Source organism: Abramis brama (assembly GCF_963993115.1).
Source record: "Abramis brama genome assembly, chromosome: 11".
Taxonomy (NCBI): Eukaryota; Metazoa; Chordata; class Actinopteri; order Cypriniformes; family Leuciscidae; genus Abramis; species Abramis brama.
Window position 1 is genome coordinate 26,663,352 of NC_139973.1, and position 72,089 is coordinate 26,735,440.

A 72,089-nucleotide genomic window follows, 5' to 3' on the forward strand; every position below is an offset into this window, starting at 1 on the left:
TTGTATGTGTCATTGTAACTTCACTCTGACCACATCACATCAGTTTTGTAACTGCGCCACCTATTGGTCGAAAGTGATAATCCATCAAATCATATTTTTAATTATTGTTTCTATGATTTTTCAGGCATTTTGCCTAAAATCCTCTTTAAATGTCTTTAATTGCTCATTGTTGCAGTTGGTCTGACACTTTCAGACATTTTGGCATGTCTTGTCGTCTTATTCTGCTTGGCCCCGGTAATGGCTGCTTGCAGCTATATTTATTATTATTATTAGGGGCCAAGCACCGAAGGTGCGGAGGCACCTATTGTATCTGTTCCGTTTCTTATTATTATTATTATTATTATTATTCTTCCGCCATGGGAGTCTATGGCAGCCCATAGAACCGATTGCGGGAAAGTTGTTTTGGTTTGACATTCTGATAGAGGACCGTCTCAACATTAAATACACCAATTTTGGTGTTTCTAAGTCATTCCCTCTAGCGCCACCACCTGTCCAAAGTTTCACTTTTATTTTGCTAATAACTTTTGAACCGTAAGGCCAATCAGCGAAATTCTTTTTTCCTCTGATTCCTGAGCTCATGGCGATTCGATTGCACCCTATGACGTCATTTGCCGTCATAAAAATATGGCCGCCATCTTGAATTTTCAAAAAAAGCTACTTTTTCGAACTCGTCCTAGACGGTTTGTCCGATTTGCACGAAAATTGAACCAGATCATCTTCAGGTAGTGCTGACAAAAAGTTATGGAATTCAAATGGATTCGTCAAACCGTTTTCAATAAACGCACAAATACATTTTACGTAGCGCTAGCAAAAACAGTCGTAAGGCCGTATCTCCGCAACGGTTTATCGTATTCAGACCAAACTTGGTACTTGTACTCACAAGCATGACCTGAGGCTACATGCTGTGTTTCGGCGCAGCGCCACCTACTGGTCCGGAGATATGAAAAATGGCTATTTTTGCTTATAACTTCTGAACAGTTTGTCCAAAAATCATACAATTGGTCTCGTTAGATTCAGGGCAACATGCCGAGTCGACTGATATCCAATTTGACCATATCGGTCATTTTGGCTGTCGGCCATTTTGAATTTTGTGCTAAAATTCTGTATTTTATGAACGCATGAACGGATTGTTACGAAACGTGGTATGGGTCATCAGCACAATGCCCTGAATGAGCCTGAGAAGTTTCGAAACAGCGCCACCTAGTGGTGAATTTTTTTTTCCAAATGCTTATAACTTTGGGTGTGGTTGACTTATTTTCACGAAACTCATCTTTTTAGACTCCTGAATCGTTGCTGAGTCCTACGATACCAAACATGCTAGGTTTTGCCTTACGGTTTGTGTAGCGTTGTGATTTAGCGCTTAAAAAACATTTGGCTATATCTTTGAAACCGCTAGTCCGATCGAGACGAAACCACCGTCAGAAGTTTGGAAACATAGGTCGATAGCTATATGCCAATGCCCAAATGCGAAAATATTGATGTTTAGGGGTACTAATTTCCAATCAAAGTCATGTGTCAGTCATTTTTTTCGTGTTTTTTCATATAAATGTCTATAACTCCGAAGCGAATTGAGATATTTTCACCAAAATTGACACACATATGTATGGGCTCACTCTGAGGACACGTAAAAAAAATTGTGGGACTGAGCCTCTTGGTGGCGATATAATTGAACAAAATATGAAATTCCCATTGACTTCAATACAGTTTTGTGAAATAAAATGCTATACTAAACAAATGCATTGGTGTAATATTACGAAACTCAGATTGTGTCATCAGCACCATCCCCTGAAGGCAACCAAAATATTTCAAGACAGCGCCACCTAGTGGTCAAAAGTTATAACAAAATTTCCAAAAAGGCTAATAACTTTTGAATACATCTGGCTATTGAAATGCCACTGGTCTTAATAGATTCCTTGGGTCAAGCCGAGAACATAGATACCAAGTTTTCCTTATTTGGCCAAACTTCCTGTCCGCCATCTTGATTTTCATTCAAAACCTACTTTTTCGAACTCCTCCTAGACCGTTTGTCCGATTTTCACCAAAATCGAATCGTATCATCTCCAGACTGTGCCGACAAAAAGTTATGGATTTCGTGTCGATTGATGAAACCGTTTTCGTATAGCACAGCAGCAAAGTTGAGGCATGATGCCAAAATGACTATTCAGGCTTTATATCTGCAATGCCTCGACATATTGACACAAAACTTTGTATGTGTCACTGTCTCCTTACTCTGACCACACCACATCAATTTCGTAACAGCGCCACCTTTTGGTCAAAAGTGACAATCCATTAAATCATATTTTGAATCACTTTTTACATGATTTTTCAGCCATTTCGCCTAAAATCCTCTTTAAATGTCTTTAATTGCTCATTGTTTCAGACATGTTGGCATGTCTTGTCGTCTTATTCTGCTTGGCCCCGGTAATTGCTGCTTGCAGCTATATTTATTATTAGGGGCCAAGCACCGAAGGTGCGGAGGCACCTATTGTATCTGTTCCCGTTCTTATTATTATTCTTCTTCTTCTTCTTCTTCTTCTTCTTCTTCCGCCATGGGAGTCTATGGCAGCCCATAGAACCGATTGCGGGAAAGTTGTTTTGGTTTGACATTCTGATAGAGGACCGTCTCAACATTAAATACACCAATTTTGGTGTTTCTAAGTCATTCCCTCTAGCGCCACCACCTGTCCAAAGTTTCACTTTTATTTTGCTACTAACTTTTGAACCGTAAGGCCAATCAGCGAAATTCTTTTTTCCTCTGATTCCTGAGCTCATGGCGATTCGATTGCACCCTATGACGTCATTTGCCGTCATAAAAATATGGCCGCCATCTTGAATTTTCAAAAAAAGCTACTTTTTCGAACTCGTCCTAGACGGTTTGTCCGATTTGCACGAAAATTGAACCAGATCATCTTCAGGTAGTGCTGACAAAAAGTTATGGAATTCAAATGGATTCGTCAAACCGTTTTCGATAAACGCACGAATACATTTTACGTAGCGCTAGCAAAAACAGTCGTAAGGCCGTATCTCCGCAACGGTTTATCGTATTCAGACCAAACTTGGTACTTGTACTCACAAGCATGACCTGAGGCTACATGCTGTGTTTCGGCGCAGCGCCACCTACTGGTCCGGAGATATGAAAAATGGCTATTTTTGCTTATAACTTCTGAACAGTTTGTCCAAAAATCATACAATTGGTCTCGTTAGATTCAGGGCAACATGCCGAGTCGACTGATATCCAATTTTGCCATATCGGTCATTTTGGCTGTCGGCCATTTTGAATTTTGTGCTAAAATTCTGTATTTTATGAACGCATGAACGGATTGTTACGAAACGTGGTATGGGTCATCAGCACGATGCCCTGAATGAGCCTGAGAAGTTTCGAAACAGCGCCACCTAGTGGTGAATTTTTTTTTTCAAATGCTTATAACTTTGGGTGTGGTCGACTTATTTTCACGAAACTCATCTTTTTAGACTCCTGAATCGTTGCCGAGTCCTACGATACCAAACATGCTAGGTTTCGCCTTACGGTTTGTGTAGCGTTGTGATTTAGCGCTTAAAAAACATTTGGCTATATCTTTGAAACCGCTAGTCCGATCGAGACGAAACCACCGTCAGAAGTTTGGAAACATAGGTCGATAGCTATACGCCAATGCCCAAATGCGAAAATATTGATGTTTAGGGGTACTAATTTCCAATCAAAGTCATGTGTCAGTCATTTTTTTCGTGTTTTTTCATATAAATGTCTATAACTCCGAAGCGAATTGAGATATTTTCACCAAAATTGACACACATATGTATGGGCTCACTCTGAGGACACGTAAAAAAAATTGTGGGACTGAGCCTCTTGGTGGCGCTATAATTGAACAAAATATGAAATTCCCATTGACTTCAATACAGTTTTGTGAAATAAAATGCTATACTAAACAAATGCATTGGTGTAATATTACGAAACTCAGATTGTGTCATCAGCACCATCCCCTGAAGGCAACCAAAATATTTCAAGACAGCGCCACCTAGTGGTCAAAAGTTATAACAAAATTTCCAAAAAGGCTAATAACTTTTGAATACATCTGGCTATTGAAATGCCACTGGTCTTAATAGATTCCTTGGGTCAAGCCGAGAACATAGATACCAAGTTTTCCTTATTTGGCCAAACTTCCTGTCCGCCATCTTGATTTTCATTCAAAACCTACTTTTTCGAACTCCTCCTAGACCGTTTGTCCGATTTTCACCAAAATCGAATCGTATCATCTCCAGACTGTGCCGACAAAAAGTTATGGATTTCGTGTCGATTGATGAAACCGTTTTCGTATAGCACAGCAGCAAAGTTGAGGCATGATGCCAAAATGACTATTCAGGCTTTATATCTGCAATGCCTTGACATATTGACACAAAACTTTGTATGTGTCACTGTCTCCTTACTCTGACCACACCACATCAATTTCGTAACAGCGCCACCTTTTGGTCAAAAGTGACAATCCATTAAATCATATTTTGAATCACTTTTTACATGATTTTTCAGCCATTTCGCCTAAAATCCTCTTTAAATGTCTTTAATTGCTCATTGTTGCAGTTGGTCTGACACTTTCAGACATGTTGGCATGTCTTGTCGTCTTATTCTGCTTGGCCCCGGTAATTGCTGCTTGCAGCTATATTTATTCTTCTTCTTCTTCTTCTTCCGCCATGGGAGTCTATGGCAGCCCATAGAACCGATTGCGGGAAAGTTGTTTTGGTTTGACATTCTGATAGAGGACCGTCTCAACATTAAATACACCAATTTTGGTGTTTCTAAGTCATTCCCTCTAGCGCCACCACCTGTCCAAAATTTCACTTTTATTTTGCTAATAACTTTTGAAACGTAAGGTCAATCAGCGAAATTCTTTTTTCCTCTGATTCCTGAGCTCATGGCGATTCGATTGCACCCTATGACGTCATTTGTCGTCATAAAAATATGGCCGCCATCTTGAATTTTCAAAAAAAGCTACTTTTTCGAACTCGTCCTAGACGGTTTGTCCGATTTGCACGAAAATTGAACCAGATCATCTTCAGGTAGTGCTGACAAAAAGTTATGGAATTCAAATGGATTCGTCAAACCGTTTTCGATAAACGCACGAATACATTTTACGTAGCGCTAGCAAAAACAGTCGTAAGGCCGTATCTCCGCAACGGTTTATCGTATTCAGACCAAACTTGGTACTTGTACTCACAAGCATGACCTGAGGCTACATGCTGTGTTTCGGCGCAGCGCCACCTACTGGTCCGGAGATATGAAAAATGGCTATTTTTGCTTATAACTTCTGAACAGTTTGTCCAAAAATCATACAATTGGTCTCGTTAGATTCAGGGCAACATGCCGAGTCGACTGATATCCAATTTTGCCATATCGGTCATTTTGGCTGTCGGCCATTTTGAATTTTGTGCTAAAATTCTGTATTTTATGAACGCACGAACGGATTGTTACGAAACGTGGTATGGGTCATCAGCACGATGCCCTGAATGAGCCTGAGAAGTTTCGAAACAGCGCCACCTAGTGGTGAATTTTTTTTTTCAAATGCTTATAACTTTGGGTGTGGTCGACTTATTTTCACGAAACTCATCTTTTTAGACTCCTGAATCGTTGCCGAGTCCTACGATACCAAACATGCTAGGTTTCGCCTTACGGTTTGTGTAGCGTTGTGATTTAGCGCTTAAAAAACATTTGGCTATATCTTTGAAACCGCTAGTCCGATCGAGACGAAACCACCGTCAGAAGTTTGGAAACATAGGTCGATAGCTATACGCCAATGCCCAAATGCGAAAATATTGATGTTTAGGGGTACTAATTTCCAATCAAAGTCATGTGTCAGTCATTTTTTTCGTGTTTTTTCATATAAATGTCTATAACTCCGAAGCGAATTGAGATATTTTCACCAAAATTGACACACATATGTATGGGCTCACTCTGAGGACACGTAAAAAAAATTGTGGGACTGAGCCTCTTGGTGGCGCTATAATTGAACAAAATATGAAATTCCCATTGACTTCAATACAGTTTTGTGAAATAAAATGCTATACTAAACAAATGCATTGGTGTAATATTACGAAACTCAGATTGTGTCATCAGCACCATCCCCTGAAGGCAACCAAAATATTTCAAGACAGCGCCACCTAGTGGTCAAAAGTTATAACAAAATTTCCAAAAAGGCTAATAACTTTTGAATAAATCTGGCTATTGAAATGCCACGGGTCTTAATAGATTCCTTGGGTCAAGCCGAGAACATAGATACCAAGTTTTCCTTATTTGGCCAAACTTCCTGTCCGCCATCTTGATTTTCATTCAAAACCTACTTTTTCGAACTCCTCCTAGACCGTTTGTCCGATTTTCACCAAAATCGAATCGTATCATCTCCAGACTGTGCCGACAAAAAGTTATGGATTTCGTGTCGATTGATGAAACCGTTTTCGTATAGCACAGCAGCAAAGTTGAGGCATGATGCCAAAATGACTATTCAGGCTTTATATCTGCAATGCCTCGACATATTGACACAAAACTTTGTATGTGTCACTGTCTCCTTACTCTGACCACACCACATCAATTTCGTAACAGCGCCACCTTTTGGTCAAAAGTGACAATCCATTAAATCATATTTTGAATCACTTTTTACATGATTTTTCAGCCATTTCGCCTAAAATCCTCTTTAAATGTCTTTAATTGCTCATTGTTGCAGTTGGTCTGACACTTTCAGACATGTTGGCATGTCTTGTCGTCTTATTCTGCTTGGCCCCGGTAATTGCTGCTTGCAGCTATATTTATTATTATTATTATTATTATTATTATTATTATTATTCTTCCGCCATGGGAGTCTATGGCAGCCCATAGAACCGATTGCGGGAAAGTTGTTTTGGTTTGACATTCTGATAGAGGACCGTCTCAACATTAAATACACCAATTTTGGTGTTTCTAAGTCATTCCCTCTAGCGCCACCACCTGTCCAAAGTTTCACTTTTATTTTGCTAATAACTTTTGAACCGTAAGGCCAATCAGCGAAATTCTTTTTTCCTCTGATTCCTGAGCTCATGGCGATTCGATTGCACCCTATGACGTCATTTGCCGTCATAAAAATATGGCCGCCATCTTGAATTTTCAAAAAAAGCTACTTTTTCGAACTCGTCCTAGACGGTTTGTCCGATTTGCACGAAAATTGAACCAGATCATCTTCAGGTAGTGCTGACAAAAAGTTATGGAATTCAAATGGATTCGTCAAACCGTTTTCAATAAACGCACAAATACATTTTACGTAGCGCTAGCAAAAACAGTCGTAAGGCCGTATCTCCGCAACGGTTTATCGTATTCAGACCAAACTTGGTACTTGTACTCACAAGCATGACCTGAGGCTACATGCTGTGTTTCGGCGCAGCGCCACCTACTGGTCCGGAGATATGAAAAATGGCTATTTTTGCTTATAACTTCTGAACAGTTTGTCCAAAAATCATACAATTGGTCTCGTTAGATTCAGGGCAACATGCCGAGTCGACTGATATCCAATTTGACCATATCGGTCATTTTGGCTGTCGGCCATTTTGAATTTTGTGCTAAAATTCTGTATTTTATGAACGCATGAACGGATTGTTACGAAACGTGGTATGGGTCATCAGCACAATGCCCTGAATGAGCCTGAGAAGTTTCGAAACAGCGCCACCTAGTGGTGAATTTTTTTTTTCAAATGCTTATAACTTTGGGTGTGGTCGACTTATTTTCACGAAACTCATCTTTTTAGACTCCTGAATCGTTGCCGAGTCCTACGATACCAAACATGCTAGGTTTCGCCTTACGGTTTGTGTAGCGTTGTGATTTAGCGCTTAAAAAACATTTGGCTATATCTTTGAAACCGCTAGTCCGATCGAGACGAAACCACCGTCAGAAGTTTGGAAACATAGGTCGATAGCTGTACACCAATGCCCAAATGCGAAAATATTGATGTTTAGGGGTACTAATTTCCAATCAAAGTCATGTGTCAGTCATTTTTTTCGTGTTTTTTCATATAAATGTCTATAACTCCGAAGCGAATTGAGATATTTTCACCAAAATTGACACACATATGTATGGGCTCACTCTGAGGACACGTAAAAAAAATTGTGGGACTGAGCCTCTTGGTGGCGCTATAATTGAACAAAATATGAAATTCCCATTGACTTCAATACAGTTTTGTGAAATAAAATGCTATACTAAACAAATGCATTGGTGTAATATTACGAAACTCAGATTGTGTCATCAGCACCATCCCCTGAAGGCAACCAAAATATTTCAAGACAGCGCCACCTAGTGGTCAAAAGTTATAACAAAATTTCCAAAAAGGCTAATAACTTTTGAATAAATCTGGCTATTGAAATGCCACGGGTCTTAATAGATTCCTTGGGTCAAGCCGAGAACATAGATACCAAGTTTTCCTTATTTGGCCAAACTTCCTGTCCGCCATCTTGATTTTCATTCAAAACCTACTTTTTCGAACTCCTCCTAGACCGTTTGTCCGATTTTCACCAAAATCGAATCGTATCATCTCCAGACTGTGCCGACAAAAAGTTATGGATTTCGTGTCGATTTATGAAACCGTTTTCGTATAGCACAGCAGAAAAGTTGAGGCATGATGCCAAAATGACTATTCAAGCTTTATATCTGCAATGCCTCGACATATTGACACAAAACTTTGTATGTGTCACTGTCTCCTTACTCTGACCACACCACATCAATTTCGTAACAGCGCCACCTTTTGGTCAAAAGTGACAATCCATTAAATCATATTTTGAATCACTTTTTACATGATTTTTCAGCCATTTCGCCTAAAATCCTCTTTAAATGTCTTTAATTGCTCATTGTTTCAGACATGTTGGCATGTCTTGTCGTCTTATTCTGCTTGGCCCCGGTAATTGCTGCTTGCAGCTATATTTAGGGGCCAAGCACCGAAGGTGCGGAGGCACCTATTGTATCTGTTCCGTTTCTTATTATTAGGGGCCAAGCACCGAAGGTGCGGAGGCACCTATTGTATCTGTTCCGTTTCTTATTATTATTATTATTAGGGGCCAAGCACCGAAGGTGCGGAGGCACCTATTGTATCCGTTCGGTTTCTTATTATTATTATTATTATTATTATTATTATTATTATTATTATTCTTCCGCTCTGGGAGTCTATGGCAGCCCATAGAACCGATTGCGGGAAAGTTGTTTTGGTTTGACATTCTGATAGAGGACAGTCCCAACATTAAATTCACCAATTTTGGTGTGTCTAAGTCATTCCCTCTAGCGCCACCAACTGTCCAAAGTTTCACTTTTATTTTGCTAATAACTTTTGAACCGTAAGGCCAATCAACAAAATTCTTTTTTCTTCTGATTCCTGAGCTCATGGCGATTCGATTGCACCCTATGACGTCATTTTGCGTCATAAAAATATGTCCGCCATTTTGAATTTTTTGTAAAACCTACTTTTTCGAACTCGTCCTAGACGGTTTGTCCGATTTGCATGAAAATTGAACCAGATCATCTTCAGGTAGTGTTGACCAAAAGTTATGGAATTCAAATTGATTCGTCAAACCGTTTTCGATAAACGCTCAAACTAATTTTACGTAGCGCCTGCAAAAACAGTCGTAAGGCTGTATCTCCGCAACGGTTTCTCGCATTCAGACCAAACTTGGTACATATACTCACAAGCATGACCTGAGGCTACATGCTGCGTTTCGGCGCAGCGCCACCTACTGGTCCGGAGATATGAAAAATGGCTATTTTTGCTTATAACTTCTGAACAGTTTGTCCAAAAATCATAAAATTGGTCTTGATAGATTCAGGACGACATGCCGAGTCGACAGATATCCAATTTTGCCATATCGGCCATTTTGACTGTCGGCCATTTTGAATTTTGTGCTAAAATGCTGTATTTTAACAACGCATGAACGGATTGTTACGAAACTTGGTATGGGTCATCAACACGATGTCCTGAAGGAGTGTGAGAAGTTTCGTAACAGCGCCACCTAGTGGTGAATTTTTTTTTTCAAAAGCTTATAACTTTGGGTGTGATCGACTTATTTTCACGAAACTCATCTCATTGGACTCCTGAATCGTTGCCGAGTCCAACGATACCAAACATGTTAGGTTTCGCCTAACGGTTTGTGTAGCGTTGTGATTTAGCGCTTAAAAAACATTTGGCTATATCTTCGAAACCGCTTGTCCGATCGAGACGAAACCACCGTCAGAAGTTTGAAAACATAGGTCGATAGCTATACGCCAATGCCCAAATGCGAAAATATTGATGTTTAGGGGTAGTAATATTCAATCAAAGTCATGTGTCAGTCATTTTTTTCGTGTTTTTTCATATAAATGTCTATAACTCCGAAGCAAATTGAGATTTTTGCACCAAAATCGACACATATATGTATGGGCTCACTCTGAGGACACATAAAAAAAATGGTGGGACTGAGCCTCTTGGTGGCGCTATAATAGAACAAAACATGAAATTCCCATTGACTTCAATGCAGTTTTGTGAAATAAAATGCTATACTAAACAAATGCATTGGTGTAATATTACGAAACTCAGAATGTGCCATCAGCACCATCCCCTGAAGGTACCCAAAATATTTAGAGACAGCGCCACCTAGTGGTCAAAAGTTATAACAACATTTCCAAAACTGCTAATAACTTTTGAATACATCGGCCTATGTAAATGCCACTGGTCTTAATAGATTCCTTGGGTCAAGCCGAGAACATAGATACCAAATTTTCCTTATTTGGTCAAACTTCTTGTCCGCCATCTTGATTTTCATTCAAAACCTACTTTTTCGAACTCCTCCTAGACCGTTTGTCCGATTTTCACCAAAATCGAATCGTATCATCTCCAGACCGTGCCGACTAAAAGTTATGGATTTCGTGTCGATAGACGAAACCGTTTTCGTATAGCACAGCAGCAAAGTTGAGGCATGATGCCAAAATGACTATTCAGGCTTTATATCTGCAATGCCTCGACATATTGACACAAAACTTTGTATGTGTCACTGTCTCCTTACTCTGACCACACCACATCAATTTCGTAACAGCGCCACCTTTTGGTCAAAAGTGACAATCCATTAAATCATATTTTGAATCACTTTTTACATGATTTTTCAGCCATTTCGCCTAAAATCCTCTTTAAATGTCTTTAATTGCTCATTGTTGCAGTTGGTCTGACACTTTCAGACATGTTGGCATGTCTTGTCGTCTTATTCTGCTTGGCCCCGGTAATTGCTGCTTGCAGCTATATTTAGGGGCCAAGCACCGAAGGTGCGGAGGCACCTATTGTATCTGTTCCGTTTCTTATTATTATTATTAGGGGCCAAGCACCGAAGGTGCGGAGGCACCTATTGTATCTGTTCCGTTTCTTATTATTATTATTATTAGGGGCCAAGCACCGAAGGTGCGGAGGCACCTATTGTATCTGTTCCGTTTCTTATTATTATTAGGGGCCAAGCACCGAAGGTGCGGAGGCACCTATTGTATCTGTTCCCGTTCTTATTATTCTTCTTCTTCTTCTTCTTCTTCTTCCGCTCTTGGAGTCTATGGCAGCCCATAGAACCGATTGCGGGAAAGTTGTTTTGGTTTGACATTCTGATAGAGGACAGTCCCAACATTAAATTCACCAATTTTGGTGTTTCTAAGTCATTCCCTGTAGCGCCACCACCTGTCCAAAGTTTCACTTTTACTTTGCTAATAACTTTTGAACCGTAAGGCCAATCAACAAAATTCTTTTCCCCTCTGATTCCTGAGCTCATGGCGATTCGATTGCACCCTATGACGTCATTTTCCGTCATAAAAATATGGCCGCCATCTTGAATGTTCAAAAAAAGCTACTTTTTCGAACTCGTCCTAGACGGTTTGTCCGATTTGCACGAAAATTGAACCAGATCATCTTCAGGTAGTGCTGACAAAAAGTTATGGAATTCAAATGGATTCGTCAAACCGTTTTCGATAAACGCACGAATACATTTTACATAGCGCTAGCAAAATCAGTCGTAAGGCCGTATCTCCGCAACGGTTTATCGTATTCAGACCAAACTTGGTACTTGTACTCACAAGCATGACCTGAGGCTACATGCTGTGTTTCGGCGCAGCGCCACCTACTGGTCCGGAGATATGAAAAATGGCTATTTTTGCTTATAACTTCTGAACAGTTTGTCCAAAAATCATAAAATTGGTCTCGTTAGATTCAGGGCAACATGCCGAGTTGACTGATATCCAATTTTACCATATCGGTCATTTTGGCTGTCGGCCATTTTGAATTTTGTGCTAAAATTCTGTATTTTATGAACGCATGAACGGATTGTTACGAAACGTGGTATGGGTCATCAGCACAATGCCCTGAATGAGCCTGAGAAGTTTCGAAACAGCGCCACCTAGTGGTGAATTTTTTTTTTCAAACGCTTATAACTTTGGGTGTGGTCGACTTATTTTCACGAGACTAGTCTAATTAGTCTCCTGAAACCTTGCCGAGTCCTACGATACCAAACATGCTAGGTTTCGCCTTACGGTTTGTGTAGCGTTGTGATTTAGCGCTTAAAAAACATTTGGCTATATCTTCGAAACCGATTGTCCGATCGAGACGAAACCTCCGTCAGAAGTTTGAAAACATAGGTCGATAGCTATACGCCAATGCCCAAATGTGAAAATATTGATGTTTAGGGGTAGTAAAATTCAAACAAAGTCATGTGTCAGTCATTTTTTACATGTTTTTTCATATAAATGTCTATAACTCTAAAGCGAATTGAGATATTTTCACCAAAACTGACACACATATGCATGGGCTCACTCTGAGGACACGTAAAAAAAATTGTGGGACTTAGCCTCTTGGTGGCGCTATAACAGAACAAAACATTAAATTCCCATTGACTTCAATACAGTTTTGTGAAATAAAATGCTATTTTCATTCACAATCTACTTTTTCGAACTCCTCCCACACCGTTTGTCCGATTTTCACCAAAATCGAATCATATCATCTCCAGACTGTGCCGACTAAAAGCTATGGATTTCGTGTCGATTGACGAAACCGTTTTCGTATAGCGCAGCAGCAAAGTTGAGGCATGATGCTAAAAGCATTATTCAGGCTTTATCTCTGCAATGCCTTGTCATATTGACACCAAACTTTGTATGTGTCATTGTCACTTCACTCTGACCACATCACATCAGTTTTGTAACTGCGCCACCTATTGGTCAAAAGTGATAATCCATTAAATCATATTTTTATTTACTGTTTCTATGATTTTTCAGGCATTTTGCCTAAAATCCTCTTTAATGTCTTTAATTGCTCATTGCCGCAGTTGGTCTGACACTTTCAGACATGTTGGCATGTCTTGTCGTCTTATTCTGCTTGGCCCCGGTAATTGCTGCTTGCAGCTATATTTATTATTATTATTATTATTCTTCCGCCATGGGAGTCTATGGCAGCCCATAGAACCGATTGCGGGAAAGTTGTTTTGGTTTGACATTCTGATAGAGGACCGTCTCAACATTAAATACACCAATTTTGGTGTTTCTAAGTCATTCCCTCTAGCGCCACCACCTGTCCAAAGTTTCACTTTTATTTTGCTACTAACTTTTGAACCGTAAGGCCAATCAGCGAAATTCTTTTTTCCTCTGATTCCTGAGCTCATGGCGATTCGATTGCACCCTATGACGTCATTTGCCGTCATAAAAATATGGCCGCCATCTTGAATTTTCAAAAAAAGCTACTTTTTCGAACTCGTCCTAGACGGTTTGTCCGATTTGCACGAAAATTGAACCAGATCATCTTCAGGTAGTGCTGACAAAAAGTTATGGAATTCAAATGGATTCGTCAAACCGTTTTCGATAAACGCACGAATACATTTTACGTAGCGCTAGCAAAAACAGTCGTAAGGCCGTATCTCCGCAACGGTTTATCGTATTCAGACCAAACTTGGTACTTGTACTCACAAGCATGACCTGAGGCTACATGCTGTGTTTCGGCGCAGCGCCACCTACTGGTCCGGAGATATGAAAAATGGCTATTTTTGCTTATAACTTCTGAACAGTTTGTCCAAAAATCATACAATTGGTCTCGTTAGATTCAGGGCAACATGCCGAGTCGACTGATATCCAATTTTGCCATATCGGTCATTTTGGCTGTCGGCCATTTTGAATTTTGTGCTAAAATTCTGTATTTTATGAACGCATGAACGGATTGTTACGAAACGTGGTATGGGTCATCAGCACGATGCCCTGAATGAGCCTGAGAAGTTTCGAAACAGCGCCACCTAGTGGTGAATTTTTTTTTTCAAATGCTTATAACTTTGGGTGTGGTCGACTTATTTTCACGAAACTCATCTTTTTAGACTCCTGAATCGTTGCCGAGTCCTACGATACCAAACATGCTAGGTTTCGCCTTACGGTTTGTGTAGCGTTGTGATTTAGCGCTTAAAAAACATTTGGCTATATCTTTGAAACCGCTAGTCCGATCGAGACGAAACCACCGTCAGAAGTTTGGAAACATAGGTCGATAGCTATACGCCAATGCCCAAATGCGAAAATATTGATGTTTAGGGGTACTAATTTCCAATCAAAGTCATGTGTCAGTCATTTTTTTCGTGTTTTTTCATATAAATGTCTATAACTCCGAAGCGAATTGAGATATTTTCACCAAAATTGACACACATATGTATGGGCTCACTCTGAGGACACGTAAAAAAAATTGTGGGACTGAGCCTCTTGGTGGCGCTATAATTGAACAAAATATGAAATTCCCATTGACTTCAATACAGTTTTGTGAAATAAAATGCTATACTAAACAAATGCATTGGTGTAATATTACGAAACTCAGATTGTGTCATCAGCACCATCCCCTGAAGGCAACCAAAATATTTCAAGACAGCGCCACCTAGTGGTCAAAAGTTATAACAAAATTTCCAAAAAGGCTAATAACTTTTGAATAAATCTGGCTATTGAAATGCCACGGGTCTTAATAGATTCCTTGGGTCAAGCCGAGAACATAGATACCAAGTTTTCCTTATTTGGCCAAACTTCCTGTCCGCCATCTTGATTTTCATTCAAAACCTACTTTTTCGAACTCCTCCTAGACCGTTTGTCCGATTTTCACCAAAATCGAATCGTATCATCTCCAGACTGTGCCGACAAAAAGTTATGGATTTCGTGTCGATTGATGAAACCGTTTTCGTATAGCACAGCAGCAAAGTTGAGGCATGATGCCAAAATGACTATTCAGGCTTTATATCTGCAATGCCTCGACATATTGACACAAAACTTTGTATGTGTCACTGTCTCCTTACTCTGACCACACCACATCAATTTCGTAACAGCGCCACCTTTTGGTCAAAAGTGACAATCCATTAAATCATATTTTGAATCACTTTTTACATGATTTTTCAGCCATTTCGCCTAAAATCCTCTTTAAATGTCTTTAATTGCTCATTGTTGCAGTTGGTCTGACACTTTCAGACATGTTGGCATGTCTTGTCGTCTTATTCTGCTTGGCCCCGGTAATTGCTGCTTGCAGCTATATTTATTATTATTATTATTATTCTTCCGCCATGGGAGTCTATGGCAGCCCATAGAACCGATTGCGGGAAAGTTGTTTTGGTTTGACATTCTGATAGAGGACCGTCTCAACATTAAATACACCAATTTTGGTGTTTCTAAGTCATTCCCTCTAGCGCCACCACCTGTCCAAAGTTTCACTTTTATTTTGCTAATAACTTTTGAACCGTAAGGCCAATCAGCGAAATTCTTTTTTCCTCTGATTCCTGAGCTCATGGCGATTCGATTGCACCCTATGACGTCATTTGCCGTCATAAAAATATGGCCGCCATCTTGAATTTTCAAAAAAAGCTACTTTTTCGAACTCGTCCTAGACGGTTTGTCCGATTTGCACGAAAATTGAACCAGATCATCTTCAGGTAGTGCTGACAAAAAGTTATGGAATTCAAATGGATTCGTCAAACCGTTTTCAATAAACGCACAAATACATTTTACGTAGCGCTAGCAAAAACAGTCGTAAGGCCGTATCTCCGCAACGGTTTATCGTATTCAGACCAAACTTGGTACTTGTACTCACAAGCATGACCTGAGGCTACATGCTGTGTTTCGGCGCAGCGCCACCTACTGGTCCGGAGATATGAAAAATGGCTATTTTTGCTTATAACTTCTGAACAGTTTGTCCAAAAATCATACAATTGGTCTCGTTAGATTCAGGGCAACATGCCGAGTCGACTGATATCCAATTTGACCATATCGGTCATTTTGGCTGTCGGCCATTTTGAATTTTGTGCTAAAATTCTGTATTTTATGAACGCATGAACGGATTGTTACGAAATGTGGTATGGGTCATCAGCACAATGCCCTGAATGAGCCTGAGAAGTTTCGAAACAGCGCCACCTAGTGGTGAATTTTTTTTTTCAAATGCTTATAACTTTGGGTGTGGTCGACTTATTTTCACGAAACTCATCTTTTTAGACTCCTGAATCGTTGCCGAGTCCTACGATACCAAACATGCTAGGTTTCGCCTTACGGTTTGTGTAGCGTTGTGATTTAGCGCTTAAAAAACATTTGGCTATATCTTTGAAACCGCTAGTCCGATCGAGACGAAACCACCGTCAGAAGTTTGGAAACATAGGTCGATAGCTATACGCCAATGCCCAAATGCGAAAATATTGATGTTTAGGGGTACTAATTTCCAATCAAAGTCATGTGTCAGTCATTTTTTTCGTGTTTTTTCATATAAATGTCTATAACTCCGAAGCGAATTGAGATATTTTCACCAAAATTGACACACATATGTATGGGCTCACTCTGAGGACACGTAAAAAAAATTGTGGGACTGAGCCTCTTGGTGGCGCTATAATTGAACAAAATATGAAATTCCCATTGACTTCAATACAGTTTTGTGAAATAAAATGCTATACTAAACAAATGCATTGGTGTAATATTACGAAACTCAGATTGTGTCATCAGCACCATCCCCTGAAGGCAACCAAAATATTTCAAGACAGCGCCACCTAGTGGTCAAAAGTTATAACAAAATTTCCAAAAAGGCTAATAACTTTTGAATAAATCTGGCTATTGAAATGCCACGGGTCTTAATAGATTCCTTGGGTCAAGCCGAGAACATAGATACCAAGTTTTCCTTATTTGGCCAAACTTCCTGTCCGCCATCTTGATTTTCATTCAAAACCTACTTTTTCTAACTCCTCCTAGACCGTTTGTCCGATTTTCACCAAAATCGAATCGTATCATCTCCAGACTGTGCCGACAAAAAGTTATGGATTTCGTGTCGATTGATGAAACCGTTTTTGTATAGCACAGCAGCAAAGTTGAGGCATGATGCCAAAATGACTATTCAGGCTTTATATCTGCAGTGCCTCGACATATTGACACAAAACTTTGTATGTGTCACTGTCTCCTTACTCTGACCACACCACATCAATTTCGTAACAGCGCCACCTTTTGGTCAAAAGTGACAATCCATTAAATCATATTTTGAATCACTTTTTACATGATTTTTCAGCCATTTCGCCTAAAATCCTCTTTAAATGTCTTTAATTGCTCATTGTTGCAGTTGGTCTGACACTTTCAGACATGTTGGCATGTCTTGTCGTCTTATTCTGCTTGGCCCCGGTAATTGCTGCTTGCAGCTATATTTATTATTATTATTATTATTATTATTCTTCCGCCATGGGAGTCTATGGCAGCCCATAGAACCGATTGCGGGAAAGTTGTTTTGGTTTGACATTCTGATAGAGGACCGTCTCAACATTAAATACACCAATTTTGGTGTTTCTAAGTCATTCCCTCTAGCGCCACCACCTGTCCAAAGTTTCACTTTTATTTTGCTAATAACTTTTGAACCGTAAGGCCAATCAGCGAAATTCTTTTTTCCTCTGATTCCTGAGCTCATGGCGATTCGATTGCACCCTATGACGTCATTTGCCGTCATAAAAATATGGCCGCCATCTTGAATTTTCAAAAAAAGCTACTTTTTCGAACTCGTCCTAGACGGTTTGTCCGATTTGCACGAAAATTGAACCAGATCATCTTCAGGTAGTGCTGACAAAAAGTTATGGAATTCAAATGGATTCGTCAAACCGTTTTCAATAAACGCACAAATACATTTTACGTAGCGCTAGCAAAAACAGTCGTAAGGCCGTATCTCCGCAACGGTTTATCGTATTCAGACCAAACTTGGTACTTGTACTCACAAGCATGACCTGAGGCTACATGCTGTGTTTCGGCGCAGCGCCACCTACTGGTCCGGAGATATGAAAAATGGCTATTTTTGCTTATAACTTCTGAACAGTTTGTCCAAAAATCATACAATTGGTCTCGTTAGATTCAGGGCAACATGCCGAGTCGACTGATATCCAATTTGACCATATCGGTCATTTTGGCTGTCGGCCATTTTGAATTTTGTGCTAAAATGCTGTATTTTATGAACGCATGAACGGATTGTTACGAAATGTGGTATGGGTCATCAGCACAATGCCCTGAATGAGCCTGAGAAGTTTCGAAACAGCGCCACCTAGTGGTGAATTTTTTTTTTCAAATGCTTATAACTTTGGGTGTGGTCGACTTATTTTCACGAAACTCATCTTTTTAGACTCCTGAATCATTGCCGAGTCCTACGATACCAAACATGCTAGGTTTCGCCTTACGGTTTGTGTAGCGTTGTGATTTAGCGCTTAAAAAACATTTGGCTATATCTTTGAAACCGCTAGTCCGATCGAGACGAAACCACCGTCAGAAGTTTGGAAACATAGGTCGATAGCTATACGCCAATGCCCAAATGCGAAAATATTGATGTTTAGGGGTACTAATTTCCAATCAAAGTCATGTGTCAGTCATTTTTTTCGTGTTTTTTCATATAAATGTCTATAACTCCGAAGCGAATTGAGATATTTTCACCAAAATTGACACACATATGTATGGGCTCACTCTGAGGACACGTAAAAAAAATTGTGTGACTGAGCCTCTTGGTGGCGCTATAATTGAACAAAATATGAAATTCCCATTGACTTCAATACAGTTTTGTGAAATAAAATGCTATACTAAACAAATGCATTGGTGTAATATTACGAAACTCAGATTGTGTCATCAGCACCATCCCCTGAAGGCAACCAAAATATTTCAAGACAGCGCCACCTAGTGGTCAAAAGTTATAACAAAATTTCCAAAAAGGCTAATAACTTTTGAATAAATCTGGCTATTGAAATGGCACGGGTCTTAATAGATTCCTTGGGTCAAGCCGAGAACATAGATACCAAGTTTTCCTTATTTGGCCAAACTTCCTGTCCGCCATCTTGATTTTCATTCAAAACCTACTTTTTCGAACTCCTCCTAGACCGTTTGTCCGATTTTCACCAAAATCGAATCGTATCATCTCCAGACTGTGCCGACAAAAAGTTATGGATTTCGTGTCGATTGATGAAACCGTTTTCGTATAGCACAGCAGCAAAGTTGAGGCATGATGCCAAAATGACTATTCAGGCTTTATATCTGCAATGCCTCGACATATTGACACAAAACTTTGTATGTGTCACTGTCTCCTTACTCTGACCACACCACATCAATTTCGTAACAGCGCCACCTTTTGGTCAAAAGTGACAATCCATTAAATCATGTTTTGAATCACTTTTTACATGATTTTTCAGCCATTTCGCCTAAAATCCTCTTTAAATGTCTTTAATTGCTCATTGTTGCAGTTGGTCTGACACTTTCAGACATGTTGGCATGTCTTGTCGTCTTATTCTGCTTGGCCCCGGTAATTGCTGCTTGCAGCTATATTTATTATTATTATTATTATTATTATTATTCTTCCGCCATGGGAGTCTATGGCAGCCCATAGAACCGATTGCGGGAAAGTTGTTTTGGTTTGACATTCTGATAGAGGACCGTCTCAACATTAAATACACCAATTTTGGTGTTTCTAAGTCATTCCCTCTAGCGCCACCACCTGTCCAAAGTTTCACTTTTATTTTGCTAATAACTTTTGAACCGTAAGGCCAATCAGCGAAATTCTTTTTTCCTCTGATTCCTGAGCTCATGGCGATTCGATTGCACCCTATGACGTCATTTGCCGTCATAAAAATATGGCCGCCATCTTGAATTTTCAAAAAAAGCTACTTTTTCGAACTCGTCCTAGACGGTTTGTCCGATTTGCACGAAAATTGAACCAGATCATCTTCAGGTAGTGCTGACAAAAAGTTATGGAATTCAAATGGATTCGTCAAACCGTTTTCAATAAACGCACAAATACATTTTACGTAGCGCTAGCAAAAACAGTCGTAAGGCCGTATCTCCGCAACGGTTTATCGTATTCAGACCAAACTTGGTACTTGTACTCACAAGCATGACCTGAGGCTACATGCTGTGTTTCGGCGCAGCGCCACCTACTGGTCCGGAGATATGAAAAATGGCTATTTTTGCTTATAACTTCTGAACAGTTTGTCCAAAAATCATACAATTGGTCTCGTTAGATTCAGGGCAACATGCCGAGTCGACTGATATCCAATTTGACCATATCGGTCATTTTGGCTGTCGGCCATTTTGAATTTTGTGCTAAAATTCTGTATTTTATGAACGCATGAACGGATTGTTACGAAACGTGGTATGGGTCATCAGCACAATGCCCTGAATGAGCCTGAGAAGTTTCGAAACAGCGCCACCTAGTGGTGAATTTTTTTTTCCAAATGCTTATAACTTTGGGTGTGGTTGACTTATTTTCACGAAACTCATCTTTTTAGACTCCTGAATCGTTGCTGAGTCCTACGATACCAAACATGCTAGGTTTTGCCTTACGGTTTGTGTAGCGTTGTGATTTAGCGCTTAAAAAACATTTGGCTATATCTTTGAAACCGCTAGTCCGATCGAGACGAAACCACCGTCAGAAGTTTGGAAACATAGGTCGATAGCTATATGCCAATGCCCAAATGCGAAAATATTGATGTTTAGGGGTACTAATTTCCAATCAAAGTCATGTGTCAGTCATTTTTTTCGTGTTTTTTCATATAAATGTCTATAACTCCGAAGCGAATTGAGATATTTTCACCAAAATTGACACACATATGTATGGGCTCACTCTGAGGACACGTAAAAAAAATTGTGGGACTGAGCCTCTTGGTGGCGATATAATTGAACAAAATATGAAATTCCCATTGACTTCAATACAGTTTTGTGAAATAAAATGCTATACTAAACAAATGCATTGGTGTAATATTACGAAACTCAGATTGTGTCATCAGCACCATCCCCTGAAGGCAACCAAAATATTTCAAGACAGCGCCACCTAGTGGTCAAAAGTTATAACAAAATTTCCAAAAAGGCTAATAACTTTTGAATACATCTGGCTATTGAAATGCCACTGGTCTTAATAGATTCCTTGGGTCAAGCCGAGAACATAGATACCAAGTTTTCCTTATTTGGCCAAACTTCCTGTCCGCCATCTTGATTTTCATTCAAAACCTACTTTTTCGAACTCCTCCTAGACCGTTTGTCCGATTTTCACCAAAATCGAATCGTATCATCTCCAGACTGTGCCGACAAAAAGTTATGGATTTCGTGTCGATTGATGAAACCGTTTTCGTATAGCACAGCAGCAAAGTTGAGGCATGATGCCAAAATGACTATTCAGGCTTTATATCTGCAATGCCTCGACATATTGACACAAAACTTTGTATGTGTCACTGTCTCCTTACTCTGACCACACCACATCAATTTCGTAACAGCGCCACCTTTTGGTCAAAAGTGACAATCCATTAAATCATATTTTGAATCACTTTTTACATGATTTTTCAGCCATTTCGCCTAAAATCCTCTTTAAATGTCTTTAATTGCTCATTGTTTCAGACATGTTGGCATGTCTTGTCGTCTTATTCTGCTTGGCCCCGGTAATTGCTGCTTGCAGCTATATTTATTATTAGGGGCCAAGCACCGAAGGTGCGGAGGCACCTATTGTATCTGTTCCCGTTCTTATTATTATTCTTCTTCTTCTTCTTCTTCTTCTTCTTCTTCCGCCATGGGAGTCTATGGCAGCCCATAGAACCGATTGCGGGAAAGTTGTTTTGGTTTGACATTCTGATAGAGGACCGTCTCAACATTAAATACACCAATTTTGGTGTTTCTAAGTCATTCCCTCTAGCGCCACCACCTGTCCAAAGTTTCACTTTTATTTTGCTACTAACTTTTGAACCGTAAGGCCAATCAGCGAAATTCTTTTTTCCTCTGATTCCTGAGCTCATGGCGATTCGATTGCACCCTATGACGTCATTTGCCGTCATAAAAATATGGCCGCCATCTTGAATTTTCAAAAAAAGCTACTTTTTCGAACTCGTCCTAGACGGTTTGTCCGATTTGCACGAAAATTGAACCAGATCATCTTCAGGTAGTGCTGACAAAAAGTTATGGAATTCAAATGGATTCGTCAAACCGTTTTCGATAAACGCACGAATACATTTTACGTAGCGCTAGCAAAAACAGTCGTAAGGCCGTATCTCCGCAACGGTTTATCGTATTCAGACCAAACTTGGTACTTGTACTCACAAGCATGACCTGAGGCTACATGCTGTGTTTCGGCGCAGCGCCACCTACTGGTCCGGAGATATGAAAAATGGCTATTTTTGCTTATAACTTCTGAACAGTTTGTCCAAAAATCATACAATTGGTCTCGTTAGATTCAGGGCAACATGCCGAGTCGACTGATATCCAATTTTGCCATATCGGTCATTTTGGCTGTCGGCCATTTTGAATTTTGTGCTAAAATTCTGTATTTTATGAACGCATGAACGGATTGTTACGAAACGTGGTATGGGTCATCAGCACGATGCCCTGAATGAGCCTGAGAAGTTTCGAAACAGCGCCACCTAGTGGTGAATTTTTTTTTTCAAATGCTTATAACTTTGGGTGTGGTCGACTTATTTTCACGAAACTCATCTTTTTAGACTCCTGAATCGTTGCCGAGTCCTACGATACCAAACATGCTAGGTTTCGCCTTACGGTTTGTGTAGCGTTGTGATTTAGCGCTTAAAAAACATTTGGCTATATCTTTGAAACCGCTAGTCCGATCGAGACGAAACCACCGTCAGAAGTTTGGAAACATAGGTCGATAGCTATACGCCAATGCCCAAATGCGAAAATATTGATGTTTAGGGGTACTAATTTCCAATCAAAGTCATGTGTCAGTCATTTTTTTCGTGTTTTTTCATATAAATGTCTATAACTCCGAAGCGAATTGAGATATTTTCACCAAAATTGACACACATATGTATGGGCTCACTCTGAGGACACGTAAAAAAAATTGTGGGACTGAGCCTCTTGGTGGCGCTATAATTGAACAAAATATGAAATTCCCATTGACTTCAATACAGTTTTGTGAAATAAAATGCTATACTAAACAAATGCATTGGTGTAATATTACGAAACTCAGATTGTGTCATCAGCACCATCCCCTGAAGGCAACCAAAATATTTCAAGACAGCGCCACCTAGTGGTCAAAAGTTATAACAAAATTTCCAAAAAGGCTAATAACTTTTGAATAAATCTGGCTATTGAAATGCCACGGGTCTTAATAGATTCCTTGGGTCAAGCCGAGAACATAGATACCAAGTTTTCCTTATTTGGCCAAACTTCCTGTCCGCCATCTTGATTTTCATTCAAAACCTACTTTTTCGAACTCCTCCTAGACCGTTTGTCCGATTTTCACCAAAATCGAATCGTATCATCTCCAGACTGTGCCGACAAAAAGTTATGGATTTCGTGTCGATTGATGAAACCGTTTTCGTATAGCACAGCAGCAAAGTTGAGGCATGATGCCAAAATGACTATTCAGGCTTTATATCTGCAATGCCTCGACATATTGACACAAAACTTTGTATGTGTCACTGTCTCCTTACTCTGACCACACCACATCAATTTCGTAACAGCGCCACCTTTTGGTCAAAAGTGACAATCCATTAAATCATATTTTGAATCACTTTTTACATGATTTTTCAGCCATTTCGCCTAAAATCCTCTTTAAATGTCTTTAATTGCTCATTGTTGCAGTTGGTCTGACACTTTCAGACATGTTGGCATGTCTTGTCGTCTTATTCTGCTTGGCCCCGGTAATTGCTGCTTGCAGCTATATTTATTATTATTATTATTATTCTTCCGCCATGGGAGTCTATGGCAGCCCATAGAACCGATTGCGGGAAAGTTGTTTTGGTTTGACATTCTGATAGAGGACCGTCTCAACATTAAATACACCAATTTTGGTGTTTCTAAGTCATTCCCTCTAGCGCCACCACCTGTCCAAAGTTTCACTTTTATTTTGCTAATAACTTTTGAACCGTAAGGCCAATCAGCGAAATTCTTTTTTCCTCTGATTCCTGAGCTCATGGCGATTCGATTGCACCCTATGACGTCATTTGCCGTCATAAAAATATGGCCGCCATCTTGAATTTTCAAAAAAAGCTACTTTTTCGAACTCGTCCTAGACGGTTTGTCCGATTTGCACGAAAATTGAACCAGATCATCTTCAGGTAGTGCTGACAAAAAGTTATGGAATTCAAATGGATTCGTCAAACCGTTTTCAATAAACGCACAAATACATTTTACGTAGCGCTAGCAAAAACAGTCGTAAGGCCGTATCTCCGCAACGGTTTATCGTATTCAGACCAAACTTGGTACTTGTACTCACAAGCATGACCTGAGGCTACATGCTGTGTTTCGGCGCAGCGCCACCTACTGGTCCGGAGATATGAAAAATGGCTATTTTTGCTTATAACTTCTGAACAGTTTGTCCAAAAATCATACAATTGGTCTCGTTAGATTCAGGGCAACATGCCGAGTCGACTGATATCCAATTTGACCATATCGGTCATTTTGGCTGTCGGCCATTTTGAATTTTGTGCTAAAATTCTGTATTTTATGAACGCATGAACGGATTGTTACGAAATGTGGTATGGGTCATCAGCACAATGCCCTGAATGAGCCTGAGAAGTTTCGAAACAGCGCCACCTAGTGGTGAATTTTTTTTTTCAAATGCTTATAACTTTGGGTGTGGTCGACTTATTTTCACGAAACTCATCTTTTTAGACTCCTGAATCGTTGCCGAGTCCTACGATACCAAACATGCTAGGTTTCGCCTTACGGTTTGTGTAGCGTTGTGATTTAGCGCTTAAAAAACATTTGGCTATATCTTTGAAACCGCTAGTCCGATCGAGACGAAACCACCGTCAGAAGTTTGGAAACATAGGTCGATAGCTATACGCCAATGCCCAAATGCGAAAATATTGATGTTTAGGGGTACTAATTTCCAATCAAAGTCATGTGTCAGTCATTTTTTTCGTGTTTTTTCATATAAATGTCTATAACTCCGAAGCGAATTGAGATATTTTCACCAAAATTGACACACATATGTATGGGCTCACTCTGAGGACACGTAAAAAAAATTGTGGGACTGAGCCTCTTGGTGGCGCTATAATTGAACAAAATATGAAATTCCCATTGACTTCAATACAGTTTTGTGAAATAAAATGCTATACTAAACAAATGCATTGGTGTAATATTACGAAACTCAGATTGTGTCATCAGCACCATCCCCTGAAGGCAACCAAAATATTTCAAGACAGCGCCACCTAGTGGTCAAAAGTTATAACAAAATTTCCAAAAAGGCTAATAACTTTTGAATAAATCTGGCTATTGAAATGCCACGGGTCTTAATAGATTCCTTGGGTCAAGCCGAGAACATAGATACCAAGTTTTCCTTATTTGGCCAAACTTCCTGTCCGCCATCTTGATTTTCATTCAAAACCTACTTTTTCTAACTCCTCCTAGACCGTTTGTCCGATTTTCACCAAAATCGAATCGTATCATCTCCAGACTGTGCCGACAAAAAGTTATGGATTTCGTGTCGATTGATGAAACCGTTTTTGTATAGCACAGCAGCAAAGTTGAGGCATGATGCCAAAATGACTATTCAGGCTTTATATCTGCAGTGCCTCGACATATTGACACAAAACTTTGTATGTGTCACTGTCTCCTTACTCTGACCACACCACATCAATTTCGTAACAGCGCCACCTTTTGGTCAAAAGTGACAATCCATTAAATCATATTTTGAATCACTTTTTACATGATTTTTCAGCCATTTCGCCTAAAATCCTCTTTAAATGTCTTTAATTGCTCATTGTTGCAGTTGGTCTGACACTTTCAGACATGTTGGCATGTCTTGTCGTCTTATTCTGCTTGGCCCCGGTAATTGCTGCTTGCAGCTATATTTATTATTATTATTATTATTATTATTCTTCCGCCATGGGAGTCTATGGCAGCCCATAGAACCGATTGCGGGAAAGTTGTTTTGGTTTGACATTCTGATAGAGGACCGTCTCAACATTAAATACACCAATTTTGGTGTTTCTAAGTCATTCCCTCTAGCGCCACCACCTGTCCAAAGTTTCACTTTTATTTTGCTAATAACTTTTGAACCGTAAGGCCAATCAGCGAAATTCTTTTTTCCTCTGATTCCTGAGCTCATGGCGATTCGATTGCACCCTATGACGTCATTTGCCGTCATAAAAATATGGCCGCCATCTTGAATTTTCAAAAAAAGCTACTTTTTCGAACTCGTCCTAGACGGTTTGTCCGATTTGCACGAAAATTGAACCAGATCATCTTCAGGTAGTGCTGACAAAAAGTTATGGAATTCAAATGGATTCGTCAAACCGTTTTCAATAAACGCACAAATACATTTTACGTAGCGCTAGCAAAAACAGTCGTAAGGCCGTATCTCCGCAACGGTTTATCGTATTCAGACCAAACTTGGTACTTGTACTCACAAGCATGACCTGAGGCTACATGCTGTGTTTCGGCGCAGCGCCACCTACTGGTCCGGAGATATGAAAAATGGCTATTTTTGCTTATAACTTCTGAACAGTTTGTCCAAAAATCATACAATTGGTCTCGTTAGATTCAGGGCAACATGCCGAGTCGACTGATATCCAATTTGACCATATCGGTCATTTTGGCTGTCGGCCATTTTGAATTTTGTGCTAAAATGCTGTATTTTATGAACGCATGAACGGATTGTTACGAAATGTGGTATGGGTCATCAGCACAATGCCCTGAATGAGCCTGAGAAGTTTCGAAACAGCGCCACCTAGTGGTGAATTTTTTTTTTCAAATGCTTATAACTTTGGGTGTGGTCGACTTATTTTCACGAAACTCATCTTTTTAGACTCCTGAATCATTGCCGAGTCCTACGATACCAAACATGCTAGGTTTCGCCTTACGGTTTGTGTAGCGTTGTGATTTAGCGCTTAAAAAACATTTGGCTATATCTTTGAAACCGCTAGTCCGATCGAGACGAAACCACCGTCAGAAGTTTGGAAACATAGGTCGATAGCTATACGCCAATGCCCAAATGCGAAAATATTGATGTTTAGGGGTACTAATTTCCAATCAAAGTCATGTGTCAGTCATTTTTTTCGTGTTTTTTCATATAAATGTCTATAACTCCGAAGCGAATTGAGATATTTTCACCAAAATTGACACACATATGTATGGGCTCACTCTGAGGACACGTAAAAAAAATTGTGTGACTGAGCCTCTTGGTGGCGCTATAATTGAACAAAATATGAAATTCCCATTGACTTCAATACAGTTTTGTGAAATAAAATGCTATACTAAACAAATGCATTGGTGTAATATTACGAAACTCAGATTGTGTCATCAGCACCATCCCCTGAAGGCAACCAAAATATTTCAAGACAGCGCCACCTAGTGGTCAAAAGTTATAACAAAATTTCCAAAAAGGCTAATAACTTTTGAATAAATCTGGCTATTGAAATGGCACGGGTCTTAATAGATTCCTTGGGTCAAGCCGAGAACATAGATACCAAGTTTTCCTTATTTGGCCAAACTTCCTGTCCGCCATCTTGATTTTCATTCAAAACCTACTTTTTCGAACTCCTCCTAGACCGTTTGTCCGATTTTCACCAAAATCGAATCGTATCATCTCCAGACTGTGCCGACAAAAAGTTATGGATTTCGTGTCGATTGATGAAACCGTTTTCGTATAGCACAGCAGCAAAGTTGAGGCATGATGCCAAAATGACTATTCAGGCTTTATATCTGCAATGCCTCGACATATTGACACAAAACTTTGTATGTGTCACTGTCTCCTTACTCTGACCACACCACATCAATTTCGTAACAGCGCCACCTTTTGGTCAAAAGTGACAATCCATTAAATCATGTTTTGAATCACTTTTTACATGATTTTTCAGCCATTTCGCCTAAAATCCTCTTTAAATGTCTTTAATTGCTCATTGTTGCAGTTGGTCTGACACTTTCAGACATGTTGGCATGTCTTGTCGTCTTATTCTGCTTGGCCCCGGTAATTGCTGCTTGCAGCTATATTTATTATTATTATTATTATTATTATTATTCTTCCGCCATGGGAGTCTATGGCAGCCCATAGAACCGATTGCGGGAAAGTTGTTTTGGTTTGACATTCTGATAGAGGACCGTCTCAACATTAAATACACCAATTTTGGTGTTTCTAAGTCATTCCCTCTAGCGCCACCACCTGTCCAAAGTTTCACTTTTATTTTGCTAATAACTTTTGAACCGTAAGGCCAATCAGCGAAATTCTTTTTTCCTCTGATTCCTGAGCTCATGGCGATTCGATTGCACCCTATGACGTCATTTGCCGTCATAAAAATATGGCCGCCATCTTGAATTTTCAAAAAAAGCTACTTTTTCGAACTCGTCCTAGACGGTTTGTCCGATTTGCACGAAAATTGAACCAGATCATCTTCAGGTAGTGCTGACAAAAAGTTATGGAATTCAAATGGATTCGTCAAACCGTTTTCAATAAACGCACAAATACATTTTACGTAGCGCTAGCAAAAACAGTCGTAAGGCCGTATCTCCGCAACGGTTTATCGTATTCAGACCAAACTTGGTACTTGTACTCACAAGCATGACCTGAGGCTACATGCTGTGTTTCGGCGCAGCGCCACCTACTGGTCCGGAGATATGAAAAATGGCTATTTTTGCTTATAACTTCTGAACAGTTTGTCCAAAAATCATACAATTGGTCTCGTTAGATTCAGGGCAACATGCCGAGTCGACTGCTATCCAATTTGACCATATCGGTCATTTTGGCTGTCGGCCATTTTGAATTTTGTGCTAAAATTCTGTATTTTATGAACGCATGAACGGATTGTTACGAAATGTGGTATGGGTCATCAGCACAATGCCCTGAATGAGCCTGAGAAGTTTCGAAACAGCGCCACCTAGTGGTGAATTTTTTTTTTCAAATGCTTATAACTTTGGGTGTGGTCGACTTATTTTCACGAAACTCATCTTTTTAGACTCCTGAATCGTTGCCGAGTCCTACGATACCAAACATGCTAGGTTTCGCCTTACGGTTTGTGTAGCGTTGTGATTTAGCGCTTAAAAAACATTTGGCTATATCTTTGAAACCGCTAGTCCGATCGAGACGAAACCACCGTCAGAAGTTTGGAAACATAGGTCGATAGCTATACGCCAATGCCCAAATGCGAAAATATTGATGTTTAGGGGTACTAATTTCCAATCAAAGTCATGTGTCAGTCATTTTTTTCGTGTTTTTTCATATAAATGTCTATAACTCCGAAGCGAATTGAGATATTTTCACCAAAATTGACACACATATGTATGGGCTCACTCTGAGGACACGTAAAAAAAATTGTGGGACTGAGCCTCTTGGTGGCGCTATAATTGAACAAAATATGAAATTCCCATTGACTTCAATACAGTTTTGTGAAATAAAATGCTATACTAAACAAATGCATTGGTGTAATATTACGAAACTCAGATTGTGTCATCAGCACCATCCCCTGAAGGCAACCAAAATATTTCAAGACAGCGCCACCTAGTGGTCAAAAGTTATAACAAAATTTCCAAAAAGGCTAATAACTTTTGAATAAATCTGGCTATTGAAATGCCACGGGTCTTAATAGATTCCTTGGGTCAAGCTGAGAACATAGATACCAAGTTTTCCTTATTTGGCCAAACTTCCTGTCCGCCATCTTGATTTTCATTCAAAACCTACTTTTTCTAACTCCTCCTAGACCGTTTGTCCGATTTTCACCAAAATCGAATCGTATCATCTCCAGACTGTGCCGACAAAAAGTTATGGATTTCGTGTCGATTGATGAAACCGTTTTTGTATAGCACAGCAGCAAAGTTGAGGCATGATGCCAAAATGACTATTCAGGCTTTATATCTGCAATGCCTCGACATATTGACACAAAACTTTGTATGTGTCACTGTCTCCTTACTCTGACCACACCACATCAATTTCGTAACAGCGCCACCTTTTGGTCAAAAGTGACAATCCATTAAATCATATTTTGAATCACTTTTTACATGATTTTTCAGCCATTTCGCCTAAAATCCTCTTTAAATGTCTTTAATTGCTCATTGTTGCAGTTGGTCTGACACTTTCAGACATGTTGGCATGTCTTGTCGTCTTATTCTGCTTGGCCCCGGTAATTGCTGCTTGCAGCTATATTTATTATTATTATTATTATTCTTCCGCCATGGGAGTCTATGGCAGCCCATAGAACCGATTGCGGGAAAGTTGTTTTGGTTTGACATTCTGATAGAGGACCGTCTCAACATTAAATACACCAATTTTGGTGTTTCTAAGTCATTCCCTCTAGCGCCACCACCTGTCCAAAGTTTCACTTTTATTTTGCTAATAACTTTTGAACCGTAAGGCCAATCAGCGAAATTCTTTTTTCCTCTGATTCCTGAGCTCATGGCGATTCGATTGCACCCTATGACGTCATTTGCCGTCATAAAAATATGGCCGCCATCTTGAATTTTCAAAAAAAGCTACTTTTTCGAACTCGTCCTAGACGGTTTGTCCGATTTGCACGAAAATTGAACCAGATCATCTTCAGGTAGTGCTGACAAAAAGTTATGGAATTCAAATGGATTCGTCAAACCGTTTTCAATAAACGCACAAATACATTTTACGTAGCGCCAGCAAAAACAGTCGTAAGGCCGTATCTCCGCAACGGTTTATCGTATTCAGACCAAACTTGGTACTTGTACTCACAAGCATGACCTGAGGCTACATGCTGCGTTTCGGCGCAGCGCCACCTACTGGTCCGGAGATATGAAAAATGGCTATTTTTGCTTATAACTTCTGAACAGTTTGTCCAAAAATCATACAATTGGTCTCGTTAGATTCAGGGCAACATGCCGAGTCGACTGATATCCAATTTGACCATATCGGTCATTTTGGCTGTCGGCCATTTTGAATTTTGTGCTAAAATTCTGTATTTTATGAACGCATGAACGGATTGTTACGAAATGTGGTATGGGTCATCAGCACAATGCCCTGAATGAGCCTGAGAAGTTTCGAAACAGCGCCACCTAGTGGTGAATTTTTTTTTTCAAATGCTTATAACTTTGGGTGTGATCGACTTATTTTCACGAAACTCATCTTTTTAGACTCCTGAATCGTTGCCGAGTCCTACGATACCAAACATGCTAGGTTTCGCCTTACGGTTTGTGTAGCGTTGTGATTTAGCGCTTAAAAAACATTTGGCTATATCTTTGAAACCGCTAGTCCGATCGAGACGAAACCACCGTCAGAAGTTTGAAAACATAGGTCGATAGCTATACGCCAATGCCCAAATGCGAAAATATTGATGTTTAGGGGTAGTAATATTCAATCAAAGTCATGTGTCAGTCATTTTTTTCGTGTTTTTTCATATAAATGTCTATAACTCCGAAGCAAATTGAGATTTTTGCACCAAAATCGACACATATATGTATGGGCTCACTCTGAGGACACATTAAAAAAATGGTGGGACTGAGCCTCTTGGTGGCGCTATAATAGAACAAAACATGAAATTCCCATTGACTTCAATGCAGTTTTGTGAAATAAAATGCTATACTAAACAAATGCATTGGTGTAATATTACGAAACTCAGAATGTGCCATCAGCACCATCCCCTGAAGGTACCCAAAATATTTAGAGACAGCGCCACCTAGTGGTCAAAAGTTATAACAACATTTCCAAAACTGCTAATAACTTTTGAATACATCGGCCTATGTAAATGTCACTGGTCTTAATAGATTCCTTGGGTCAAGCCGAGAACATAGATACCAAATTTTCCTTATTTGGTCAAACTTCTTGTCCGCCATCTTGATTTTCATTCAAAACCTACTTTTTCGAACTCCTCCTAGACCGTTTGTCCGATTTTCACCAAAATCGAATCGTATCATCTCCAGACCGTGCCGACTAAAAGTTATGGATTTCGTGTCGATAGACGAAACCGTTTTCGTATAGCGCAGCAGCAAAGTTGAGGCATGATGCTAATAGCATTAATTAAGGCTTTATCTCTGCAATGCCTTGACATATTGACACCAAACTTTGTATGTGTCATTGTAACTTCACTCTGACCACATCACATCAGTTTTGTAACTGCGCCACCTATTGGTCGAAAGTGATAATCCATCAAATCATATTTTTAATTATTGTTTCTATGATTTTTCAGGCATTTTGCCTAAAATCCTCTTTAAATGTCTTTAATTGCTCATTGTTGCAGTTGGTCTGACACTTTCAGACATGTCGGCATGTCTTGTCGTCTTATTCTGCTTGGCCCCGGTAATGGCTGCTTGCAGCTATATTTAGGGGCCAAGCACCGAAGGTGCGGAGGCACCTATTGTATCTGTTCCCGTTCTTATTATTATTCTTCTTCTTCTTCTTCTTCTTCTTCTTCTTCCGCCATGGGAGTCTATGGCAGCCCATAGAACCGATTGCGGGAAAGTTGTTTTGGTTTGACATTCTGATAGAGGACCGTCTCAACATTAAATACACCAATTTTGGTGTTTCTAAGTCATTCCCTCTAGCGCCACCACCTGTCCAAAGTTTCACTTTTATTTTGCTAATAACTTTTGAACCGTAAGGCCAATCAGCGAAATTCTTTTTTCCTCTGATTCCTGAGCTCATGGCGATTCGATTGCACCCTATGACGTCATTTGCCGTCATACAAATATGGCCACCATCTTGAATTTTCAAAAAAAGCTACTTTTTCGAACTCGTCCTAGACGGTTTGTCCGATTTGCACGAAAATTGAACCAGATCATCTTCAGGTAGTGCTGACAAAAAGTTATGGAATTCAAATGGATTCGTCAAACCGTTTTCGATAAACGCACGAATACATTTTACGTAGCGCTAGCAAAAACAGTCGTAAGGCCGTATCTCCGCAACGGTTTATCGTATTCAGACCAAACTTGGTACTTGTACTCACAAGCATGACCTGAGGCTACATGCTGTGTTTCGGCGCAGCGCCACCTACTGGTCCGGAGATATGAAAAATGGCTATTTTTGCTTATAACTTCTGAACAGTTTGTCCAAAAATCATACAATTGGTCTCGTTAGATTCAGAGCAACATGCCGAGTCGACTGATATCCAATTTTGCCATATCGGTCATTTTGGCTGTCGGCCATTTTGAATTTTGTGCTAAAATTCTGTATTTTATGAACGCATGAACGGATTGTTACGAAACGTGGTATGGGTCATCAGCACGATGCCCTGAATGAGCCTGAGAAGTTTCGAAACAGCGCCACCTAGTGGTGAATTTTTTTTTTCAAATGCTTATAACTTTGGGTGTGGTCGACTTATTTTCACGAAACTCATCTTTGTAGACTCCTGAATCGTTGCCGAGTCCTACGATACCAAACATGCTAGGTTTCGCCTTACGGTTTGTGTAGCGTTGTGATTTAGCGCTTAAAAAACATTTGGCTATATCTTTGAAACCGCTAGTCCGATCGAGACGAAACCACCGTCAGAAGTTTGGAAACATAGGTCGATAGCTATACGCCAATGCCCAAATGCGAAAATATTGATGTTTAGGGGTACTAATTTCCAATCAAAGTCATGTGTCAGTCATTTTTTTCGTGTTTTTTCATATAAATGTCTATAACTCCGAAGCGAATTGAGATATTTTCACCAAAATTGACACACATATGTATGGGCTCACTCTGAGGACACGTAAAAAAAATTGTGGGACTGAGCCTCTTGGTGGCGCTATAATTGAACAAAATATGAAATTCCCATTGACTTCAATACAGTTTTGTGAAATAAAATGCTATACTAAACAAATGCATTGGTGTAATATTACGAAACTCAGATTGTGTCATCAGCACCATCCCCTGAAGGCAACCAAAATATTTCAAGACAGCGCCACCTAGTGGTCAAAAGTTATAATAAAATTTCCAAAAAGGCTAATAACTTTTGAATACATCTGGCTATTGAAATGCCACTGGTCTTAATAGATTCCTTGGGTCAAGCCGAGAACATAGATACCAAGTTTTCCTTATTTGGCCAAACTTCCTGTCCGCCATCTTGATTTTCATTCAAAACCTACTTTTTCGAACTCCTCCTAGACCGTTTGTCCGATTTTCACCAAAATCGAATCGTATCATCTCCAGACTGTGCCGACAAAAAGTTATGGATTTCGTGTCGATTGATGAAACCGTTTTCGTATAGCACAGCAGCAAAGTTGAGGCATGATGCCAAAATGACTATTCAGGCTTTATATCTGCAATGCCTCGACATATTGACACAAAACTTTGTATGTGTCACTGTCTCCTTACTCTGACCACACCACATCAATTTCGTAACAGCGCCACCTTTTGGTCAAAAGTGACAATCCATTAAATCATATTTTGAATCACTTTTTACATGATTTTTCAGCCATTTCGCCTAAAATCCTCTTTAAATGTCTTTAATTGCTCATTGTTGCAGTTGGTCTGACACTTTCAGACATGTTGGCATGTCTTGTCGTCTTATTCTGCTTGGCCCCGGTAATTGCTGCTTGCAGCTATATTTATTATTATTATTATTCTTCCGCTCTGGGAGTCTATGGCAGCCCATAGAACCGATTGCGGGAAAGTTGTTTTGGTTTGACATTCTGATAGAGGACAGTCCCACCATTAAATACACCAATTTTGGTGTTTCTAAGTCATTCCCTCTAGCGCCACCACCTGTCCAAAGTTTCACTTTTACTTTGCTAATAACTTTTGAACCGTAAGGCCAATCAACAAAATTATTTTTTCCTCTGATTCCTGAGCTCATGGCGATTCGATTGCACCCTATGACGTCATTTTCCGTCATAAAAATATGGCCGCCATCTTGAATTTTCAAAAAAAGCTACTTTTTCGAACTCGTCCTAGACGGTTTGTCCGATTTGCACGAAAATTGAACCAGATCATCTTCAGGTAGTGCTGACAAAAAGTTATGGAATTCAAATGGATTCGTCAAACCGTTTTCGATAAACGCTCAAACTAATTTTACGTAGCGCTAGCAAAAACAGTCGTAAGGCCGTATCTCCGCAATGGTTTATCGTATTCAGACCAAACTTGGTACTTGTACTCACAAGCATGACCTGAGGCTACATGCTGTGTTTCGGCGCAGCGCCACCTACTGGTCCGGAGATATGAAAAATGGCTATTTTTGCTTATAACTTCTGAACAGTTTGTCCAAAAATCATAAAATTGGTCTCGTTAGATTCAGGGCAACATGCCGAGTCGACTGATATCCAATTTGACCATATCGGTCATTTTGGCTGTCGGCCATTTTGAATTTTGTGCTAAAATTCTGTATTTTATGAACGCATGAACGGATTGTTACGAAACGTGGTATGGGTCATCAGCACAATGCCCTGAATGAGCCTGAGAAGTTTCGAAACAGCGCCACCTAGTGGTGAATTTTTTTTTCAAATGCTTATAACTTTGGGTGTGGTCGACTTATTTTCACGAAACTCATCTTTTTAGACTCCTGAATCGTTGCCGAGTCCTACGATACCAAACATGCTAGGTTTCGCCTTACGGTTTGTGTAGCGTTGTGATTTAGCGCTTAAAAAACATTTGGCTATATCTTTGAAACCGCTAGTCCGATCGAGACGAAACCACCGTCAGAAGTTTGGAAACATAGGTCGTTAGCTATACGCCAATGCCCAAATGCGAAAATATTGATGTTTAGGGGTAGTAATATTCAATCAAAGTCATGTGTCAGTCATTTTTTACGTGTTTTTTCATATAAATGTCTATAACTCCGAAGCAAATTGAGATTTTTGCACCAAAATCGACACATATATGTATGGGCTCACTCTGATGACACATAAAAAAAATGGTGGGACTGAGCCTCTTGGTGGCGCTATAACAGAACAAAACATGAAATTCCCATTGATTTCAATACAGTTTTGTGAAATAAAATGCTATACTAAACAAATGCATTGGTGTAATATTACGAAACTCAGAATGTTCCTTCAGCACCATCCCCTGAAGGTATTCAAAATATTTCGAAACAGCGCCACCTAGTGGTCAAAAGTTATAACAAATTTTCCAAAAAGGCTAATAACTTTTGAATAAATCTGGCTATTGAAATGCCACTGGTCTTAATAGAGTCCTTGGGTCAAGCCGAGAACATAGATACCAAGTTTTCCTTATTTGGCCGAACTTCCTGTCCGCCATCTTGATTTTCAGTCAAAACCTACTTTTTCGAACTCCTCCTAGACCGTTTGTCCGATTTTCACCAAAATCGAATCGTATCATCTCCAGACCGTGCCGACTAAAAGTTATGGATTTCGTGTCGATAGACGAAACCGTTTTCGTATAGCGCAGCAGCAAAGTTGAGGCATGATGCTAATAGCACTATTCAGGCTTTATCTCTGCAATGCCTTGACATATTAACACCAAACTTTGTATGTGTCATTGTCACTTCACTCTGACCACATCACATCAGTTTTGTAACTGCGCCACCTATTGGTCGAAAGTGATAGTCCATTAAATCATATTTTTCTTCACTGTTTCTATGATTTTTCAGGCATTTTGCCTAAAATCCTCTTTAATGTCTTTAATTGCTCATTGGTCTGACACTTTCAGCAATGTTGGCATGTCTTGTCATCTGATTGTGCTTGGCCCCGGTAATTGCTGCTTGCAGCTATATTTATTATTATTATTATTCTTCTTCCGCCATGGGAGTCTATGGCAGCCCATAGAACCGATTGCGGGAAAGTTATGAAATTTGGCACAATGATAGAGGACAGTCCAAAAAGTCACCATACCAAATTTGGTGTCTTAAAACCAATCCCTCTAGCGCCACCAACTGTCCAAAATTTCACTTTTATTTTGCTAATAACTTTTGAACCGTTTGGCCAATCAACAAAATTCTTTTTTCCTCTGATTCCCGAGCTCATGCCGATTCGATTGCACCCTATGACGTCATTTGCCGTCATAAAAATATGGCCGCCATTTTTAATGGGCTGAAAAAGCTACTTTTTCGAACTCGTCCTAGACGGTTTGTCCGATTTGCACGAAAATTGAACCAGATCATCTTCAGGCAGTGCTGACCAAAAGTTATGGAATTCAAATTGATTCGTCAAACCGTTTTTGATAAACGCACGAATACATTTTACGTAGCCCTAGCAAAAACAGTCGTAAGGCTGTATCTCCGCAACGGTTTATCGTATTCAGACCAAACTTGGTACATATACTCACAAGCATGACCTGAGGCTACATGCTGCGTTTCGGCGCAGCGCCACCTACTGGTCCGGAGATATGAAAAATGGATATTTTTGCTTATAACTTCTGAACAGTTTGTCCAAAAATCATAAAATTGGTCTTGATAGATTCAGGACGACATGCCGAGTCGACTGATATCCAATTTTGCCATATCGGCCATTTTGACTGTCGGCCATTTTGAATTTTGTGCTAAAATGCTGTATTTTAACAACGCATGAACAGATTGTTACGAAACTTGGTATGGGTCATCAACACGATGTCCTGAAGGAGTGTGAGAAGTTTCGTAACAGCGCCACCTAGTGGTGAATTTTTTTTTCCAAAAGCTTATAACTTTGGGTGTGATCGACTTATTTTCACGAAACTCATCTCATTGGACTCCTGAATCGTTGCCGAGTCCAACGATACCAAACATGTTAGGTTTCGCCTAACGGTTTGTGTAGCGTTGTGATTTAGCGCTTAACCTGTTAAGCTGCAATCCCACTTTTGAAAAATCCCAAGAAATGACATACCCAAACTGAAACAGATACAGTTCATGAACCCTTTGTACTAAAAGCACAAGTATGATCTCATTTGAAAGCTGACACCTGGCAGTTTATTGTAAATGTAGAATTAATTATTGTCATAATGACAAAAATTGTTATAAATAGCTTCAAAGTTTTGTAAAGTTATTAGAAATTATTTTTTATGAAACATCCTCATGAAAAAAAAATTGAAGTTGGCACTGGAGCAATCTAGAAATGCACTACAGCTAATGCCACATGTCTAAACATTTTATGTTTAAAATCTTAAGATAATAAGTCCAAAACTCTGTATTTAGTGAAATGTTTTTCAAGACCATGTCATGTGACTTTATTTTGATTTGACGCTAAAATGCTACTGATGTTTATTGTCATCTTCTAACCATCTATCCAGTATATTGTCTTTATTGTTTTGTGGTGCAAACGAGCCCCATTCAGTCTCAGTCTCCCCCTGCACACATTCACACCTCTCCAGCCCGGTTATGGCTCTAAATATGCATTTCTTTTGTCTGCATTATAGTTACTAACGACTGGCTATTCACAGGCTATTCATAGGGTTTCAGTCACTAATTTCTTTTCTTAAAGTTCACCCTTACATTTTAAACTGTATCAAATGCATTTCTTGAATAAAGAAACATTTCAGTAAGCATTCAAAAAATAATAAAAATATAACTTCTAGGTGGCAGGTGCACCTAGGGCTAGCTAGCATGTTAGCTTAGCACACCATCAATACACGACAATTTATGAGATTAAAACCATGTTTGTGCTTATAAACTTACTTTATAAAGCAAATCGAGTATTTTAAATAATTTTTTGTGATCTAATTTGGCTTCAGATAAAAAATCAGACAGAAAATATACTATTGGATAGTGTTCTGCACAACGATTCTATATAGATTAGCATTACATTATAAATATAATCTATTATTATGGAAATACCTGGCATGGATTGAAAAACACAGGTAACTCAAATATCATAGCAAACATGTTTATTGTCTTCAAAACTGCATGTTACAGCCATAGTTACAGCGCGATCTCGTTAGCTTTGTGTGTGTTCGAGGCTTCCTGGATTGTCACATGATTATGGCACTTCTTCATGTTCTAATACTGTGCACAGGGCGGCGAGGGCGCCCTCAGGCTATTGGTATGAATTGAAAACACAGTATCAGAGTTATGCAAACGCTCATAATGATTACATCGACGCATTTGGGTATAAATTCAATAAATATTATTCCTGTCTATAGAAATCTGATGTAAACCTATGAGAATATATCAATATTTCTCCAAATCTGCCCATTTTTGAGCTAAAGCCCTGAGGCACGTTGTTTTGTGTATCGCTGTCATGACGACGGCACGGGAGTTTTTTTATGAATGAAAGCGGCTGACGCGCATAATTCATATCAAAGGTATCGACTAATTTTTTTATTTCATAACTCCTGACACAAATTAAGAAATAACTGTCGCTATAAGTTTCTCAGAATACAATAGTGGTCAAATTCTGAAACTTGAGTCTTATATCTTTTTAATGATGTATAGTTTGTCAAGGTATAACATTAAATCTGATAGTAACTTTGAACTATATATAAATAAAACCGCTTCAGTGCGTCCGCGCTCTGGCAACGGTTAACAGGTTAAAAAACATTTGGCTATATCTTCGAAACCGCTTGTCCGATCGAGACGAAACCACCGTCAGAAGTTTGGAAACATAGGTCGATAGCTATACGCCAATGCCCAAATGCGAAAATATTGATGTTTAGGGGTAGTAATATTCAATCAAAGTCATGTGTCAGTCATTTTTTTCGTGTTTTTTCATATAAATGTCTATAACTCCGAAGCAAATTGAGATTTTTGCACCAAAATCGACACATATATGTATGGGCTCACTCTGAGGACACATAAAAAAAATGGTGGGACTGAGCCTCTTGGTGGCGCTATAATAGAACAAAACATGAAATTCCCATTGACTTCAATGCAGTTTTGTGAAATAAAATGCTATACTAAACAAATGCATTGGTGTAATATTACGAAACTCAGAATGTGCCATCAGCACCATCCCCTGAAGGTACCCAAAATATTTAGAGACAGCGCCACCTAGTGGTCAAAAGTTATAACAACATTTCCAAAACTGCTAATAACTTTTGAATACATCGGCCTATGTAAATGCCACTGGTCTTAATAGATTCCTTGGGTCAAGCCGAGAACATAGATACCAAATTTTCCTTATTTGGTCAAACTTCTTGTCCGCCATCTTGATTTTCATTCAAAACCTACTTTTTCGAACTCCTCCTAGACCGTTTGTCCGATTTTCACCAAAATCGAATCGTATCATCTCCAGACCGTGCCGACTAAAAGTTATGGATTTCGTGTCGATAGACGAAACCGTTTTCGTATAGCGCAGCAGCAAAGTTGAGGCATGATGCTAATAGCATTAATTAAGGCTTTATCTCTGCAATGCCTTGACATATTGACACCAAACTTTGTATGTGTCATTGTAACTTCACTCTGACCACATCACATCAGTTTTGTAACTGCGCCACCTATTGGTCGAAAGTGATAATCCATCAAATCATATTTTTAATTATTGTTTCTATGATTTTTCAGGCATTTTGCCTAAAATCCTCTTTAAATGTCTTTAATTGCTCATTGTTGCAGTTGGTCTGACACTTTCAGACATGTCGGCATGTCTTGTCGTCTTATTGTGCTTGGCCCCGGTAATGGCTGCTTGCAGCTATATTTATTATTATTATTCTTCCGCTCTGGGAGTCTATGGCAGCCCATAGAACCGATTGCGGGAAAGTTGTTTTGGTTTGACATTCTGATAGAGGACAGTCCCAACATGAAATACACCAATTTTGGTGTTTCTAAGTAATTCCCTCTAGCGCCACCACCTGTCCAAAGTTTCACTTTTACTTTGCTAATAACTTTTGAACCGTAAGGCCAATCAACAAAATTATTTTTTCCTCTGATTCCTGAGCTCATGGCGATTCGATTGCACCCTATGACGTCATTTTCCGTCATAAAAATATGGCCGCCATCTTGAATTTTCAAAAAAAGCTACTTTTTCGAACTCGTCCTAGACGGTTTGTCCGATTTGCACGAAAATTGAACCAGATCATCTTCAGGTAGTGCTGACAAAAAGTTATGGAATTCAAATGGATTCGTCAAACCGTTTTCGATAAACGCACAAATACATTTTACGTAGCGTTAGCAAAAACAGTCGTAAGGCCGTATCTCCGCAACGGTTTATCGTATTCAGACCAAACTTGGTACTTGTACTCACAAGCATGACCTGAGGCTACATGCTGTGTTTCGGCGCAGCGCCACCTACTGGTCCGGAGATATGAAAAATGGCTATTTTTGCTTATAACTTCTGAACAGTTTGTCCAAAAATCATAAAATTGGTCTCGTTAGATTCAGGGCAACATGCCGAGTCGACTGATATCCAATTTGACCATATCGGTCATTTTGGCTGTCGGCCATTTTGAATTTTGTGCTAAAATTCTGTATTTTATGAACGCATGAACGGATTGTTACGAAACGTGGTATGGGTCATCAGCACAATGCCCTGAATGAGCCTGAGAAGTTTCGAAACAGCGCCACCTAGTGGTGAATTTTTTTTTTCAAATGCTTATAACTTTGGGTGTGGTCGACTTATTTTCACGAAACTCATCTTTTTAGACTCCTGAATCGTTGCCGAGTCCTACGATACCAAACATGCTAGGTTTCGCCTTACGGTTTGTGTAGCGTTGTGATTTAGCGCTTAAAAAACATTTGGCTATATCTTTGAAACCGCTAGTCCGATCGAGACGAAACCACCGTCAGAAGTTTGGAAACATAGGTCGATAGCTATATGACAATGCCCAAATGCGAAAATATTGATGTTTAGGGGTACTAATTTCCAATCAAAGTCATGTGTCAGTCATTTTTTTCCTGTTTTTTCATATAAATGTCTATAACTCCGAAGCGAATTGAGATATTTTCACCAAAATTGACACACATATGTATGGGCTCACTCTGAGGACACGAAAAAAAAATTGTGGGACTGAGCCTCTTGGTGGCGCTATAATTGAACAAAATATGAAATTCCCATTGACTTCAATACAGTTTTGTGAAATAAAATGCTATACTAAACAAATGCATTGGTGTAATATTACGAAACTCAGATTGTGTCATCAGCACCATCCCCTGAAGGCAACCAAAATATTTCAAGACAGCGCCACCTAGTGGTCAAAAGTTATAACAAAATTTCCAAAAAGGCTAATAACTTTTGAATAAATCTGGCTATTGAAATTCCACGGTTCTTAATAGATTCCTTGGGTCAAGCCGAGAACATAGATACCAAGTTTTCCTTATTTGGCCAAACTTCCTGTCCGCCATCTTGATTTTCATTCAAAACCTACTTTTTCGAACTCCTCCTAGACCGTTTGTCCGATTTTCACCAAAATCGAATCGTATCATCTCCAGACTGTGCCGACAAAAAATTATGGATTTCGTGTCGATTGATGAAACCGTTTTCGTATAGCACAGCAGCAAAGTTGAGGCATGATGCCAAAATGACTATTCAGGCTTTATATCTGCAATGCCTCGACATATTGACACAAAACTTTGTATGTGTCACTGTCTACTTACTCTGACCACACCACATCAATTTCGTAACAGCGCCACCTTTTGGTCAAAAGTGACAATCCATTAAATCATATCTTGAATCACTTTTTACATGATTTTTCAGCCATTTCGCCTAAAATCCTCTTTAAATGTCTTTAATTGCTCATTGTTGCAGTTGGTCTGACACTTTCAGACATTTTGGCATGTCTTGTCGTCTTATTCTGCTTGGCCCCGGTAATTGCTGCTTGCAGCTATATTTAGGGGCCAAGCCCCGAAGGGGCAAGGCACCTATTGTATCTGTTAGTTTTCTTATTATTATTATTCTTCTTCTTCTTCTTCTTCTTCTTCTTCCGCCAATGGAAGTCTATGGCAGCCCTATGAACCGTACATAGGAAAATGATGAAATTTGGCACAGTTGTAGAGATAGCCATGAATAGTAATTGGACCAAATTTGGTGTCTCTAGGACCAACTCTATAGCGCCACCACCAGTTCAAAAATTCAACATTGAAATGGTTATAACTTTTGAACCCTTTGATCTAGAGAAATAAAACTTAGTACACTTGATTCATCTCATCATGGTGATCAAAATCAATAGCTTACATTAAGACTCCGCCCATTACAGTAGTAGCCATTTTGTAAAGTACAGTATTCCGTTTTTTCGCTACTCCTCCTTCAAAATTTGTCCAATTTTGTCCAAAATTTGCTCAAATGATCTTTGGACTGAGCCGCATAGAAATGACTGAACAGATTTTTTTTATTCATCTTTGTTCAAAAGTTATGATGTCGCAAACTTAATGAGGTTGACCCAAAATTGGTGTAGAGGCTGTATCTCGGCCAAAGTTTGATCAATCGAAACAAAAATTGATACACTTGATTGGAAGCATTGTTTGAGGGTCCGTGCCAAAGTTGGGAACAGCGCCACCTACGGGTCATGAGATATGGAAAATAGCTATTTTGGTCAATAACTTTTGAACAGTTTGTCAGAAAATCATAAATGTGGTATCTATGGATTCCTTGGGTCATGCCAAATCCATGCATACCGATTTTGCCAGGATGGGATGTACCACGTGTCCGCCATTTTGAATTTTGTCATAATTTGCAATAACTTTTAAACTATTTGACATATCTTCACAAAATTTAGTATGGATCATCGACACAATGTCCTGAAAGTACATGAGAAGATTGAGCACAGCGCCACCTAGTGTTCCAGAGATATAAGGTCTTTTGTAAAAACGCTTATAACTTTTGTAAATATTGTTCAAATTTTGATTTCTTTATGTCATTACATTCTTTGGCTTATGCCGATTCCGTCGATATCTCATTTGTCATTTTCCAACAATGTGACTATCCGCCATATTGGAACAAATGAAAAACAGTTTTTTCGCTACTCCTCCTTCAAATCTTACTCAATTTTGTCCAAAATTTGATCAGATGTTCTTTGGACTGAGCTGCACAGAAATGACTGAACAGATTTTTGATATTCGCTACCGTTCCTGAGATATTCATCTCCGAATTTGACCTAGCCTGTGTATGTTGCCTTATGCCAGTTACCTTAGCATAATAATTGGTTAGCATGCTAACCAGATGCCATTCTTTCTAATGTGGCTCTAGAGCTATCAGGATAACCATAAGCTACATTAGCATTAAGCTAGCTTAGCATGCTAATCTCGTTAACATGTTTTTGTGTGCTTATTCTTACACTGAAGCCTCTCCTCTGCAGCTTTGAAATTTACGTCCTCTGAGTGGCGCAAGTTGTTAAACCATGTGTCATGAATCCCGAACCATTACGGTCGTGGGTTCGATTCCTGTGTGGCACATGTCCAGACTGAAGAGGTACTGTGGCCTTAAGTGGTGGAAAAGTTGTTTTAGTTCCACACATGATGTGTATCTGAGAAAGGATCTCCATAAATATAACATGCAGCAAATTTATATAAAACATCTTCATATTGAGTTCATTTTCACTTGTACTACTAAAACAGCTGTTTTTTTTTTTTTTCAAATTTAGCACACTTGTAGTGATTGTAATGAATAGCAATTGGACCAATTTTAGAGTCTCTAGGACCACCTCTATAGCGCCACCACCAGTTCAAAAATTCAAGGAAGGGCAGGAGAGGGGCAGAGGGGGCAGGAGAGGGGCAGGGGTCAGGAGAGGGGCAGGGATCAGGAGAGGGGCAGGGAGGGGAGTGATGGGGAGAGTTGCTGCTGCTTCAGGGCTTGGCCCCTGTATTGCTGCTTGCAGCTATATTAGCAATTGTTATTGTCAGAATAACAATTCTTCTTCCGCAAATGGGAGTCTATGGCAGCCCTATGAACCGTACATAGGAAAATGATGAAATTTGGCACACTTGTAGTGATGGCCATGAATAGTAAATGTAGCAATTTTTGAGTCTCTAGGACCAACTCTATAGCGCCACCAGCAGTTAAAAAAATCAACATTGAAATGGTTATAACTTTTGAACCCTTTGATCTAGAAAAATGAAACTAAGTACACCTGATTCATCTCATCATGTTGATCAGAACCAATATCTTACATTAAGACTCCGCCCATTACAGTAGTGGCCATTTTGAAAAGTACAGTATTCAGTTTTTTTCGCTACTCCTCCTTCAAAATTTCTCCAATTTTGTCCAAAATTTGCCCAAATGATCTTTGGACTGAGCCGCACAGAAATGACTGAACAGATTTTTTTAATTCATCCTTGTTCAAAAGCTATGATGTCACAAACTTGACGAGGTCCACCCAAAATTGGCTAAGAGGCTGTATCTCGGCCAAAGTTTGATCAATCGAAACAAAAATTGGTACACTTCATCAGAAGCTTGATCTGAGGTTCCATGCCAAAGTTGGGAACAGCGCCACCTACGGGTCATGAGATATGGAAAATGGCTATTTTGGCCAATAACTTTTAAACAGTTTGTCATAAAATCATAAATGTGGTATCTATGGATTCCTTGCGTCAAGCCAAATCCGGGGATACCGATTTTGCCAGGATGGGATGTACCACGTGTCCGCCATTTTGAATTTTGTCATAATTTACAATAACTTTTAAACTATTTGACATATCTTCACAAAATTTAGTATGGATGATCGACACAATGCCTTGAAGGTACACGAGAAGACTAAACACAGCGCCACCTAGTGTTCCAGAGATATAAGGTATTTTGCAAAAACACTTATAACTTTTGACAACATTGTTCAAATTTTTATTTCTTTACGTCATTATGTTCCTTGGATGCTGCCGATTTCGTCGATATCTCATTTGTCATTTTCCAACAATGTGACTATCCGCCATATTGGAACAAATGAAAAACATTTTTTTCGCTACTCCTCCTTCAAATCTTGATCAATTTTGTCCAAAATTTGATCACATGATCTTTGGACTGAGCCGCACAGAAATGACTGAACAGATTTCTGATATTTGCTACCGTTCCCGAGATATTCATCTTCAAAGTTGACCTAGCCTGGTGTTTTTTTGCCTTATGCTAGTTAACTTAGCATAACCATAAGCTACATTAGCATTAAGCTAGCTTAGCATGCTAATCTCGTTAACATGATTTTGTGTGCTTATTTTTACACTGAAGCCTCTGCTCTGAAGCTTTGTAAAACAAGTCCTCTGGGTGGCGCAATCTGTACAACCATGCGTCATGAATCCCAAACCGTTCTGGTCGTGGGTTTGAGACCAGTGTGGGGTGACTTTGAAATTGTGTGTAAAATTGTCATTTGAACTCTTTTATCATCTGGGTAAGAGCTGTACTAATGTTTCTAACACTGGGATTAGAAATAAGTGTTTTTTTCTACATTCTGTGTTCGTTCTCATCAGAACTTTTGTTCATTTTGATTTCATCCTATCTGTACCTCTGAACCCATCTGTTCTTCATGTACATTCTATTTCTGCTGTTTTTGCTCTTCTGGCTCCGCATTGCGCTACAGCCCTACTGTGCTACAGCGGCTTGGCCCCTGTATTGCTGCTTGCAGCTATATTAGTAATTGGAATTGTCAGAATAACAATATTCTTCTTCTTCCGCCAATGGAAGTCTATGGCAGCCCTATGAACCGTACATAGTAAAATGATGAAATTTGGTACACTTCTAGTGATGGTAATGAATAGTAATTGGACCAATTTTTGAGTCTCCAGCACCAACTCCATAGCGCCACCACCAGTTCAAAAATTCAACATTGAAATGGTTATAACTTTTGAACCCTTTGATCTAGAGACATGAAACTTAGTACACCTGATTCCACTCATCATGCTGATCACAACCAATACCTTACATTAAGACTCCGCCCATTACAGTAGTGGCCATTTTGAAAAGTACAGTATCCAGTTTTTTCGCTACTCCTCCTTCAAAATTTGTCCAATTTTCTCCAAAATTTGCTCAAATGATCTTTGGACTGAGCCGCATAGAAATGACTGAACAGAATTTTTTGCTATACTGGAAAAAAAAAAGTTATGATGTCGCAAACTTACCGAGGTCCACCCAAAATTGGCTAAGAGGCTGTATCTCAGCCAAACTTTGATCAATCGAAATGACAATTGGTACGCTTCATCGGAAGCATGATCTGAGGTTCCATGCCAAAGTTGGGAACAGCGCCACCTACGGGTCATGAGATATGAAAAATAGATATTTTGGACAATAACTTTTGAACAGTTTGTCAGAAAATCATAAATGTGGTATCTATGGATTCCTTGCATCATGTCGAATCCGTGGATACCGAATAATCCAAAATCGGATGAACCACGTGTCCGCCATTTTGAATTTTGTCATAGTTTGCAATAACTTTTAAACTCTTTGACATATCTTCACAAAATTTAGTATGGATCATCGACACAATGTCCTGAAGGTCCATGAGAAGATTGAACACAGCGCCACCTAGTGTTCCAGAGATATAAGGTCTTATGCAAAAACGCTTATAACTTTTGAAAACATTGTTCAAATTTTGATTTCTTTATGTCATTATGTTCCGTGGCTTATGCAGATTCTGACGATATCTCATTTGTCATTTTCCAACAATGTGACTGTCCGCCAAATTGGAGCAAATGAAAAACAGTTTTTTCGCTACTCCTCCTTTAAATTTTGCTCAATTTTGCCCAAAATTTGATCAGATGTTCTTTGGACTGAGCCACACAGAAGTGAGTGAACAGATTTGTGATATTCTCTACCGTTCTCGAGATATTTGTCTCCAAAGTTGACCTAGCTTGTGTTTGTTGCATTATGCTAGTTAGCTTAGCATAATCATTGGTTAAAATGCTAACCAAATGCCATTCTTTCTAATGTGGCTCTTCAGATATCAGGTTAACCATAATCTACATTAGCATTAAGCTATTTTAGCATGCTAATCTGGTTAACATGATTTTTTTGTGCTTAATCTTACTCTGAAGCCTCTCCTCTGCAACTTCTGTCCTCTGAGTGGCGCAAGTTGCTAAACCACGTGTCATGAATCCCGAACAATTCAGGTCGTGGGTTTGAATCCTGTGTGGGGCAACTTTAAAATTGGGTATAAGGTTTTCATTTCAATTCATTCTGGCTCTGCACTGCTGTTGGTGCTTAAATGCTTGCTGTGCTTGATGTACATTTACATGGATATTCAATTTCTGCTCTTTTTGTTCTTCTGGCTCCACACTGCTGTTGGTGCTTAAATGTTTGCTGTGCTGCTGTGCTTACAGTACTTGCTGTGCTTGATGTACATTTACATGTACATTTAATTTCTGATGTTTTTGGCTCTTCTGGCTCCGCATTGCACTACAGCCCCTTCAGGGGCTTGGCCCCGTATTGCTGCTTGCAGCTATATTCTTATTAGGGGCCAAGCCCCGAAGGGGCAAGGCACCTATTGTATCTGTTAGTTTTCTTCTTATTATTATTCTTCTTCTTCTTCTTCCGCCAATGGAAGTCTATGGCAGCCCTATGAACCGTACATAGGAAAATGATGAAATTTGGCACAGTTGTAGAGATGGCCATGAATAGTAATTGGACCAAATTTGGTGTCTCTAGGGTCAACTCTATAGCGCCACCACCAGTTCAAAAATTCAACATTGAAATGATTATAACTTTTGAACCATTTGATCTAGAAAAATAAAAGTTAGTACACCTGATTCCTCTCATCATGCTGATCAAAACCAATATAGTCCATTAAGACTCCGCCCATTACAGTAGTAGCCATTTTGAAAAGTACAGTATTCAGTTTTTTCGCTACTCCTCCTTCAAAATTTCTCCAATTTTGTCCAAAATTTGCTCAAATGATCTTTGGACTGAGCCGCACAGAAATGACTGAACAGATTTTTTTTATTCATCTTTGTTCAAAAGTTATGGTGTCACAAACTTGACGAGGTCCACCCAAAATTGGCTAAGAGGCTGTATCTCGGCCAAAGTTTGATCAATCGAAACAAAAATTGGTACACTTCATCAGAAGCTTGGTTTGAGGTTCCATGCCAAAGTTGGGAACAGCGCCACCTACAGGTTATGAGATATGAAAAATTGCTATTTTGGCCAATAACTTTTGGACAGTTTGTCAGAAAATCATAAATGTGGTATCTATGGATTCCTTGCATCATGCCAAATCCGTGGATACCAATTTTGCCAGGATGGGATCTACCACGTGTCCGCCATTTTGAATTTTGTCATAATTTGCAATAACTTTTAAACTATTTGACATATCTTCACAAAAATTAGCATTGATCATTGACACATTGTCATGAAGGTACATGAGAAGATTGAACACAGCGCCACCTAGTGTTCCATGGATATAAGGTATTTTGCAAAAATGCTTATAACTTTTGAAAACATTGTTCAAATTTTGATTTCTTTACGTCATTATGTTCCTTGGCTTATGCCGATTCCGTTGATATCTCATTTGTCATTTTCCAACAATGTGACTATCCGCCATATTGGAACAAATGAAAAACAGTTTTTTCGCTACTCCTCCTTCAAATCTTGCTCAATTTTGTCCAAAATTTGATCAGATGATCTTTGGACTGAGCCGCACAGAAATGACTGAACAGATTTCTGATATTCGCTACCGTTCCCGAGATATTCATCTTTAAAGTTGACCTAGCCTGTGTTTTTTGCCTTATGCTAGTTAACTTATCATAATAATTGGTTAGCATGCTAACCAGATGCCATTCTTTCTAATGTGGCTCTTCAGCTATCAGGTTAACCATAAGCTACATTAGCATTAAGCTAGCTTAGCATGCTAATCTCGTTAACATGATTTTGTGTGCTTATTCTTACACTGAAGCCTCTGCTCTGAAGCTTTGTAAAACAAGTCCTCTGGGTGGTGCAATCTGTTCAACCATGCGTCATGAATCCCGAACCATTCCGGTCGTGGGTTCGAGACCAGTGTGGGGCAATTATAAAATTGTCATTTGAACTCCTTTATCATCTGGGTAAAAGCTGTACTAATGTTTCTAACACTGGGATTAGAAATGTGTTTTTTCTACATTCTGTGTTTGTTCTCATCAGAACTTTTGTTCATTTTGATTTCATCCTATCTGTACCTCTGAACCCATCTGTTCTTCATGTACATTCTATTTCTGCTGTTTTTGCTCTTCTGGCTCCGCATTGCGCTACAGCCCTACTGTGCTACAGCGGCTTGGCCCCTGTATTGCTGCTTGCAGCTATATTTATTATTATTATTATTCTTCCGCCATGGGAGTCTATGGCAGCCCATAGAACCGATTGCGGGAAAGTTGTTTTGGTTTGACATTCTGATAGAGGACCGTCTCAACATTAAATACACCAATTTTGGTGTTTCTAAGTCATTCCCTCTAGCGCCACCACCTGTCCAAAGTTTCACTTTTATTTTGCTAATAACTTTTGAACCGTAAGGCCAATCAGCGAAATTCTTTTTTCCTCTGATTCCTGAGCTCATGGCGATTCGATTGCACCCTATGACGTCATTTGCCGTCATAAAAATATGGCCGCCATCTTGAATTTTCAAAAAAAGCTACTTTTTCGAACTCGTCCTAGACGGTTTGTCCGATTTGCACGAAAATTGAACCAGATCATCTTCAGGTAGTGCTGACAAAAAGTTATGGAATTCAAATGGATTCGTCAAACCGTTTTCAATAAACGCACAAATACATTTTACGTAGCGCTAGCAAAAACAGTCGTAAGGCCGTATCTCCGCAACGGTTTATCGTATTCAGACCAAACTTGGTACTTGTACTCACAAGCATGACCTGAGGCTACATGCTGTGTTTCGGCGCAGCGCCACCTACTGGTCCGGAGATATGAAAAATGGCTATTTTTGCTTATAACTTCTGAACAGTTTGTCCAAAAATCATACAATTGGTCTCGTTAGATTCAGGGCAACATGCCGAGTCGACTGATATCCAATTTGACCATATCGGTCATTTTGGCTGTCGGCCATTTTGAATTTTGTGCTAAAATTCTGTATTTTATGAACGCATGAACGGATTGTTACGAAATGTGGTATGGGTCATCAGCACAATGCCCTGAATGAGCCTGAGAAGTTTCGAAACAGCGCCACCTAGTGGTGAATTTTTTTTTCCAAATGCTTATAACTTTGGGTGTGGTCGACTTATTTTCACGAAACTCATCTTTTTAGACTCCTGAATCGTTGCCGAGTCCTACGATACCAAACATGCTAGGTTTCGCCTTACGGTTTGTGTAGCGTTGTGATTTAGCGCTTAAAAAACATTTGGCTATATCTTTGAAACCGCTAGTCCGATCGAGACGAAACCACCGTCAGAAGTTTGGAAACATAGGTCGATAGCTATACGCCAATGCCCAAATGCGAAAATATTGATGTTTAGGGGTACTAATTTCCAATCAAAGTCATGTGTCAGTCATTTTTTTCGTGTTTTTTCATATAAATGTCTATAACTCCGAAGCGAATTGAGATATTTTCACCAAAATTGACACACATATGTATGGGCTCACTCTGAGGACACGTAAAAAAAATTGTGGGACTGAGCCTCTTGGTGGCGCTATAATTGAACAAAATATGAAATTCCCATTGACTTCAATACAGTTTTGTGAAATAAAATGCTATACTAAACAAATGCATTGGTGTAATATTACGAAACTCAGATTGTGTCATCAGCACCATCCCCTGAAGGCAACCAAAATATTTCAAGACAGCGCCACCTAGTGGTCAAAAGTTATAACAAAATTTCCAAAAAGGCTAATAACTTTTGAATAAATCTGGCTATTGAAATGGCACGGGTCTTAATAGATTCCTTGGGTCAAGCCGAGAACATAGATACCAAGTTTTCCTTATTTGGCCAAACTTCCTGTCCGCCATCTTGATTTTCATTCAAAACCTACTTTTTCGAACTCCTCCTAGACCGTTTGTCCGATTTTCACCAAAATCGAATCGTATCATCTCCAGACTGTGCCGACAAAAAGTTATGGATTTCGTGTCGATTGATGAAACCGTTTTCGTATAGCACAGCAGCAAAGTTGAGGCATGATGCCAAAATGACTATTCAGGCTTTATATCTGCAATGCCTCGACATATTGACACAAAACTTTGTATGTGTCACTGTCTCCTTACTCTGACCACACCACATCAATTTCGTAACAGCGCCACCTTTTGGTCAAAAGTGACAATCCATTAAATCATATTTTGAATCACTTTTTACATGATTTTTCAGCCATTTCGCCTAAAATCCTCTTTAAATGTCTTTAATTGCTCATTGTTGCAGTTGGTCTGACACTTTCAGACATGTTGGCATGTCTTGTCGTCTTATTCTGCTTGGCCCCGGTAATTGCTGCTTGCAGCTATATTTATTATTATTATTCTTCCGCTCTGGGAGTCTATGGCAGCCCATAGAACCGATTGCGGGAAAGTTGTTTTGGTTTGACATTCTGATAGAGGACAGTCCCAACATTAAATTCACCAATTTTGGTGTGTCTAAGTCATTCCCTCTAGCGCCACCAACTGTCCAAAGTTTCACTTTTATTTTGCTAATAACTTTTGAACCGTAAGGCCAATCAACAAAATTCTTTTTTCTTCTGATTCCTGAGCTCATGGCAATTCGATTGCACCCTATGACGTCATTTTGCGTCATAAAAATATGTCCGCCATTTTGAATTTTTTGTAAAACCTACTTTTTCGAACTCGTCCTAGACGGTTTGTCCGATTTGCATGAAAATTGAACCAGATCATCTTCAGGTAGTGCTGACCAAAAGTTATGGAATTCAAATTGATTCGTCAAACCGTTTTCGATAAACGCTCAAACTAATTTTACGTAGCGCCTGCAAAAACAGTCGTAAGGCTGTATCTCCGCAACGGTTTATCGTATTCAGACCAAACTTGGTACATGTACTCACAAGCATGACCTGAGGCTACATGCTGCGTTTCAGCGCAGCGCCACCTACTGGTCCGGAGATATGAAAAATGGCTATTTTTGCTTATAACTTCTGAACAGTTTGTCCAAAAATCATAAAATTGGTCTTGATAGATTCAGGACGACATGCCGAGTCGACTGATATCCAATTTTGCCATATCGGCCATTTTGACTGTCGGCCATTTTGAATTTTGTGCTAAAATGCTGTATTTTAACAACGCATGAACGGATTGTTACGAAACTTGGTATGGGTCATCAACACGATGTCCTGAAGGAGTGTGAGAAGTTTCGTAACAGCGCCACCTAGTGGTGAATTTTTTTTTTCAAATGCTTATAACTTTGGGTGTGATCGACTTATTTTCACGAAACTCATCTCATTGGACTCCTGAATCGTTGCCGAGTCCAACGATACCAAACATGTTAGGTTTCGCCTAACGGTTTGTGTAGCGTTGTGATTTAGCGCTTAAAAAACATTAGGCTATATCTTCGAAACCGCTTGTCCGATCGAGACGAAACCACCGTCAGAAGTTTGGAAACATAGGTCGATAGCTATACACCAATGCCCAAATGCGAAAATATTGATGTTTAGGGGTAGTAATATTCAATCAAAGTCATGTGTCAGTCATTTTTTACGTGTTTTTTCATATAAATGTCTATAACTCCGAAGCAAATTGAAATTTTTGCACCAAAATCGACACATATATGTATGGGCTCACTCTGATGACACATAAAAAAAATGGTGGGACTGAGCCTCTTGGTGGCGCTATAATAGAACAAAACATGAAATTCCAATTGATTTCAATACAGTTTTGTGAAATAAAATGCTATACTAAACAAATGCATTGGTGTAATATTACGAAACTCAGAATGTTCCTTCAGCACCATCCCCTGAAGGTATTCAAAATATTTCGAAACAGCGCCACCTAGTGGTCAAAAGTTATAACAAATTTTCCAAAAAGGCTAATAACTTTTGAATAAATCTGGCTATTGAAATGCCACTGGTCTTAATAGAGTCCTTGGGTCAAGCCGAGAACATAGATACCAAGTTTTCCTTATTTGGCCGAACTTCCTGTCCGCCATCTTGATTTTCAGTCAAAACCTACTTTTTCGAACTCCTCCTAGACCATTTGTCCGATTTTCACCAAAATCGAATCGTATCATCTCCAGACCGTGCCGACTAAAAGTTATGGATTTCGTGTCGATAGACGAAACCGTTTTCGTATAGCGCAGCAGCAAAGTTGAGGCATGATGCTAATAGCACTATTCAGGCTTTATCTCTGCAATGCCTTGACATATTAACACCAAACTTTGTATGTGTCATTGTCACTTCACTCTGACCACATCACATCAGTTTTGTAACTGCGCCACCTATTGGTCGAAAGTGATAGTCCATTAAATCATATTTTTCTTCACTGTTTCTATGATTTTTCAGGCATTTTGCCTAAAATCCTCTTTAATGTCTTTAATTGCTCATTGGTCTGACACTTTCAGCAATGTTGGCATGTCTTGTCATCTGATTGTGCTTGGCCCCGGTAATTGCTGCTTGCAGCTATATTTATTATTATTATTATTATTATTTTCCCCTAAAACGCATCGTGCAGACCAAACCGTAAGAGCTGGAACCTTGAAACTTGGCCAAATGGTAGTCCTCAATTTGGGGAGAACCTATAAAAGTATGACCCTGATTGGCCCATAGGTGGCGCTATAGCAACCAAAAGCGCAAAACTGCTCATAACTACTAGACCGTATGACATAGACTCAAGTGTCTTATATCATTGGAAAGCTGGACGCCTGTCGAACAAAACGTATATCTCCGATTTCATTTCCGCCATGATAGATTTTCCGCCATTTTGAATTTTGTCAAAAACCTACTTTTGCGAACTAGTCCTAGGTTTTTCGCCCGATCGGAACCAAACCAGTGCAGAAATGTTCTCTTGAGTCTGAATATCAAAAACTATCGAAAAAAAGTTGAAATTTTGATTAACGGACGCTAAGGGCCGCCAAAACGTATGTTGTGGGAGGGGCCTATTTTACTAAAATGGCTATAACTCCAGAAGTAAATGAGGTATCTTCACCAAACTTGGTACACATGTGTAAGAGGTCAATCTGAGGTCACAATAAAAAAACCGCGGCGATTGTCCACATGGTGGCGCTATAACATGAAAAAAACATAAAACAGGCTATAACCACCTGACCATTAGTCCGATTGACTTGAAAATTGGTATGCAGTGTCTTGGTCCAAGGTGCCATGTATGTGTATGAGGACATTGGCGTATCTCAAAAAACATGGCCGCCATTGGCCAATGAAATTTGAGCACCTATTAGACAAGGTTAACGGAGGCCGAACGGAACGAAGCTCGATGGGCATGTTCGACTCAAGGCCCTAGAGGTCTGTAAGAATTTTGAAAGAAATCGGCCACTAGTTGGCGCTAACGAGTTTTACGGCTCTGTAATCACGTGGTGTTACAAATATCCACACAATATGCATATAATTTGATAGATCTCCTCATCCTGAACAACTTTGCCTCAAGAACCATTGCTGTCAATCAAACAGTTTATTAATTATTCACGAATATGTTAAAAACCTACTTTTGCGAACTAGTCCTAGGTTTTTCGCCCGATCGGAACCAGACCAGTCTAGGACAATTCTCTGGACGCTCTAGATCAAAAACTATCAAAAAAAAGTTGAACTTTTGCATTTGGATGGCTGTAGTAGGGTCATTTATAAAATGGGCGTGGCAAGATACACTCAAACGTCTATAAAGCCTAAATGAAAACTCAGAACTTCACAAAAATTGATGGGCATATGTGAAATAACATGCTAAAGAAGCATGGAAATTTTTATGGAGATCGGACCATAGGTGGCGCTATAACTGTTAAAAAGCTTTGAAAACCATATATTTCCTATGGTAAATTTCCTGTATTGGCTGTAAATGGACTTTTCCATCTATTATTTCAGTGGTTCAAAGCTTTCTAAATAAATCTTAATGTCTTAAATGCTTATGTGTTTAAAGGCCTTAAATGCTTGAACCCCGATAAATGCTGCTTGCAGCTTTAATTATTAGGGGTTCAAGCACGAAGTGCTGAAACCCTATTGTAATTGCTCTGATTTTTAGGGGTTCAAGCATGAAATGCTGAAACCCTATTGTAATTGTGCTGATTTTTAGGGGTTCAAGCACGAAGTGCTGAAACCCTATTGTAATTGTACTGATTTTTATTATTATTAGGGGTTCAAGCACGAAGTGCTGAAACCCTATTGTAATTGTGCTGATTTTTATTATTTTTCTTCTGCCGTAAAACGCATCGTGCAGCCTAAACCGTAAGTGCTGGAGACTTGAAACTTTGCCAAATGGTAGTACAAAAATCGAGGAGAGGTTCAAAGAGTATGACTCCGATTGGCCCATAGGTGGCGCTATAGCGACCAAAAGCGTGAAACTGCTCATAACTCCTAGACCATATGTCGTAGACTCAAGTGTCTTATATCATTGGAAAGCTGGAACCCTGAAGAACAAAACGTATATCTCCGATTTCATTTCCGGTATGCAAATTTTTCCGCCATTTTGAATTTTGTCAAAAACCTACTTTTGCGAACTAGTCCTAGGTTTTTCGTCCGATCGGAACCAAACCAGTGCAGAAATGTTCTCTGGAGTCTGAATATCAATAATTATCGAAAAAAAGTTGAAATTTCGATTCACAGTCGCTAGGGGGCGCAAAACTAATGTTGTAGGAGGAGCCTATTTTACTAAAAGGGCTATAACTCAAGATGTAAATGAGGTATCTTCACCAAACTCGGTCCACATGTGTAGGAGTTCAATCTTGGGTCACAGTAAAAAAATCGCGACGATTAAACTCTAGGTGTCGCTATAACATGAAAAAAACATGAAAAGGGCTATGACGACCTGACCGTTAGTCCGATTGACTTGAAAATTGGTATGCAGTGTCTTGGTCCAAGGTGCCTTGTATGTCTATGAGGACATTGGCGTATCTCAAAAAACATGGCCGCCATCGGCCAATGAAATTTGAGCACCTATTAGACAAGGTTAACGGAGGCTGATCGGAACAAAACTCGGTAGGCATGTTCGACTCATGGCCCTAGAGGTCTGTAAGAATTTTGAAAGAAATCGGCCACTAGTTGGCGCTAACGAGTTTTACAGCTCCGTAATCACGTGGTGTTACAAATATCCACACAATATGCATATCATTTGATAGACCTTCTCATGGAAAACAACTTTGCCTCAAGAACCATTGCTGTCAATCAAACCGTTCATTAAATCCTCGTAATTATGTTAAAAACCTACTTTTGCGAACTAGTCCCTGGTTTTTCGCCCGATCGGAACCAAACGAGTCTAAGACAATTCTATGGACTCTCTAGATAAATAATTATCAAAAAAAAGTCGAACTTTTGCATTTTTCGCATGGGTATATTGGGTCATAAAGAAAATGGGCGTGGCAAAATGCACTCAAAAGCCTATAAATCCTAAACGAAAACACAGAACTTCACAAAAATTGATGCGCATATTTGTCATAACATGCTAAAGAAGCCTGGAAATTTGTATGGAGATCGGACCAAAGGTGGCGCTATAACTGTTAAAACGCTTTAAAACCATATATTTCCTATGGTAAATTGCCTGTATTGGCTGTGAATGGTCTTTTCCTAGGAAAAATTCCTATTCCTATCTATGTTCATATAATTCTCATATAATAATGTTCATGACTCTTAATAAGCATGAAAAATTTCAGACAGATCAGACAAAATTTGCCTCTATAACAGTTAAAAAGGTAAAAATTATATAACATGTCATTAAGCCAATAAGTGGTATTTTACTGCCCCCTGCTGCCATTTCATCATACTGCTCCCTAATATTGTCATATAATTCATATTTAGACTTTATAAAATCATTATTTTAACATTTTAAATCATATTTTGTATCTATTCTCTATTGGAGTATTACTTGACAATTGTGTCACACTGAGATATGGAAATGGACTAAAGTAAATTAATGAAATGAAACGAAAGTAAAACGGGCATTTAAGCCCCGCCCCCAAATACAAATTCACTCATAACTCGAAAACGGGAAGTCGTTTCGCGCTCAAATTTTGATGGTAAGGTCTTCTCCAGGCTCTTGATCGAAACGTGTCGTCGCGGGCCTCGGGAGCGCGCCCCCCGCGCGGATCTAGTCCGCGGGACCCCCGATTTTGAACGGCCGTAACTCCCGATCCAGACCACCCCGAACCTTGTGTGAGAGCTCGTTGGAAAGGGCCCATCCTTGGCTAGCTTCGATTCAAATGTGGTGTAATTTGTCCTGCGCATTCCAGAGATAAAAGCCCCCAAATATTTGCATTTGAACAGTCATAACTTCCAGCATCAATCGCCCAAAAACACATTGATGGTCTCATTTAACAGGGCTCCTCAAGCACTATATATGCTTTTTTGCCTTCTGGTTCCCGAGATATAAATTCCCATTCATTAATTCATTAAAACACTTCAATTGTAAAATGCAAGCTTTAATACCACTTTTGTCCACTCGAGGGAGCAGCAGGATTGCACATTACCTTTTCATTAGCTTTCAGTATTGGGAAACAAACAAATGCTTTAAAAAGCAATCTTTTTTATTATGATAGGGCTGTAGCTATCGATTATTTTAGTATTTTAGTATTTAGTATTTTAGTATTCTATTCAAGTAATCGGATAAAAAAAATTGTGGTAAAAAATAGATTCAAGTTAACAACAGCCTTTAAAATGACTTAAAATAGAAATATATAATAACAAGCAACAATAATTGGTTCAAGTAAAGTATCAAAGTAAGTAATTATATTGGTTTTATTGAAGAACACTGTTAAAATATACCCATGTAAAATAAATTATATAAACTAATATAAACATAACTTATGTACATAAATAACAAATGCCTGCAGAGGGCGCCAGCTGCCTGGTTGTTGTTACACTAAGCCTGGCATTATCAAATCCTTGTTTAATATTGTCCAAACAACTAATTCAAATGTCAACTTAAACTTTAATATTTGACCACTTCTGTACGATAGAAATGCTACAGTCACTGTAATTTCTTGAACGAGAACATGTGCACATCAAAACATGCAAATTCAGAGCAAGAGTTTAAACTTTTATTTTGAAATCGCGATGGACAGCAGTTTGAGAAACCCAGATGTGCTCCACAAATGATAACAGTGCAACTATGAAACACAAATTGCGTCCGACTTGCGTTCCCATATTTGCATGTTATTGGAAACCTAAACAAACAGCACTGCAGAGACTGAGTTTGCTTGGAGCAGCGTTTACTGTGGATGGAGCTGAGGTAATTTTAACATGTAGGCTAATCTGCACCCATGTGTCTTCTGTGTGAAAAAAAAAACAAACAAGCAAAAAACAGAGGATATATTTATTTAACTGAATCACAGACTTTGTGATTTCACAATGGCACTATGCTATACTATGACTGTAAATGGTTTTAAATATCGCGTTGTCTTAGAAAACTGTAATTCTGCGGTTGTTTGATTCTCGTCTGTGGAATGCACCACTTTTGGTATTTTGCCAATTACTCTAGGGGTAAATTGCAATCAAGGATTTTTTTTAATCGAGTACTTGACTATAATTGAGGAATCGTTACAGCCCTATACTGGTAACATAGTTTTATATTATTAGATCACAAAGAAATGCCTATAGACAAATAAATATATTTTCTCAATAGCATATCCAAAAAACGTGTGTGTGTGTGTGTGTGCGTGTGCGTGCGTGTGTGTGCGTGCGTGTGTGTGTGTGTGTGTGTGTGTGTGTGAGCATGCATTATTGAGTTGACATGGAAAAACTGGTTTGATTTAGTGCAGAAAACTGGTGCAAATCATTAAGTTTAAAGTGAAAGTGAGCCAATAAGTGGTCTTCTACTGGCTTCTGCTGGCCATTCTACTTATTAATGAAGTCTTTTCACATGTGCTTTTGGATTAATTCATATTTAGGGTAGACACTAAAAAAAATCTCTTGTATAACAATAACTATTATAACACAATCATATTTTGTCAGTGTTTATCACTTCATTTGCACTGACACTTCACATAATTGCTAGTAATGTGGTAAATCATGGTAAATCACGCTAGAAGCATGGTAAGTCATAGTAAATAATAGTAGAATGTGGTGTATTAAGGTAAATCAGTAAGAATCCTGTTAAATCTTTCTAGAACGTGGTTTATCATGCTATAACATGGTAAATCATGGTAAACTATGCTAGAACAGGGTAAATCATGGTAAACCATGATAAATCATGATGAACTATGGTAAATAATTTTAGAATGTGGTATATCATGGTAAATCATGCTAGAACATGATATTTTCCATCTATGATGTCAGTGGTTAAATGCTTGCTAAATAAAACTTAATAACTTTTTATGCTTTTGTGCTTTGAGGCCTTACAGGCCTTAATTGCTTGAACCCCGATAAATGCTGCTTGCAGCTTTAATTATTATTATTATTTTTCCGCCATAAAACGCATCGTGCAGCCCAAACCGTAAGACCTAGAGACTTGAAACTTTGCCAGATGGTAGTACTATTGCTCGCTACTCAGATACACGGACTCAGCCCAATCGGCCCATAGGTGGCGCTATAGCAATCAAAAGCGCAAAACTGCTCAGAACTCCCAGACCGTAAGGCGTAGCTTCAAGTGTCTTATATCATTGAAATCCAGAGCTCCTGAAGAAAAAAACGTATATCTCCGATTTCATTTCCGCCATGATAGATTTTTCGCCATTTTGAATTTTGTCAAAAACCTACTTTTGCGAACTAGTCCCTGGTTTTTCGCCCGATCGGAACCAAACCAGTGCGGAATTGTTCTCTGGAGTCTGAAGATCAATAATTATCGAAAAAAAGTTGAAATTTCGATTAATGGTCGCTAGGGGGTGCAAAATTAACGTTGTGGGAGGAGCCTATTTTACTAAAATGGCTATAACTCAAGAAGTAATTAAGTAAACTTCACCAAACTTGGAACACATGTGTAAGAGGTCAATCTGAGGTCACAGTAAAAAAATTGCGTCGATTGGCCACATGGTGGCGCTATAAAACAAATAAAAACATATAGACAACTGACCGTTTTTCCGAATGACTTGAAATTTGGTATGCAGTGTCTTGGCCCAAGGGGCCATGTATGTCTAAAAGGATATTGGCGTATCTCGAAAAACATGGCTGCCATTGGCCAATGAGGTTTGAGCATCGTTAACGAAGTCCGATCGGAGCGAAACTCGATGGGCATGTTCGGCTCAAGCCCCTAGAGGTCTGTAAGAATTTTGAAAGAAATCGGCCACTAGTTGGCGCTAACGAGTTTTAAGGCTCTGTAATCACGTGGTGTTACACTTATCATCACAAAATGCATATCATTTGATAGATCTGCTCATGCTGAACAACTTTGCCTCAAGAACCATCACTGTCAATCAAACTGTTCATTAAATATTCATGAATATGTTAAAAACCTACTTTTGCGAACTAGTCCCTGGTTTTTCGCCCGATCAGAACCAGACCAGTCTAGGACAATTCTCTGGACTCTCTAGATCAATAATTATCGAAAAAAAGTTGAACTTTTGCATTTTTCGCATGGGTATAATTGGGTCATAAAGAAAATGGGCGTGGCAAAATGCACTCAAAAGCCTATAAATCCTAAACGAAAACTCAGAACTTCACGAAAATTGGTGAGCATATGTGCCACAACATCATTAACAAGCATGCAAAATATCATGGAGATCGGACTATAGGTGGCGCTATAACTGTTAAAAAGCTTGCCTGTATTGGCTGTAAATGGACTTTTCCATCTATTTCAGTGGTTAAAAGCTTTCTAAACAAATCTTAATGTCTTAAATGCTTATGTGCTTAAAGGCCTTAAATGCTTGAACCCCGATAAATGCTGCTTGCAGCTTTAATTATTATTATTATTATTATTATTCTGCCGTAAAACGCATCGTGCAGCCCAAACTGTAAGAGCTGGAACCTTGAAACTTGGCCAAATGGTAGTCCTCAATTTGGGGAGAACCTATCAAAATATGACCCAGATTGGCCCATAGGTGGCGCTACATTGACCACATTTACTAAATTGCTCACAACTCCTAGACAGTTTGTCCTAGATTGTCCATTTTAGCATCACTGTGATCCCTGGATCCAGACGGACAAAATGGCTATCTCCAAATCCCGATTCGGGCCAAAAAAAATTGTTATGGCCAATTTTGTCCAAAACCTACTTTTGCGAACTAGTCCTAGGTTTTTGGCCCAATCGGAACCAGACCAGTCTAGCACAGTTCTCTGGACTCTCTAGATCAATAATTATCGAAAAAAAGTGGAACTTTTGCATTTGCCTGGCTGTAGCAGGGTAATTTAGGAAAGGGGTGGGACAAAAAAACACTCAAAAGCCTATACAACCTAAGGGAAAACCCCAAACTTCACAAAAATCGATGAGCAGATGTGTCATAGCATGGTGAAGAAGCATGCCAAGTTTCGTGAAGATCGGACAAGAGGTGGCGCTATAACTGTCCAAAACGTCTCTTCTTATTAGGGGTTCAAGCACGAAGTGCTGAAACCCTATTGTAATTGTGCTGATTTTTATTATTAGGGGTTCAAGCACGAAGTGCTGAAACCCTATTGTAATTGTACTGATTTTTAGGGGTTCAAGCACGAAGTGCTGAAACCCTATTGTAATTGCTCTGATTTTTAGGGGTTCAAGCACGAAGTGCTGAAACCCTATTGTAATTGCCCTGATTTTTATTATTATTATTATTCTTCCCTAAAACGCATCGTGCAGCCAAAACCGTAAGGCCTAGAGACGTGATACTTGGTCAAATGGTAGTAGTATTGCTCGCTACTCAGATACACGGACTTAGCCAAATCGGCCCATAGGTGGCGCTACAGCGACCAAAAGCGCGAAACTGCTCAGAACTCCTAGACCGTATGTCGTAGACTCAAGTGTCTTATATCATTGGAAAGCTGGATGCCTGACGAACAAAACGTATATCTCCGATTTCATTTCCGCCATGATAGATTTTCCGCCATTTTGAATTTTGCCAAAAACCTACTTTTGCGAACTAGTCCTAGGTTTTTGGCCCAATCGGAACCAGACCAGTCTAGCACAGTTCTCTGGACTCTCTAGATCAATAATTATCGAAAAAAAGTGGAACTTTTGCATTTGCCTGGCTGTAGCAGGGTAATTTAGGAAAGGGGTGGGACAAAAAAACACTCAAAAGCCTATACAACCTAAGGGAAAACCCCAAACTTCACAAAAATCGATGAGCAGATGTGTCATAGCATGGTGAAGAAGCATGCCAAGTTTCGTGAAGATCGGACAAGAGGTGGCGCTATAACTGTCCAAAACGTCTCTTCTTATTAGGGGTTCAAGCACGAAGTGCTGAAACCCTATTGTAATTGTGCTGATTTTTATTATTAGGGGTTCAAGCACGAAGTGCTGAAACCCTATTGTAATTGTACTGATTTTTAGGGGTTCAAGCACGAAGTGCTGAAACCCTATTGTAATTGCTCTGATTTTTAGGGGTTCAAGCACGAAGTGCTGAAACCCTATTGTAATTGCCCTGATTTTTATTATTATTATTATTCTTCCCTAAAACGCATCGTGCAGCCAAAACCGTAAGGCCTAGAGACGTGATACTTGGTCAAATGGTAGTAGTATTGCTCGCTACTCAGATACACGGACTTAGCCAAATCGGCCCATAGGTGGCGCTACAGCGACCAAAAGCGCGAAACTGCTCAGAACTCCTAGACCGTATGTCGTAGACTCAAGTGTCTTATATCATTGGAAAGCTGGATGCCTGACGAACAAAACGTATATCTCCGATTTCATTTCCGCCATGATAGATTTTCCGCCATTTTGAATTTTGCCAAAAACCTACTTTTGCGAACTAGTCCTAGGTTTTTCGCCCGATCGGAACCAAACCAGTACAGAAATGTTCTCTGGAGTCTGAATATCAATAATTATCGAAAAAAAGTTGAAATTTCGATTCACGGACGCTAAGGGGCGCCAAAACGTACGTTGTGGGAGGGGCCTATTTTACTAAAATGGCTATAACTCCAGAAGTAAATGAGGTATCTTCACCAAACTCGGTACACATGTGTAAGAGGTCAATCTGAGGTCACAGTAAAAAAATCGCGGCGATTGGCCACATGGTGGCGCTATAACATGAAAAAAACATAAAACAGGCTTTAACCACCTGACCGTTAGTCCGATTGACTTGAAAATTGGTATGCAGTGTCTTGGCCCAAGGTGTCATGTATGTCTATGAGGACATTGGTGTATCTCAAAAAACATGGCCGCCATCGGCCAATGAAGTTTGAGCACCTATTAGACAAGGTTAACGGAGGCCGATCGGAACGAAACTCGATGGGCATGTTCAACTCATAGCCCTAGAGGTCTGTAAGAATTTTGAAAGAAATCGGCCACTAGTTGGCGCTAACGAGTTTAATGGCTCTGTAATCACGTGGTGTTACACTTATTGTCACAAAATGCATATCATTTGATAGATCTGCTCATGCTGAACAACTTTGCCTCAAGAACCATTGCTGTCAATCAAACTGTTCATTAAATATTCGTAATTATGTTAAAAACCTACTTTTGCGAACTAGTCCCTGGTTTTTTGCCCGATCGGAACCAAACAAGTCTAGAACAATTCTATGGACTCTCTAGATAAATAATTATCAAAAAAAAGTTGAACTTTAGCATTTTTCACATGGGTATATTGGGTCATAAAGAAAATGGGCGTGGCAAAATGCACTCAAAAGCCTATAAATCCTAAACGAAAACTCAGAACTTCACGAAAATTGGTAAGCATATGTGACATATCATTCTAAACAAGCATGCAAAGTTTCATGTAGATCGGACCATAGGTGGCGCTATAACTGTTAAAAAGCTTTATAAACCATATATTTCCTATGGTGAATTGCCTGTATTGGCTGTAAATGGTGTTTTGGTGTAATGGTGTAAATGTTCATATAGTAATATTCAAAACCAGTGCATTGCAATTCTCTGGACTCTCCAGATCAATAATTATCAGAAAAAGTATAACTTCTTCATTTGGATGGCCATAATAGGGTCAGTTCAATATGTAGTCTTGACCAAGTGTCCACAAAAGCCTATATCTCTTAAATGACCTTAAAAACAAGTCAGAATAAGCATGACAAATTTCAGACAGATCGGACAAAATTTGCCTCTATAACAGTTAATAAAAAAGGTGAAAATGAATAACATTGGTATAAGCCAATAAGTGGTATTTTACTGCCCCCTGCTGCCATTTCATCATACTACTCCATAATAGTGTTCTATAATTCATATTTATCATATTTATAAAATTACACTTTATAAAATCATTATTTTAACATTTACAATCACATTTTGTCAAAATTCATCTATTTGAGTATTACAATATTATTACTATTGACAATCTTCACTTCTTAATGTGACTATTGAGTCACATTAAGAAGTGAATACTGAAACTGGAAGTAAAACGGCTATTTAAGCCACACCCCCGAATACAAATTCACTCATAACTCGAAAACAGAAAGTCGTTGCGCACTCAAATTTTGATGGTAAGGTCCTCTCCGGGCTCTTGATCGAAACGTGTCGTCGCGGGCCTCGGGAGCGCGCCCCCCGCGTCCGCGGGACCCCCGATTTTGAACGGCCGTAACTCCCGACCCAGACCACCCCGAACCTTGTGTGAGAGCTCGTTGGAAAGGGCCCGTCCTTGGCTAGCTTCGATTCAAATGTGGTGTAATTTGCCCTCGGCATTCCAGGGATAAAAACCCCCAAATATTTGCATTTGAACAGTCATAACTCCCCGCCCCAATCGCCCAAAAACACCTTGATGGTCTCATTCAACAGGGCTCCTCAAGCACTATATATGCTCTGAGTTTCAGAATTTTTCGCCTTCCGGTTCCCGAGATATAAGTGAAAAACCAAATTCCCATTCATTAATTCATTCAATCACTTCAACTGTAAGATGGAAGCTGTAATACCACTGTCCACTAGAGGGAGCAGCAGGATTACAGATTACCTTTTTATTCACTTTCAGTATTGGAAAACAAACAAATGCTTTAAAAAGAAATCTTTTTTATTATGATGTACTGCTATAGGGCTGTAGCTATCGATTCTTTTAGTAATCGAGTATTCTATTCAAGTAATCGGATAAAAAAATGTGGTAAAAAATAGATTCAAGTTAACAACAGCCTTTAAAATGACTTAAAATACAAATATATAATAACAAGCAATAATGATTGGTTCAAGTAAAGTATCAAAGTAAGTAATTATATGGGTTTTATTGAACAACACTGTTAAAATATACCCATGTAAAATAAATGATATAAACTAATATAGAGATAACTTATGTACATGAATAACAAATGCCTGCAGAGGGCACCAGCGGCCTGGTTGTTGTTACACTAAGGCATTATCAAATCCTTGTTTATTGGCCAAACAACATTAAATTCAAATGTCAACTTAACCTTTAATATTTGGCCACTTCAGTACGATAGAAGTGCTACAGCCACTGTAATTTCTTGAACAAGAACATGTGCACATCAAAACATGCAAACTCAGAGCGAGAGTTTAAACTTTTATTTTGAAATCGCGATGTTTAAACTTTTATTTTGAAACCGAGATAAACAGCAGTTTGAGAAACCGAGAAGCAGTTTGAGAAACCCGAGACGCGCTCCACAAATATAAATGATAACAGTACAACTATGAAACACAAACTGCGTCCGACTTGCGTTCCCAAATGCACGTTATTGGAAACGTAAACAAACAGCACTGCAGAGACTGAGTTTGCTTGGAGCAGCGTTTACTGTGGACGGAGCTGAGGTAATTTTAACATGTAATCTGCACTCATGTAATTGAAGCGTCTTCTCTGTGACAAAACAAACAAACAAAAAAACAGAGGATATATTTATTTAACTGAATCACAGCCTTTGTGATTTCACAATAGCACTATGCTATATAATGACTGTAAATGGTTTTAAATACATCGCGTTGTCTTAGAAAACTGTGTAATTGGTTGATGGATTCTCGTCTGTGGAATGCACCACTTCCAGTAAATTGCAATCGAGGATTTTTTAAATCGAGTACTTGACTTTAAAGCTTAAAGGGGTCATATAATGCCATTTTTGTACAGGCTAATATGATTCTTTAGGGTCTAAATTAAAAGTTTGTAATATACTTCAATTAAAAATTCTCATTAGTATTATAAGATAACACTCATTTTACCTGGTCAAAAACTGCTCTGTTTTCAGCACGCCATTTAAGTGCATGTGTCTTTAAATGATAATGAGCTTTGCTCACCCCGCCCCTCTGTTCTGTGCGTACACCGTTTCTAACACAATAACCATCTGTTCATTAACATGGGATTATGAATTATATTGAGAACGTCGTACATACAAAACATGTCGTAATGTACTCTGAGTGTAAACAGCCGCATTCACCGTGAAGCAAGCGATTTGCAAAGATTAATATAAAGATTAATATAAAGGTTAATAAAACATTACACTCACTTCTTCTTCTGGAGGTACAGCAGGAACACGAATAGTTGGTACCAATCCTATTTTCAGGAGCAGCTTCTTAGCAAAACCAGCTTTACTGACCCTCCTTTGTAAAGCTGTCTGGTGTGAAATGATTTGCGCAAACATGAAAGCATGGATTTACTAAAATGGCTATAACTCAAGAAGTAAATGAGATATCTTCACCAAACTCAGTACACATGTGTATGGGTTCAATTTGAGGTCACAGTAAACAATTTTATGGAGATCGGACCATAGGTGGCGCTATAACTGTTAAAAAGCTTTAAAACCATATATATCCCATGGTAAACTGCCTGTATTGGCTGTAAATGGTCTTTTCCATCTATTATGTCAGTGGTTACATGCCTGCTAAATAAATCTTAATAACTTTTGATGCTTTTGTGCTTAAATGCCTTAAAGGCCTTAACTGCTTGAACCCCGATAAATGCTGCTTGCAGCTTTAATTATTATTATTATTTTCCCCTAAAACGCATCGTGCAGCCCAAACCGTAAATGCTGGAGACTTGAAACTCAGCCAAATGGTAGTCCTCAATTTGGGGAGAACCTATCAAAGTATGACCCCGATTGGTCAATAGGTGGCGCTATAGCAAGCAAAAGTATGAAATCAGCCATAACTCCTAGACGATTTGCCATAGAATCAAGTGTCTTATATCACTGTAATCCTTGGCTCAAGACGGTCAAAACGTATATCTCCGATTTCATTTCCGCCTGGGAAAATTTTCCGCCATTTTGAATTTTCTCAAAAACCTACTTTTGCGAACTAGTCCTAGGTTTTTCGTCCGATTGGAACCAAACCAGTGCAGAAATGTTCTCTGGAGTCTGAATATCAATAATTATCGAAAAAAAGTTGAAATTTCGATTCACGGTCGCTAGGGGGTGCCAAAACGTACATTGTGGGAGGAGCCTATTTTACTAAAACGGCTATAACTCGAGAAATAAATGAGGTATCTTCACCAAACTCGGTACACATGTGTAATAGTTCAATTTGAGGTCACAGTAAAAAAATCGCGACGATTTAACAGTAGGTGGCGCTATAACTTGAAAAAAACATGAAAAGGGCTATAACCACCTGACCGTTTGTCCGATTGACTTGAAAATTGGTATGCAGTGTCTTGGTCCAAGGTGCCATGTATGCCTATGAGGACATTGACGTATCTCAAAAAACATGGCCGCCATCGGCCAATGAAGTTTGAGCACCTATTAGACAAGGTTAACGGAGGCTGATCGGAACGAAACTCGATGGGCATGTTCGACTCATGGCCCAAGAGGTCTGTAAGAATTTTGAAAGAAATCGGCCACTAGTTGGCGCTAACAAGTTTTTTCGGCTCTGTAATCACGTGGTGTTGTATACATCCACACAATATGCATATCAGTTGATAGATCTCCTCATACTGAACAACTTTGCCTCAAGAACCATTGCTGTCAATCAAACCGTTCATTTAATATTCGCAAACATGTTAAAAACCTACTTTTGCGAACTAGTCCTAGGTTTTTTGCCCAATCGGAACCAAACCAGTCTAGGACAATTCTCTGGACTCTCTAGATCAATAATTATCAAAAAAAAGTTGAACTTTTGCATTTGGATGGCTGTAATAGGGTCATTTATAAAATGGGCGTGGCAAAATACACTAAAAAGCCTATAAATCCTAAATGAAAACTCAAAACTTCACAAAAATTGGTGAGCATATGTCACATAACCTCATTAACCCTCTGAGGTCGACAAACGCGCCGACGCGTTTTGCCGGATTTTCTCCACATTGTAGCACTATAAACTTAAATTACTCCATCATTTATGGTCATACAGAAAAAAGAAATATAAAAAAAGAATCTGTGATATTTCTCCTTTTGTATGTGTCCACTTACAATCAAATCAAAACATTGTGCTTTTGTAAAATAAAGAAAATAAACAGGGTGTGCGTTCTGCCTCTCCGTCGCGGTGAACTTTTTTTTCTTGAGCACGTCTATAAACTGAAACAAAACTCAGCGAATACTTGTCACACATTTATGAGCCATATACCTTTATAAACATTTAAGTGTGTACTTTTAAATGATCGGATTCAAAACGAAAACAAATATTCTCTGTTTAAGTAATTTGTATAAAACCAACAAGATGTCCAGCTTCTCAAACGCTTGCTCATTACAGTTAATTTGGCCACGCCTACTCGCGCAAAAGATATTCACATGCAAATCTCCACATGGAACGCGAACGCGCTCGTTACCTCAACAACAAAACACTTCACTTCACTTTTCGTCGAGTTTGAAAGACGTGCCTGAGCTTACATTGGATTTAGGCTACCTCAGAAGAAGAAGAACGCGATTTGAAGACAAGAAAGATAAGGTAAGAAATTCTTACATAGCCTAGTTTGTTATTGTTGCATAAATGTCACGTTGCAGCTGAACTGTTGCTAGATATATGGGGAATATTATAATATTTAGACCCGTGTTTACTGTGTTTGTGGATATCTGCTCAAACATAGATATGTTTATGGTAACCATAATGTTTTATATTTGAGAGTGATCGCGTTTGAATGTATCATATTTTGCAAGCGATCGCGTTTGAATGTATCATATTTTGCAAGCGATCGCGTTTGAATGTATCATATGTGTTTACTGTGTTTGTGGATATCTGCTCAAACATAGATATGTTTATGGTAACCATAATGTTTTATATTTGAGAGTGATCGCGTTTGAATGTATCATATTTTGCAAGCGATCGCGTTTGAATGCATCATATTTTGCAAGCGATCGCGTTTGAATGTATCATATTTTGGATGAAAGCAAAACGCACCAAACGGCTTCATGTTTTTATTATCTCATTTCATATCATCATAACGGATGGAAACATTTGAAGTAACATGATAATCAATATATTTTTCTCTAGCTTCTTTTGGAAGATTTATAGGCTGCTATAGGTTATTTATTGTTATTATTATTTTATCCGCACTGCGCATATACCTTATGCCTACAAGGCACAACAAACCTGGTGTTCATTATATTATATATCGTTGGAAACGTGTGTGTGTGTGTGTATTCTGTGAATTTTAAAAAGGAATTTTAAAAAGCAATTTTAACCAGAAAAATCTAATATTTATTTCCAAAATCGTGCAGGCCTTTCTCTTGATATCAGTATGTTCACTTTTTTTTTTTCAGGTCCCAGATGCCACTGAGGACTTCAACATTCACATGAGTCTCAGTACGTGAACATGGTAAAGTGAAAATCTTGGAAATGAAAGGTATGTACAATGTTTTTAGGAATGGCACAAAGGTCTCTGTCTTTGAAGTGCTTTTTTGGCATTTGTTGTGTATCTTTGGATTATGTTGTGTTGTAAATAAATCCAAACAATTTAAAAGCCATTATTTTTTAAATCTCCTCATTTACAGTATTGTGCAAGGTTGCTCAGAATGATAGGGGCCTGATAGCTCCTAATAGGGCCGTTAGGGGAGGTTCTTTGTCTTTCTCAGGTGAGAAAAGCTTACATATTAATGAGCTCTCGCATAAGGCTTTTTCACACAAAACACGTCGTAAAATTTTTAAATCAATATATTGTCTTATCTGAATGAGCAGTCAGGGTGATTTTCACATAGTTTTGCAGCAAATATTCTAGGCTACGTCATACAATTTTCAAAAGTCTTGTGAAGAAATAATCAGTATGGGTTTCATGGCCTTATTTCAGTGAGAATTTTTTTTTGTATTTTCAAAAACCACGCATAAATGTCATTATCTCAAAACTACAAACTTTTACATACATGCTGCTGATATATTATTGTAGCAGAGTTTGTGCTGAATACAGTGTAATTAGACTTTAGCCATGAAAATGTCACAAGTAACAGAAATAACCAGAAATGTCAGAGCATGTCAGAACACCTCCAGGGCCCAGAAAACAGCTCAGACCTCAGAGGGTTAACAAGCATGCCAAATTTTATGGACATCGGACCAAAGGTGGCACTATAACTGTTAAAAAGCTTTAAAACCACATATTTCCTATGGTAAATTGCCTGTATTGGCTGTAAATGGACTTTTCAATCTATTATTTCAGTGGTTAAAAGCTTTCTAAATAAATCTTAATGTCTTAAATGCTTATGTGCTTAAAGGCCTTAAATGCTTGAACCCCGATAAATGCTGCTTGCAGCTTTAATTATTATTATTATTTTTCTTCTGCCGTAAAACGCATCGTGCAGCCCAAACCGTAAGTGCTAGAGACTTGAAACTTTGCCAGATGGTAGTACAAAAATCGAGGAGAGGTTATCAAAATATGACCCCGATTGGCCCATAGGTGGCGCTACAGTACAAAAAACAAAAAAAAATCATATTTTTGCTTAAATCTCATTAACCGTTTGTCACAGACTCAAGTGTCTTATATCATTGGAATCCTTGGGTCAAGCCGAACAAAAAAGGCCTCAAGGATTTCATTTCCGGTATGCAAATTTTCCGCCATTTTGAATTATGTCCAAAACCTACTTTTGCGAACTAGTCCCTGGTTTTGTGTCCGATTGGAACCAAACCAGTGCAGAA